A 72,089-nucleotide genomic window follows, 5' to 3' on the forward strand; every position below is an offset into this window, starting at 1 on the left:
ATAGTTGGAGCCTGCAACCAAAGAGTTAGCACATCCTACTATTTTCCTGCCTAAATTATGTTTGACATGTGCATAACCTATTTGAATTCTAAAAATACACAGAGGCAAACCCTAGCTCTGATACCAATTGTTGGTTAATCCTAAGAAAACGTACCGGTTCCACTATATAAAAATTTTTGTACAAGTGTCGAACCTTTCCTTAAATAACCTATTGTGTTCTTTAGAAATTAAATCAGGAATCGCAGACGGAACTTAACATCATTGATTCCAAATTTAACTTATCTGTTCTTAATGATTTAGATTTGAATCACAAGCGGAACTTAACACTATTGATTCAAATCTACCTAAATTATTAATTCCATAAATATTAATTTCCAAAATTGACTTCCAGGACTGCATGGCGAGGCACATGGTCTTCTTGGATATGGGAGCAACCACCACCGCCTAGGCAAAGCCTTTTAAGGAAAGCTAAAATTTATTTCCTTAAATAACTTTAGGTTAACCAAAAAGAATCGAAAAATAAATTTGATAAACTAGATCTAATTGCCTCTTGTATTTAGAATTCATACAAAGAAAAATAACTAGTATGATGCGGAAGAAAAATACTAGTTATACCTTCTCTTTGTAAGCTAATGACCTCAAGATCTTCTTCCGTATTCCTCGCCTTGCCTTGGACGTCGTGTGGGCGACGATCCTCCAAGATGAACACCACCCAAAAGCTTCCTCCTTCTTCTTCTAAAATCCGGCCACCACCACCACCAAGGAGAAGAGAGCAAAGGGAGAGGAAGAAGGGAGAGGGCTGGCCACCAAGTGATTACCCAAGCAAAAGAATAAGAGTTGTATCTCATGAAGCCCCCTCACCCCTTCTTTTATATTACTTGCCCAAGGCAAATAAGGAAAAATCTTTTACAAAAAATAAAATCATCCAAGAGTTTTTCCTTTTCCCTTTTTATTTTTCCTTTTCTTTCCTCTTGATTGAATCAATCACCAATCAATGGTTATGATCAATCCTATTTGGTTTAGGATTGAAGTTGGTTTAATCCTATTGGCCGGCCCTTGCTTGGGCACCAAGCAAGGTGGCCGTCCACAATTAAAAGGAAAGGAATAATAATTTTTTTAAAAAAAAATTTACAAGAAGAAATCCTCTTATAAAATTTACAAGCTCTCTTTCCTAAAGTATGAGTTAAAAAAGGAAAGTTTCTAAAAATTAAAACTATGTTTTAAAATTTTAAAACTCTCTTATAAAATTTTATTTTTTAACATGGTGATAGAAAATTTAAATTTTAAAACTTCTTTTCCTTTTTTTTTCTTAAACCATAAGGATGGTTAAAAAAGGAAAGTTTTAAAATCTTTTAAACTCTCTATTTAAACAGGTGGCCTAATTCAAATAAGGAAAGTTTTAAAAATTAAAATCTCTCTTTTAAAACTTATAGTTTTCTACAAAGAAAAGATTTTAAAAATTCAAAACAACCCTCCCTTTTTGAATTATTATGACCGGCCCCTACAAGCTTGGTCACCAAGCTATAGGGTCGGCCCCTTCAAGAGGATGTGGCCGACCATTGCTTGGTCACCAAGCAATGGTCCGGCCCCCTTCTTGGACACCAAGAAGAGCCTTACATTTGGATGGACTTGAGGCTATAATGAGGCTACGACAGGGACCTAGAGGAGAAATTGGTTTTGACCTTCCGATGAGCTTGAGTATCCCGTGTTCGCCCCGAACACACAACTCAAGTTCATCGATAATAACTCATTCCACTAGAGAGTTATTACCGCACTACCGCACCAATCCCAAATTACATTATGAGCTCCTTCTTATCATGAGTGTGTTAGTCTCCCTGTGTTTAAGATTATGAATGCCCACTAATTAAGTAAGTTACTGACAACTCACTTAATTAATATCTAGCTCCAAGAGTAGTACCACTCAACTTTATTGTCATGTTGGACTAGGTCCACCTGCAGGGTTTAACATGGAAATCCTTATGAGCTCCTCTTGGGGACATTCTCAACCTAGATAACTTGGACACAGATTCCTTCTATAATCAACAACTCACACTATAAGTAATATCATTTTTCAACTTATCGGGCATATTGATTTATCGAGCTAAACCTTACCTTTTGATAAATCAAAGAAATAAATATTAAATATATGTGCTTGTTATTATATTAGGATTAAGAGCACACACTTCCATAATAACTAAGGTTTAGTTCTTTTACTAAGTCAGTACAAAAAGAACATACCTAAATGATCCTACTCAATACGCTTAAAGTGTATTAGTGTAATTTATTAGTCTAGATAAACTAATACTTAATTACACTACGACTATACTGATAGTTTGTTCCTTTCTATCTTAGTCGCCAGCAACTGTTTATAATTTATAGAGAACCGACAACATGATCTTCTGAGTGTGACACCACACTCCATTTTGTCTACTATATAAATTAATTGAACAATTACATTTAATAAATAAATGCAGATATTGACCAATGTGATTCTTTTATTTTAACAAATAAATGTTTACAAAAGCTAGACTTTTAGTATACACTCCAACAGATTCTGATTCAGATGATCAGCCGTTGGCTCAGAGACGTCGACGCCGAGCCCCTCGTCCTGTGTCAAACCCAGGCCCTTCCTCTACCCCTTCTCCTTCACCTCCTGTAGCAGTCACCTCTCCTCCACCCCCTGTTGCAACTCCGCCTCCTGTCTCGAGCCAGGCAAATGTTCCGCCTAATCCCACCGCAATTCCAGTTGAGCCTCCCACTGCTCAACCTTCTCCTCCATCTCAACCCCCTACTCAACCTTCTACGTCACCGCAGCACCAGAGCACCGAGGCCAATCCCTCGCGTCGCTCTCCGCCAGCTACCGCACCTCCAGAGTCATCTCCTGTGCCTCCATCAGCTCCTTCTGGGTCAGCTGCTGGGCCTTCTAGCTCCGCCGCGGGGCCATCACAACTGCCTCCACCTGTCCCTCTTTATTATCGTACCACTGCTTCTTCAGAGGCTGGACTACAGTCAAGGCATGACGTTCCCACCAGCTCCTTGACCATGAAAGGTCGCCTAGCCACTGTGTGGGAAGAAAGCAGGCGTCAGATGGAACTTTTGCCGCCCCTTGCTCAGATGGATAGATTTTCTGAGCTATACATCAAGGTCAGCTTCCATGATGGCTTACTGTAACTATTATCTTCCCCATTCTTATAAGATGTTTCTTCTATGTCCTAGGCCTGTGCAGAATCCTTGACGATAACTCAATCCTTTCACGCAGCTCATCGTCAAAATAAGATGCTGCAAGACAAGGTAGCTAAACTGGAACTTCAACTGAGTAACCCGGCGCAGGCTAGTCACGCCCTGAGGGCTGAAATAAAAGCTCTAACAAGAAAGAAGAATAGTCTTGAAGTATCCTTGACGATATCTGACCAAAAGCTTAAGGACCTCAAGGAAGAAAAAAGCCCAGTTGAAGTTATGCACCAGCAGCGCATGGATTAACAAACTTTGGAGCATCAACGAATTATTGACCAATTGACCCAGAAGCTGCGTGCTGCTGAAACTTTATCGCAGGAGCAAGACAAGAAACTAAAATCTCAGGCAGCCCAACTAGCATCTCAAGCATAAGAACTACTAGCCGCTCGAACTGAACTAGCCCAGGCCCAGACTGCAGCAGAAGGAGCATCGACAGACCTGATCCTTTATAAAGAAGGAGAGAATGATTGCTGTCAACAGAGCCGCGCTCTATACCTGTGTTCTCTAGAGTTCTGTACACAAGCAGGGCAACGTTTCTCCACTTCCGTTATTTACAGTGCGGCCGGAGCCATACAACAGCTTTATGAGCAGGACTATTTGAAATCAACTCCTCCACCTGAATTTTTAGATCACGACCGGATCCTTAAAGAGATCCTGGATGAAATTTTTGCTCCCTTCAAATGATTCTTACTCACCGCTTGTAACTTAGAGACTTTCTATAAAATACTTCATTTCTTTTCTTAATGCACACCTAGTTGCACACTGTGGTTTACTTTGCTAAAATCGCTTAGCTTGCCGAAGGAAACATTAGGATATACAATTTCTACTTTTATATCCCCTCACCGCTATATCTAATCTGCTTTCTTCCCTGGTCTTCCAAGTAGAGGACAACTCGGCTTACCACCTGACTCGCTCTTCTCTGTATGCTCCTTTATATTCTATAAGGTCACAAGTAGTTGGCGCTCCAGGGTCGATCTAACTTCTTGCCCCGGTAATCTTGCAAGTAATAAGCTCCGGACAACAATTTTTTGATGACTTTGTAAGGCCCGTCCCAATGAGGTGCGAGCTTGGTCACGCCCCCCACGGGCTTGACTTGCTTCCAAACCAGATCTCCTTCCCCAAAGAATCGAGGAATCACTCTTCTGTTATAATTTTGTCTCATTCTTTGTCAATAGGCCTCCAGCCGAGCCACCGTTTTATCCCGAGTTTCGCTAATATGATCTAGCTCAGCCAACCGTCGCTCTGTGTTTTCTTCATCATATAATGCCCTCCTGACCGATGGCACTCCGATTTCTATGGGTACGACTGCTTCATTGCCATAAACCAGGTGGAATGGTGTCAGACCTGTACTTTCCCGAGGTGTTGTACGATAGGCCCACAGAATGCTTGACAGCTCTTCCTCCCAATTGCCTCCCACATGATCCAGCTTAACCTTTAGACCTCGTACTATTTCTCTGTTGACTACCTCGGTCTGACCATTGCTTTGTGGATATGCTACTGAAGTGAAGGCTTGCGTTATGCCAAACCCCTTGCACCAGGCCTGAATTTTTTGTCCTTAAAATTGCCTTCCATTGTCTGACACCAGTTTGTGAGGAATACCAAATCTGCAAAGAATGTTTCTCCATAGAAATTGAATGACGACATCTTCTGTGATCCGGGCCAAGGCTTCTGCTTCTACCCACTTAGAAAAATAATCCACTGCCACCAATAAGAAACATCTTTGACCTGGTGCCATGGGAAATGGTCCCACAATATCCATGCCCCATTGATCGAAAGGACATGAGACTATAGACGTTCTCAACATAGCTGTAGGTCGATGTGTTAAATTTTGATGTCTCTGGCAGGACAAGCAGATATTTACCAATTTGTGAGCATCTCTCTGTAAGGTGGGCCAGAAATACCCAGCCAGGAGTACCTTGCGAGACAATGTCCGACAGCCTACATGATTGCCACAGCATCCCAGATGTATTTCTCGCAAGGCCTGGTCGGCCTCCTCCATACCCAAGAATTTGAGTAAGGGTCTAGAGAAGGACCTCTTGTAGAGCTGATCCCCGATCATGACATAAGCATGGGCCTGCTTCCTTATCAACCGTGATTCTTCTGGGTCGGTCGGTAAGATCTCCTGTCTAAGATAGTTGATCATGGGCGCCCTCCAATCGATAGTTGCTTCTCTATTATTTTGCAGATCTATCTGAGCTATAAGGAAAGATTGTGTCGTTGACCGATCCAACACCCAAGTGGTTAAGGAACTGGCCATCTTTGCTAGTTCATCTGCCTTCTCATTTTCCGACCTGGGAATCTTGGTTACTGTGACCTCTGCGAATTCCTCTTTCATCTTCTCATAAGCTTCCCGGTACACTTGTAATTTATCTCAATTTATCATAAAGTTGCTAGTCACTTGCTGAGTCACCAGCTGGGAATCTGAGTAAATGATTACCCGGGCTGCCCCTACGTGCCGGGCTACTTGCAGTCCTGCCAACAAGGCCTCGTATTCTGCCTCATTGTTCGTGGCTCGGAAATTCAATCGAACCACCAATTGGAGTATATCTCCTTGGGGAGATATTACCAAGACCCCAACCCCGCTTCCCTGGTGATTAGCCGATCCATCCACGTAGACCTTCCAGGTTTCTTCAGAGTTGGTCTGATGAATTTCTGTTAAGAAATCTGCTAAGGCCTGCGCCTTAATGGTGGTGCGCGGCTGATACTGTATGTCATATTCTTCCAACTCCGTTGCCCATTTGATAAGCCGACCTGCAACTTCTACATTAGTTAGCACTCTTCCCATGGTGCTATTGGTCAGAACCGTGATAGGATGCGATAATAAATAGGGTCTTAACCGTCGAGCCATAAGGACTAATCCGTAAACCAACTTCTCTAGGGCCGTGTACCGAGCCTCGACCCCTTTTAATAGATGACTGAAGAAATACACTGGCCGTTGTACATTGTCATGCTCCTTAACAAGCACTGCCCCTACGGCCTCGGGGGTGGTAGATAAGTAGACCCATAAGGGTTCCCCAACAACTGGCTTAAATAAAGATGGCAAAGCCTCCAACTACTTCTTCAATTCCTCAAAAGCTCGAGTACAGTTTTTATCCCATTGGAATTTGGAGGCCTTCCTGAGCACCATAAAGAAAGGAGCGGCTCGATCTGCAGACCTGGAAATGAATCTTGACAGGGATGTTATTCTGCCGACCAGCTTCTGAGTTTCCTTCAAATTCTGAGGAGGCTGCATATCCCTTAGCGCTTGAACTCTTTTGGATTGGCTTCTATCCCTCGCTCAGTCACCAGGTAACCCAAGAATTTTCCTCCCTTAACTCCAAATAGGCACTTCAAGGGGTTCAGCTTCAGCCCATATTGCCGGAGAGTCCTGCATGTTTCTTCTACATCTTAATCAGGTTCACGGGTAAAGGGGACTTGATAAGTATATCATCCACATAAACCTCCACATTGCGTCCGATCTGCTCCCGGAAGATTTTGTCCATCATTCTTTGGTATATGGCTCCGGCGTTCCTGAGACCAAAGGGCATGACAGTATAACAGAAAGTACCGTCAGCCGTAATGAAGCTAACCTTTTCTTGGTCCTCCACCGCTAAAGATATCTGATGATACCCTTGATATGCATCCAGCATGCAAATCCTCTCGCAGCCGACCGTGGAGTCCACCATTTGATCAATCTGGGGCAGAGGATAGCAGTCTTTCGGACTAGCTCGGTTGAGGTCTCGGAAATCTATACACACCCTCCATTTATTGTTGGGCTTCTTCACTAAAACCACATTCGAGAGCCAGGACAGGAACTGCACTTCTCGAACATGGCCTGCCTTTCTGAGCTAGTCCACTTCGGCTCTGATTATTTTGTTCTAGTTAGCCGAGAAGTTCCTTTTCTTTTGCTTGACAGGTCTGGAGTCTGGTAGTATATGTAATTTATGCTCGGCTACCTCCGGCCTGACCCCAGGTAACTCCTCTGTAGACCAGGTGAAGACGTCCCGGTTACGAATCAAGCATTGAATTAAATCTTCCTTGAGGGGAGAAGGAAGGTCGCTTGCCACACGGGTTAGACTTTCGGGTCGCTCGGCTGTAGTTGTACCTCTTCCCAAGGGATAGGCTCTTCAGCCATAAGCGAAGGCTCTTCTTAAACAGCATGGACACCTCCGTCTTGCATCCTTTGATTTTTCCGGGCCTCCACCCGGACCATATCGATATAACATCGGCGAGAGATCCTTTGTTCTCCTTTAACTTCCCCAACCTGCTCGCCCACGGGGAATTTGATTTTTTGATGAAAAGTTGACACAACAGCTCTAAATTCATGCAGGGCAGGCCTTCCCAAAATAACATTATAAGAAGAAGGAGAGTCCACCACTATAAAAGTGTCTCCTCCTCGTGTGCACCAACGGCTCGGTGCCCAAAGATATGGCCAGCTTAATCTGATTCATTGGCTTCACCTCATTGCCTGTATATAGAGATGTGGCCACCGGCTGGAGTTAAGTAGCATCAATCTGCATCTCCTCGAATGCGGTCCTGAATAGAATATTGACCGAGCTCCCAGTGTCAACAAAAACCCGAGCAACTCGGCTATTGGCAATGATGGCTTTGATGACGAGGGCATCATCATGAGGTAACTCCAGACCTTTTAGGTCTACAGGCCCGAAGCTAATAACAGGGCCAGCAGCCTGCTCTTGACTGCATCTGACAGTATGCACCTCCAATCGACGCACATGTGACTTGCGTGCTCTCCCTGAATCTCCATCAGTTGGCCCACCAGAGATCATGCCGATCTCCCTGACGGCAACATTACCTCTGTTCTCGGCCTCCCGTGATCCTTCCGGCTTTTTCCCCCGACCGGATTGATGAGTACTGGGTCCTGCTAGGTCAGGACGGGCTTGCCCGGCTTGTCCTGCTGTGGCTCGTTGCTCTTCCATCATCTTGATTAACTGAGGGGCTAGCTCGAGTGGCGGTAAGCCCATCTCGACAGCCCGTTTGGAGTCCCGAGCAAACTGAAAACAATGATTAGTGTCATGAGTGTGAGACCGATGATAAGTGCAATACTGATTGTTCCATGGTCCTGGTCAGGGAGCATGCACAGCTACAACTCGGGGTGCGGGTCTGATTTCCGGCCCGGGCTGGAAAGTAGATCTGGCTTCCCGAGCGCGCGGTAGAGGTTGAGGAGGTGGTTGAGGCGCTCTTCTCTCCGGCTTGTTGGTAGAGGGAGGTGCTCTTTCGGCTTTCCTCCGAGCCGCTTGTGCCTCTTCTACCTTAATGTAACAGGCGGCTTTTTCCACCATCTCATCAAAATTCTGAGCGAGATTTTTAATGAGATCTCTGAAGAATTCTCCCTCTCCCAATCCATGAGAAAAGGCGCTCATCAAAATCTCCGAAGTGGCGGTGGGAACATCCTGGGCCACTTGATTGAAGCGATTGATATAACTTCTTAAGGACTCGGTCGACCCTTGCTTCAGAGCGAAGAGACAGTGATCTATCTTCTGATATTTCTTGCTACTAGCGAATCGACGCAGAAAGGCCGTCTTGAAGTCCAAAAAACAGGTGATGGACCCTTGAGGTAGCCCATCAAACCACTTTAACGCCGAGCCAGCTAGAGTATTCAAGAAGACTCTACACTTGATAACATCACTGTATTGATGTAGAAGGGCTGCATTTTAAAATTTTCGTAAATGCTCCTCCGGGTCTTTGCTCCCGTCATACTTTCCGATCAACGGGGCTCTATAACCCTTGGGCAGTCTTTCATTTAAAATCCTGGCCGAGAAAGGTACTTTCTCGTCCGGATCCTCCGGGAATACTTCGGGTATTATGAGAGTCTTCCCCTTCTTGGAGTCTCTAGGCAAGGAGCTTTCAGCCATGGAGGCTTGTGGCTGCACTTTCTTAAGGCTGTGGCCCTGAGACTCTGTTTGATAATACCCCACACCGGGCTCACGATAAGGAATTTAAGGAAATACCTTAGGCTACTTTCTTTTAGAGCCCCGATCTGAGATAGGGAGGGGTTCCTTGGAAGCTTCAGCAGGAACTTGTTGCGGTCGCGAGACGGTCGCTTGCTTCTCGGAAGCCGCTCGCCTTTTGGCCTCCTTGAAAAGTTCATACTCTCCGGTGGTCATAGTAACATTGATGCGGCCAGACTCCTCCATCTTCACGTTCCAGAATAGGCTGTTGTGTTCCCACAGACGACGCCAAATTTGATCCCGTCCGGAAGCTGAGTCGGATGAAGGTGGGCCTTGTGGTACTAGAAGTTGACGGAAAGTCGCTGAAGAGTTGGATCTACCGGGTACCCCCCTAAAAAGGTTCGCACAGGCGGCTGACGAGGAAAGATGACCAGGACGATGATGCTATTGCTCTGCGCACACTCAGACGAGTCCCCGAGTCGTTAGAGACCAAAAATCAGGGAAATAGTCCCCGGGTCAGGCCCTCCGACGCTCAAGTCAGGTACTTTTTCCCCAGAAATCACAGAGAAAGGACGAAAAGTAAAGACTAGTGAGAAATGACGAGTGAGCGTACCTGCATAAGGGACAAAACCTCCCCTTTTATACTGCAACGGCTGCCTCTCGGACCTGGCAAGTGTCAGGGAATGTCCGCTGTCAGGCTTTGTCTGGCGGTGATTGACATGTGGCTCTTCCTGATAGGCTGGCGGTAAAACCGAAGGCCTAGCGCGACCCAACTGTTAGCATATTCCCTGACACCCTAATTGTTCTCTAACATTCTCTGACAAACGGTTACGATTCCTTGACTTGTTTGTCCTATAGCGTCTGAACGACGAGTCTGCATTCCGAGATCTGTACTCACCCAGCTTTTATATACTATTATCCGACTTGTATGTCCCGATCTGTGTTAAGCTTGTATCCCGACCCGCCTTTGTCATTTGTTATCTGCGGTCTGTACATCCCGATCTTCAAACTAGGTCTGTGTCCAGACCTATATGTATACCTTTGATCCTTGGCTTGGATGTCCCGACCTGCACGGCAGGTCTGTGTCCAGACCTGCATGTATACCTGTGATCCTTGGCTTGGATGTCCCGACCTGCATGCCAGGTCTGTGTCCAGACCTGCATGTATACCTGTGATTCTTAGCTTGGATGCCCTGACCTGCACGCCAGGTCTGTGTCTAGACCTGCATGTATACCTGTGATCCTTAGCTTGGATGTCCCGACTTGCACGCCAGGTCTGTGTCCAGACCTGCATGTATACCTGTGATCCTTGGCTTCGATGTCCAGACCTACACGCTAGGTCTGTGTCCAGACCTGCATGTATACCTGTGATCCTTGGCTTGAATGTCCCGACCTGCACGCCAGGTTTGCTTATTCTACGCCCAGAGCATTCTTTCCTCGGCTTGTGGGCTGTCCTTATCCGTACCCGGCCTACGGGCCCTGTCCTTGGCCATTACCAGGGCTAGCTCTTGCATATCCTACACTCCCCTACTTTGACCATTCCCTTAGCTGAGACTGGGATCCTGACCCTGTAAGCTTGACTTCTGACCAGCCAGGGAGGCTTGACTTCTGATCTCCCCGCAGGCTTGACGTCTGACCTCCACGTAAGCTTGACGTCTGACCTCCACATAAGCTTGACTTCTGACCTCCACGTAAGCTAGACTTCTGACCCGCCTGTGGCCTTGACCCCTAACCACATCATCTTGCCGATCCCACGAACATGCACCGTATCAAGATTGATTATTGGTTTTCTCAAGACTAATATGTTTATTTAAATTGGTATTTTTATCAAAAATTACATTAGTTGTTTCTTCAATTTTTAGAATGGATTTGTTATAAATCCTATATGCTCTACTTGTGGATGATTATCCAAGAAAAATTCCTTGTTATTTTTTTGAGGTAAATTTTTCTAAGGAGTCTTTAAGATTTAAAATATGTACATTATATCCGGTAATATCCAGCTAGACTGAGGAAGTTACGAATCTCCTGTACAGACTTCGATTACTCCCAACTAGTAACAACTTCTATCTTCTGTGAATCCACTGATATACTCCTGCTAGAGACAATGTGTCCATAAAATTCCCACAGAAGATAGCCCAACACGTGCATTTACTAACTTCGTATAGAGATGTTCTCGTCGAAGCATCTTCTGAAGTATGCGAGGATATTGTTCGTGATCCACCTCAGATCAGAAATATATCGCAATTGTCAATAAGACAATTACCACTATTCCAAACTTCCCTAGGAATACCAGATTCATCAAGTCCATAAAAATATCTAAGATACTGATAAACCTGAATAACGATACCATGGCCCCATAATGTCCGTACAACAAGCATACTCAAAAGTAAGATCACTAGCAACAAGTCTGTAATTTGATTGCCAACTACAAATCACTAACTCCATAAATATCAAGACATTCTACTCCTCATATCAGTATCAACATCAAGCACCAAATAATAGATCACCAAGTCAAACATCCACTAATAGAATATCAGAACACCAGATATCACAACATCTGATATCACAATATCCACCAATAAATCATCAGAAAATAACATATCACAATATCTGACAATATTCATCAATCTCAAACCATCCTCAACATCAATCAAACATAATAATTTTCCTAATGACCAATTCTCATCATGATATACTTTCATGATGTAGAAATATATCATCATTCTACCAAAGGTGTATGACCATTGAAGTCTAAGGGATATCCATTGACTTCCAGATCGATAATCAATAACTAGAAGCAAAAAATGTTAGTCCTCGATGCAAGCACTCCGATGTTTAAGTCAGATAAGCAGTGTGAGAGAAGATGAAGAACAGTAACGATGAACAATGAACTTTGATAGCGAAGCCTCACGTATCTATACTTATAGATGAAAATCCCCTTATATGGTGTTACTCTTCCTCTCTTTACTAATATTGATGCATTACTAAAATAGAGCCGACTATTCCGATATGTTGACACTTTTCTTGAAATAAATCCACCATTCCTGCGCTTTGTATGATAGAAATTTCCGCCGTAAGGATTGCACCAGAAATAATTCTCTTGATTATCTAACAATCGTTACACAAAATGATAAAAAGATATATTAGACGGTTGAGCTGATGTGAGTTCTCTCTAACATTTGATCGGACCTTATTCCTGGACAAAGTCGGACTTGACTTTCTTGAGGACTCGACTCAGTCTCTCGAAGTCAACTTTCTTGAGGACTCAGCTCAGCCTTCTTGAAGATTCAGCTTCCTTAAGGACTCGATTTTCTTAAGGACTCAAAGTCCGGTCAAGCCGAGTGAACTCGGGCTCTGATCGACCAAAAGTATGGTCAACTTAGATTGTTCAATTGAGTCATACAACTATGTGCTTCCGAATTGAACTAAAATGATTCGGCTCGAGATTTTCTCAAGCTAAGGGAATTCAGACTTCGGTCCCATCGGCTAAACTATTTGACAGAGCCATGTGACCATGCTTCTCGGTTGAGACTTCCTTGACGGCCACATCAGCCAGCCCGCTTTCTCGACCTCGATCTCTATCTTATTCGGGACATGGCAGAGCAGCGATCCACTTCGCCGTGTGCATTGCGATACGAACACCCCGACAACGTTGATGGCTTCAATCGCGGACTCGCCAAGTGTAATTCCTCCGCTGGCAGCCGTCTCTTGCTGCGTGAACGGAACGAGGATCAGAGATGCGGATGAACATCGGGCGAAGAGGCGATTGGAATGGAAAGAAAGTGCAAGTAGAGGTGGAGGGACAGATCTGGACGCATGGCTGACAGAAGAGAGGGAGCACAGGATGAAAACAGTAAAAAAGATGAGAGATACTGTTGTTCCCTGCCTACTCACTTATTTTCCTGTCAGCCGCCTCTTCTCCTTCTTTCGCCCACTGTTATTCTGGTTCTTACCCCCTTTAAATTGCCTCGGCAGTGTCCTTAAAAAAAGATCGGCCGCATGAAAGACGGAGATGAAAGACGGAGCTGACAGAAGAGAGTGAGCACAGGGTGGAAACACTAGAAAAAAGATGAGCTACTGTTGTTTCCACTGCGTGCTCACTTGTCTTCCTGTCAGCCAGCCTCCTCTTCTCCTTCTTCTCCAGTCCACTGTTTCTCTGTTTCTTACACCTTCAAATTGCCTCGGTAGTAGAGAACAGCTGCGTTGGCACCCAACAGCTGAAGAACAAGAAAAACAGAAAAAGATTTTTCGCTTGTCTTCCACTGTTAGTATGGATAATTTCCACCGATGCGCAGGCGGAGTCTGATTTCTTGGTGAGTGATCCGTAAAAAATGGGTCTGTACATCTCCCTACAGCTATAATTGATTGATTAATGTTTCTTTTTGTTTAGTAATTAATTACTCTGGAACCTTGCGCAACTTTTGAGGAGTAGAGTGTACCGATTAGGATAAGGGCTACAGTGAGGTACAGTAGTGCATCTCCTCTCTTAAATTAATCTAATAGTGTTTGTGCGGATCGTCCTTGTCTTTATCTCCCTCTTCTCTTCCCCGTTTTCGGCCCTTCTTCCTCGAGACACCTTCGAAAAAGCTGGGATGACGGAGTTCTATTTCCTTGGTATAGTGAAGAATGCTCTATAGCTACTCAGGTTCTTTTTGCTAAGGTTTCTGATTCACTTTTTCCTAAAATGGAAATATTTTCGTACTGCAGTTGAAAGAAAGCTACGGGTTAAACTCCAGTTGCTAGCTTTTTGTTGTTTGCCTTGCCCTGCCTTTGACATGGTAGTTTATGCATTTTCTTCTCTTCACCTCTTATCTAAGACACCTCATAATTGCTTGCTTCTTTAGCTCCATAGTGTCGACCTCTTTCATTATCTACTTCTGTTTTGTTTTATTCGGAATGGATATGCATGAATCATGATGCCCGTCCTTTTGTAATTATCTTGGAACTACTCTTATTAGTTTGTTTCTGGGTTGGGTTCTATTCAGTTACTTATCTCAGAGTAGTCTTGATTAGCTAAACCCTCAAAATCATGGATTGAATGAGTAGCTGTGAGTACAGGGGCTTTTGGGGTGCGGAAACAAGCTTTATCAAGTTTATCGTCCATCAAGGCTGCGATGACTCTCACCTATATGTTATTATTTTCTTCGTTGGTTATCATAAACAGAAAGATTACTCAACCTAATTAATTCTTAATTGACATTTAGTAGTAAATGAGGTGGCAAAAGTGAGAAAATGATTTGGAAAATAACTAGATGAGCCAAGTGCATATTAATCATGAGTAGCGCCCCCGGGACTATAGTGCAGTGGAAGGGTGTCCAGTTGTCACCTAGATACTCACAGTTTGATTCCCAGATATTACGTATTTATATCTTCCTCATACGATGAGATAAGAGAAAATACCAAGTGATCTAAGATACTTTTGATCCTCCCAAATTGAAGGAGAGCATGAATCAATTTACTAAACCATTCTTTAAAAGATTACTTGAGACTATGTAGGAATTTCTTTTTTCAATTTGTGTATGGTACTACTCTTCCTTGAGGAACAAACTTAGAGATGCTCTATATGTAATTCTTCCATGAGGTTTCCATGGAGAAATACATCCTTCATACCCGACCTATGAATGTACCACTGAAATATTGTTATATTAAGGTAAAGAGCAATTAGATCGAAGCAATCTCAACCAAAGAAAATAATGAAATACTCACCTGTGTTGCTCGATATGGCTGAAAAATTATGTTACCATATAGCACTGATACATCAAACTGTGTATGGCAGGGGAAATTTACCCTATGTCACTTGTACCACTGTCACATATGTCGTTGCGGTGTCTTGCTGGACCGAGAATTCTCTTGATCAAAATTTGATTCAAGGAATCACTTCAATTCCTAATGCAGTGACAAGGATGAGAAGAGGAGGTTAAAGAACTCCATAAATCTAGTGGAAGATACAAGGAGTGGAAGAGATGAGGAGCTGGTATATCAGCAAGGAATCAACAACCTATCAAAGCAACAAAAGCAAGGTAGAGGAAGCAATGATGAATCTGGTGAGCCCGGTGGATGAATTAGGTACGGAAGACCTAGGCGGGGAAGCTATGACCTTGCCGACATCATGAACACGGTTGGAGTGAGGAGCTATTGCAAACATGGATTGTCCCAGTCATGGGTGGGAGCTCATGTCTGCATCACTGCTGCATCACGATAGGGAAAGGAGACATGGATGAGGATCTGATTAATACCCAATTATAGGTCCAGCAAATAGGAGTTATATAATCTGGTATTAACACCAGATTATATAAATATAGGAGTTATAAAAATAGGATCCCATTAATCAGCTATTGTAACATATTTATAGAGTTAAATAAATATATGTCATAGTTGGGGATTAATATAGAAATGATCAAATGAATCAACTTATATAAGTACATATATAAATATAGATTGTACAAATACAGTAATTAAGCTGGTGTTAATGGATAATCACTCCTATTAGTCACTTAATTGCCAGTGTCCATAATATTTAAATTTGTATGGTTCATATTTGGGGCTTGGAACTTGTCTCATTTCCTATACCATGTCCAATCAAGTTGTGATTCACTATAATAATGGATTTTCTTGTTATGCTTACTGTTATGTTCTGGATAAACTATTACTTGCATGAAATTTAACCACCAGGCATAATCTCTTTTGGTCAAGTATCTGAACATAAATAACATACAATACAATGAAACCAAATAATCTTAAAACCAAAAGGAAACTACAGTGAAAAGAATAGTTAGCTGAGCAAACTCCTATACTGTATTAATAATTATTATTGTATTAAAGATTACTGTAATTTATTTGACCCCCAAAACAATTACTTTATTTTTGTATTAATAAATATCGTATTAATTGATTTTAATATTTGTATTTAATTAATTATTGTATTAACTGATTTTAGTTGATTAAAATTATAATCAACAACGTTTAGTATATGTGTGAACTTGGTGTAGATGGTACAATAGGCTATGCCATACAATAGAGTTGGTGTATGATTTTTTTTTCCTTATTTGTTTTTATTGATCTTTAGGGAGATAAATGACACCTAGTAGTGTTTACTTTGTTACATGTTTGGACTAAGTGGTGGGATCACATGCATGAAGCAACATCTAGATGAATACCTGAATGTTTCAAAATGTGTAAAAGTACCCTCAAGAAATCCATTATACAAGGAAGGAGAGACTTTATGTCAAACAAATGCCAAATACCAATAAAAACAACATGATTACATGAAGAGTTTGATAAATGAGATTTTAAAAAATAGTATGTGAGAAATGGAAGGCCATGGTGATAATATCACAAATCACATGGGATTTCTACTTGCTTTTCATGCCTCTTATATTTATAATTATCACCAACAAATGTGATATAGTTGTGGTTCAATTAGTGCTAATAGACGTGGCTCAAATAGTGCTAGTAGAAGTGATTCAACCGTTGCACCAACGCGGGAGGAGTTTAGGTGTTTGTGTTCGATCATCACGAGGTGGCATTGGTTGTTTCTTTCCTTCCATAAGGCATGTAGTAGATATTGTGTTAACCTACCCATAATAAATTAGGAAGCAAACTAGGATTGATGATATCTATCGTTTCTATACAAGTACAAAGGAGAAGAAATCAAACCAGATACAGATTACTTATATGATAATGCAAAATATCATAATAATATTGTGTTTATTGGAATGCAAAATATCATAATGCATTTTAATTACTTATATGACCTAATGATGTTGTAGTTTGAGATACAGATTTAGAGCATATAATGCAAGTGATCATAGACAAGAATTCCAACTCTAAGAGGATTGAAGAGCTATTGGAGGAAAAACATCCTATCTAATATTGCTTTCAACAGTATGCACAACACACCTGTTGGTCTAATGATGAAGGGCATCAATAATCTTGATTTTGCGAACAAGGTAGTGAAAAGGAGTAGTTGTTCATAAAAATTTCTTTAAATGCTACATTGGATTTTTGGATTGATGAGAAGATTTATTAACTTAGAGATTTACAATTTTGATTAACTAGATTTCAATATCAATTATTGATGATAATATACGGATGGTTATTTTAGGTTATTATGATCTATTATATAAATATGGGTATGACTAACAATAAATGAAGACCTCCTAGTGATCCTCTAAAATATAATATTAGGATGAATATAACATTAGTTGCTGAGGTTATTAGCTGGACTCAATTATTTCAATAGACATTTGGCTTTTTTTGGAGATCCTATTGCAATGTGAATTAGATGCTAGTAAATACAAAACAATTTATTAAACTTCATTATGAATTTATGTCATGTAGAAGACTTTAACTTTGTTCATCACTCTATCTTACAAGAGTGATAAGTAAATTTGAGGATCGTTCCTACTCTGAAAAAAATTGCATGATAAATTTTCTCGCATATAACATCTTCAAGTGCTTGAGAAAGAAATTGGTCTACTTATTCAAAAGTGTGAAATTGCCTCTCTTATTGTCATTTGGAGAAGATAGTCTATGTTCACTATAATATGTGTTTAATTAGGAGTTATAACAAAAGAGAAGAAAAAGATAAGAGTTTAGTAATGTAGACCCATTTGATTTTGACTTTATCCTGAATAATAATAGAATAATAATCATAAATGATGGATTGGTAGAATGTTATTAAAGTCGAAAATTCATTACTTGATGGATTGAGAGATCCACTGGGATATCTCAATCCCTTATCTAATGCTTTAAGAAGTGCAACAAAATGAAAATGCTAGTGAGGAAGAAGATGATGATGCAACTTTTGATTGGGAATTTCTATCGTCTAGATCTGGATTTAGATACTCTCAAACATCTCAGCCCCAAAACACAACCCAAGGCCACTGCCAAAAGGAATGACAAAGCTTCTACGATCTTTAGTTAAGGGAAAGATAAATCTTCTAAATCTATTTTGCAAAAATTAGCTAAGGGAAAGAAGAAACTGATGATCAGTTACAATCCACTCAATGTGATCAATGGGTAAGTGTTTAGTGAGAGTGAAGAATCATTGTCGTCTCATGATACTACAATCAGATAAAAAATTTGAAATGATGATACTAACGTTGACAATAGTGCAATTGATGATGGAAGTTGATAGTGGAGATGCATTAGGTTGTGGCGAAACTTATGGTTCCTCGTCTCCGACACTTGAGCTCTGGACTGTGAGTAAGGTTGCACATATGCATCCCAAGATAATAACGATGCTAGACCTTTTAAGAGTCAGTATCTAGAAACTTGATATATGGGTGACATACCAGTTGAACCTCATTATTATTAAGATACGTAGCACAACTTACTGAGATTGGTTCTGAACAGTGATAGACCAACTTAAGCTCATTATTATTAAGATGCATAGGACAATTTACTGAGATTGATTTTGAAGATTCTAAGTACTTTTAACCTTCATATTATAGTTTTGATGAATCATATGATGATCCATTGTGTTAGATCTCATGGACATGTATGATGTATCCATATTGATGCGGTGATAAGGGAGAGTCCACCTGTCATGGGTCAATTGACACGGTGTCGGTCAAAGTCAAGGTGGTCAACGTCGGACTTACAGTTATCCCGGTCAGCAAAGGAGTGGCCGAGCAGACATCACTCGGTCGGTCAGGGCATCATGAGCTAGTCGGCAGGGAAACGAGCCGCTCGGACTGCCCGTCCGGTGCAAGGAATGACGTTATACAGGAAGAGATGAAAAAACAAAAGGAAACACACCGTCTATCATTAAATACGAAGAAGCCAAGGCAAAGAATAACACTATATTTATCATTAATGCACAGAAGTCAAGATAAAGAAGTTTTCTTCTGACAATTAATATCACTTAGTAAGGGTAGATGAACGATCACAGAAAAAGGTATAAAAAGGTACGCCAGGTATGAGAAAAGGAAGATTATCATTTTTCTTGATTACTCATTCTTTTCCTGATTTTGACTTAAGCGTCAGAGGGCTAACGCTAGGGACCCCTTCCCTGGTTTGATTTTGTTTTGCAGGATTGAAGTCTTCTTCCTGTCAGTGGTCACTTCATCCCTGGCTTTCCAGCTTCCTTCATTCGGATAGGATCAATTTGGTGTCGTTTGTGGGAACGTTGCCTGCATCCGAATAAGAAGGTGGAAAATGTTGGACGACTCACAACAGTGACACTTACGCAAGAGGAACTCGATGCACTAATACAAGCTTGAGTGACGAAAATATTGAAACAACAGCAACAGGTGTTGGCCAATCAGTCAATGCATGAGCTTGCTGCCTCTGCAGCAGGTCGGCAAACTGAAAGAAAAAGAGAAGATCGAGCAGATCAACTTTTCGCTCGGGAGACAAATAGGAGACCGATCGGCTCCTATGGGGTGCTCGTAATGTGCCAATCCCCTTCAACCGAGCGCTATCATGGGCTCCCCCAGTAGAAAGAAGCCGAGCGGATAGAGACCGGGGATCTTCCTCGGATGAATCTCCCATACGGGAGCACGAAAGGGAAAAGCGCTGAGAGAAGATGACTCGCCTGAACAGGTCAATCAACAATTTTCAGTGAGGATCCTAAATGACCCTCTTCTGAAGCATTATACCCCGCTAACGATCGGAGAGTACAATGGAACAACCGATCTCAATGACCATTTGGCCAAGTTTGATAATGCGGCCACCCTTCACCAGCACACGGATGGAGTCAAGTGCCGAGTATTTCTTACTACTCTGTCTGGATTGGCATAACGGTGGTTCAAGCGGTTGCCAGATAGTTCGATCTACAGTTTCAAAGACTTTCGAACGGCATTCCTACACCACTTTGCTAGTAGTCGCCGCTACCAGAAGACTAGCGTGAATCTCTTCTCGCTAAAGCAAGGGCCCCGAGAGGTCCTGAGGGCCTATATCCAGTGCTTCAATTAGGTGGCGATGGACATTCTAGTAGTCTCCTCAGATGGGTTGGTGAACACCTTCACCCAAGGACTCACTGAGGAAGAGTTCTTCCGATCGCTCATTCAACGGCCGCCGAAGGACTTTGGTCATCTCCAAAAGAAGGTCAATGAGTACATTAATGTGGAAGAAGCACAGGCAGCAAGGAAGAAAGAGACGGCCGCCGAGCCCGCGGTAGCATCCGAACGGTGTCAATCGAGCCATCATCAGCCACCTAAAGGGCCCCAGTCGGGAGCTCCTTCACACCAGGAGGCTAAGCTACATGCAATATAGCAGGTGGTGGCCACTCGTCCAAGAGGCAAGAGGTGGACACCAATATTTTGTAGTTTCCACCCGTCAACAATGCACAATACTAGGGACTGCTACGACTTGGCAGCTAATAGGTCAATTCCGCGCGGATACCGTCGCCGATCGCCACTTTCAGTTTGGCGTCATCGAAGCCGATCTGCAGAACGAAGGAAGAAGGAAAGGACGATCAAGCCACGCCACCACCATCAGGACCGAATCCCTACCCGAGCCTCTTCCGAATAGACCAGACCGTCCGTAAGGAAAGAAGAGAACAAGAATAATGCCGCTCGAGGGAGATAGGAATGATCGCTGGAGGCTCGAACGGCGGAGATTCTAACTGACTAAGAAAGTTGCATGCTCGGCGGCTCGTGATACATGTTGTTGGCTGCAGGAAAGAAAAAGCTGAGGGACCCGAGATTAACTTCGACCCTATGGATTTGGAAGGAGTGGAGGTCCCCCACGACAATGCATTAATCATTTAGACGGCAATCTCTAATTATATAGTCCATCGCACTTTTATTGATACAGGAGCTCGGTAAATATCATATATCGAAAAGCATTCGATCAATTTTAAATTGACTGGAGTGAACATCTGTCAATGACGACTCCACTCTATGGCTTCACAGGCAACAAAGTGTTGCTGATCGGCCAGATCAAGTTAGTCATCTCACTCGGAGAAGAGCCCCTGAAGCGGACAAGGACCACAAATTTCATAGTGGTAGATGCGCCCTCGACCTACAACGTTATTTTGGGCCTACCAGCACTCAATGAGTTCCAAGTGGTGGTGTCCACCTACTGCCAGAAGATCAAATTCCTGGTGGACGGTAAAGTAGGCGAAGTCAAAGGAGATCAGTTGACCGCTCGGCGTTGTTGCGTCGAGATGGTCAGAACGGAAGCACGAGCCGCTCGAAAGTGTTGGTTGCTACTCGGAAAACCTAGAGGTTCCACTGTACAAAAATTTTGTACAAAGGTCTGAACCTTTTCCTAGCTACCATGTGTTCTTTTAAATTAAATTTTGGATCGCCTGCGGAACTTAACACGTTTGATCCAAAACTTAATCTATTTGTTCTTTTAGGTTTTGACTTGGATCTCCTGCGGAACTTAACACGTTCGACCCAAATCGCCTTAAGTTATTAATTCCATTAAATATTAATTTCTATAATTGGTTCCCAGTACTGACGTGGCGAGGCACATGACCTTCTTGGATATGGGAGCAACCACCACCGACTCGACAAAACCTTTTATAGAAATCTAATATTTAATTTCCTAAAATAACTTTAGGTTAACCGAAAAGAACAATCAAATCACAAGGAAAAAATAAAACAAAAGAACACAACTTCGAAAAATATATTCGAAATACTAGAATCGTAAGTCTCTTGTATTTGGTATTATATCCATAAATAACTAGCATGATGCGGAAAGAAAAATTACTAGTTATACCTTCTAGAAAGACCTCTTGATCTTCTACCGTATTCCTCTTCTAACCTCGGATGTTGTGTGGGCAACGATCTTCCGAGATGAGAAACCACCAAGCACCTTCTTCTCCTCCTAGCTAGGTTCGGCCAACACAAAGAAGCTTCACCAAGGACGAAGAACAAAATACCAACCAAACTCCAAGGGATACAAGCTTTCTCTCCTTCTTCTTCTTCTTCTTCTCCAAGTAGTATCCGGCCACCACAAGAGCTCCAAGCCAATAGAGAAGGTTCGGCCACCACCAAGAGGAAGAGAGGAAGAGAGGTTGGCCGGCCACAACACCAAGGAAAAGAGAAAGAAAAATAGAATAGAGTCGTTAGTTTTGAAGCCTCCTCTACCCCCTCTTTTATAATCCTTGGTCTTGGCAAATAAGGAAAATTTAATAAAAACTTCCTTAATTCTTTTGCCATTGAAAAGGAAAATTTATTTAATTAAAACAATTTTCTCTTTTCAAATTTTAATGGCCGGCCACAACAAATAAATTCTCCAAGCAAATAAAATTTTAAACACCAATTAAAACTTCCTTATTTGCTTCCGGAAATTTATAAAAATTTCTCCAACAATTTTATCCCTTCATGATTGGTTTATAAAAAGGAAATTTAATAAATTAAAATCTTTCTTTTAAACATGTGGATAAAAAGAAAGTTATCTCTAAAAATTAAAATCTTTTAATCTACAAATAAGGAAAGATATCAAATCTTTTCTTAATCTTTTGTAGAAACTTATAAAAGAGAATATTTAATTTTAAACTCTCTTTTAAATCATGAACATGGTTAAAAAGGAAAGTTTTTTTAAAATTTAAAATCCTCCTTTAATCAACAAATAAGGAAAGATTTCAAATTTTAAACTCTCTTTTAAACATGTAGATGATTTACAAATAAGGAAAGTTTTTACCAAAAAATTAAAATCATCCTTTTAAACTACAAATAAGGAAAGAGATTAATCTCTTCTCTTAATCTTTTGTAGAAAGTTATAAAAGGAAATTTTTAATTTTTAAACTCTCTTTTAAAATCATAATATCCACATAAGAAATAATTTTAATAAAAATTCTTTTTAATATTCTAGTGGTCGGCCACCTAAGCTTGGGACCCATGCTTTGGCCGGCCACCTACATGGCTCATCCACTTGGACTTGGTCGGCCCTAGCTTGGGTTCCAAGCTAGCTTGGCCGTCCCCATTGGATGGGTAAGAAGGTGGGTATGCGGTGGGTATAAATCTCAATATACTAGAGGCTACGATAGGGACCGAGAGGAGGAATTGGTTTTGGTCTCCCGATGAAATTAAGCATCCCGTGTTCGCCCCGAACACACAACTTAATTTCATCAATAATAATTCATTCCACTAAAGAACTATTATTGAACTACCGCACCAATCCCAAATTACATTTTGGGCTCCTTCTTATTATGAGTGTGTTAGTCTCCCTGTGTTTAAGATAACAAATGTCCACTAATTAAGTAAGTTACTGACAACTCACTTAATTAATATCTAGCTCCAAGAGTAGTACTACTCAACTTCATCGTCATGTCGGACTAAGTCCACCTGCAGGGTTTAACATGACAATCCTTATGAGCTCCTCTTGGGGACATTCTCAACCTAAATCACTAGGACACAGTTTCCTTCTATAATCAACAACACACACTATAAGTGATATCATTTCCCAACTTATCGGGCTTATTGATTCATCGAACTAAATCTCACCCATTGATAAATTAAAAAAATAAATATCAAATATATGTGCTTGTTATTATATTAGGATTAAGAGCACATACTTCCATAATAACTGAGGTCTTTGTTTCTTTATAAAGTCAGTATAAAAGAAACGACCTCTAATGGTCCTACTCAATACACTCTTAGTGTACTAGTGTAATTATATAATTAAGATAAACTAATACCTAATTACACTACGACCTTCCAATGGTTTGTTCCTTTCCATTATGGTCGTGAGCTACTGTTTATAATTTATAAGGTACTGATAACATGATCCTCTGTGTGTGACACCACACACCATGTTATCTACAATATAAATTAATTGAACAACTATATTTATCATAAATGTAGACATTTGACCAATGTGATTCTTGTTTATACCAAAAGCTAGGCTTTTAGTATACACTCTAACAATCTCTCACTTATACTAAAAGACTAAGTTGTCATATCTGCTGCCATACATCTGATTCCCAACCCTTCAACATGTCCATCAAAAGCTCTCGCCTTAAGGACCTTAGTGAATAGATCTATAGGTCATCATCTGATGCATTCTAGGCAGCAACAACTTCTCCTCGTTTATACGATTTCTCGTATTGGGTGGTACTTGCGCTCTATTGTGTTTACTTTCCTTATAGATTTATGGTTTCTTCGAGTTTGCTACTGCACCAACATTATTACAATAAATTTGTAATAATCTTTGGACAAACCAGAAATTATATCTAAGTCTATCTTGAGGTTATTGAGTCATTCAGCTTTTATGACTACCTCAAAGGCTTGCCATATACTAAGCTTCTATGGTGGAGTCCAGAAAAACACATATGCTCATCACTCTTCCATAGTTATGACTTTACCTCCTAAAACACAAAACCCCGAGGTTGACTTATTATTGTCCCTATCCGATTGGAAGTCAAAATCCATGCAACCCACAAGGACCAAATTAACTGCCTTGTAAGCTAGCATATAATCTCTAGTACCTCTAAGGTACTTCAATATATGCTTTACTGCAATCCACTGTCCTTGTCCAGGGTTACTTTGATATCTGCTAACTATGCCCTTGGCAAAATAGATTTCTTATCTCGTACATAGCATGCATTAGGCTTCCGACAGCCGAATCATAAAGAACTGTCTTTATTTCCTTTATCTCCTTTGATGTCTACAGAGACATATCTTTAGATAAAGTTACTCCATCCTGAAAAGGTAAGAAACCTTTCTTGGAGTTTTGCATGCTTAAAACGAGCAAGGATTTTTCTGATATATGAAGCTTGGGATAAGTAAAATATTCTTTTCTTGCGATCACTTATTACTTTGATCTTAAGAATATATACATTCTCCCAAGTCCTTTATATCGAATTGTTTGAACAACCATACCCTTACTTCTGACAACATTTTGATATTGTTTCCAACTATCAAAAATGTTATCTACGTATAGTATAAAAAATACCACCACGCTTTCATCACACCTTTTGTATACACAAGACTTATCCGGTTACTAAATCCATAGATCTGGATTACTTTGATAAACCGGATGTTCCAAGACCTTGAAGCTTTGCCTCAGTCCATAGACTGATTGAGCTTGCACACAAGATGCTCTTAGCCCTTTGCAATGAACCCTTCTGGTTGCTTTATATGGATGCTTTCTTCAAGACTTCTATTAAGGAATGCTGTCTTGACATCCACTTGCCAAATAGATAAAAGAATCCGGATAGACTTAAGCATGGCTACCAGTGGAAAAGTTTCCTTTTTCATCAAGCATTGCTTTGAAAGTTACTACCTTCCTGTCTATCCCTCTTTTCCTATTATAGACCTTTTTACACCCAACGGCTTTTACACCATTTGGTGATTCTACAAGCTTCCAGATTTTATTAGAATACATATATTCTAATTCTGTTATTCATTACTCTTTGCCAAGATACTGCATCTTTATCTTGGAGTACTTCATCATATGACCGGAGATCAGGTTCATGTCCTCCGGGGATCGAATCCAAAAACTCTCCCAAAACATGAACCTATTTAGGTTGCCTAACAACCCTCCCACTACGACAAGGCACTTTCTACAATTGTGTATCATTTGTGATACGTGTTGCAGTTTTCTTGTGGTATCTCATCTTGTACAGTTGGTACTAGGTTAGACATGTCCTTTATTATTTCCTTAAGAACAAATTTACTTATGAGCACGTGGTTCATTATATAGTCCTTTTCTAAAAAACAGTCATTGATGCTAACAATGACCTTTTGATTTTTAAGACTATAAACCTACTTTTGTTTATCTAGGATAACTTACAAATAAGTGAACTCCTATCCAACTTATCATTATCTCTCTTTAACATATGTGCTAGATTACCCGAATCCGAATATGCTTCAAAATAGGCTTACGCCTATTCAGCAATTCTATATGAGTAGAAAGTTATGACTTGGAAGGCACTATGTTCACTTTCATTTTCAGAGTTTATCCTTAAAACAAATTTGGTAATTTTCTGAATAACTCATCATCTATCTAATTATTCCATAAGAGTTCTTTACCTTCTTTCTACTACACCATTCTGTTGGGGTGTACCAGATGCAGTTAGTTGGGATTGAAATCCAACTTCTGATAAGTGACTCCTAAAATCTCTTAAGAGGTACTTGCCACTACGATCTTCCATAGTGACTTTTTACTTTATTCCTCCGCATCAACCTTGTACTCTTTGAACTAATCAAAGTACTTAGTCTTATGGACATTAAGTAAATTTATTTGTATCTTGAATAGTTGTCTATAAATTAGACAAAATATTCAATACTACCTCTTGTCTGGATAGTCATAGGATCACACAAATCAGAATGAACCGATTTCAACATATCTTTGACTCCATACCCCTTGGACTTAAAAGCTTCTTGGTTATTTTTCTTCCAAGTAAGACTCGCAGGTTGGAAAGATTTCCACTACCAATGAACCCAAAAGTTCATCAGCTACCAATGAATCCTACTCAAGTATAACCTAGCTTTAGATGCCAAAGATATAATTGGTTCATTTCCGAAGGTTGTTTTCTCTTAAAATTAGAAGATGTGTTACTAATTTCCATTTGTTGCATCGTGGGAGTTATTGGATTATAAATTGTCAACCATCATACCAGAATAGATAACTTTCCTATTTTTCTTGATAACAACTTTGTTATCAAAATAGACACAATATCTATAATAGTTTAGAAACTGAAATCAGGTTCTTTCTAAACTTGGTACGTAAAGACAATTACTTAAAATCCATATTTTATTCTTATCAAAGGATAAACATCTCCCACTACAACAGCTACCACTTTTACAGTAGTGCCCATGTGGACGGTGATTTACCTTTCATTTAGTTGTCGGGTTTCTTAGAACCCTGCAATGAATTGCATACATGATTAATGGCATCTTGTATCTACACTCCAGGTTCTGGTAGATAACACCACTAGACATGTTTCAACTAATGAATTAAATACACCTAAATTGTTCTTAGTTCTAAGAAGACAGTCTACCTTAATGTCCAAGTCCTATTTCCAATCATTACAATTGGGACTACTAAGCCTTTTTCTGTAGTATGACTACTAGGGATTGACAAACATCCTAAGAATCACAAAAATATTTGGTCAAGATCAACTCCTTAAAATCTCCATGAATTTTGTGTATACAAAATCGAAGAGGAGATTTTATTCATTAATTTTATTATCTCATCAACTTTACTTTATGACGAATAAAATTAATAGTTGATCTGTCTTTGATCAAATATTTGGTCAAAACTCTTTGAATTTAAAATAACATTGATTCCTCAAACAATATTATTTAAATTTACCAACACCTCAAACACCGTGAATTTTGCATGCCACGTTAGTGTGGACGTATACAAATTCATCATTTGTAAGAGGAGGGTTTTACCCATTGACTATCTTGTCAATATAACTTTTGACAAATAAAATTACCTCAAACACCATGAATCTTGTATGCCACGTTAGTGTGGACGTATACAAATTCAAATATTTGTAAGAGAGGTTTATTAATTTTATTATATTGCCAATCTAGTTTTATGACAAATCAATAGTTGGTTTCCCTTTGGTCACACAAGTGATAGTAGTGACTCCGTTGGGGAGGATACTATTAAATGTGTCTAAGTGTATACCATTACTTGACACTAAGTCCATTAATAAGAATATGCCCCTTCCGTTGGGGAAGATCACACGCTCTTAATTAACTTCCTATAGTCATCCAAAAATGGAAGTCTGTTCTAGTGATCCACAAACAAACTCATCCGTTATGGAGGAAGGCACTCAGAGCCAATGCGCAAGCTTGTCCGTTATGGAGGAAGGCACTCAGAGCCAACGCGTAAGCTTGTTTGCATCACTTACAAACCAGTAATGGAGACCATGAGATTTACTTAAAAATCTCTCTCCCACTTAGTTATTTATAAATGAGGAATTTTAACTATGCTAGCCTACTAAATATGTAAACCAACATGCACACACAGCACAATATAAAAGCAATAAATAGAAAATCTAATTTTCAACTATTATGATTTTTATCTCTAGTTGTCCTCCGTGTGTTGTCATCCCAAGCTGCTGCCATATTTGGTCACTGCCACCGGGATTAGCTGTCGCATCCATCTTGCTCCTAGTTCCGCTGCGCCTCTGGTCCTTAGAAGGTTCCACGCTTTGCAAGATTCGATCCGCGACATAAATAGAATTTTACATTTTTGATCCTATATTCCATAAAAGGAATGTACATGTATCTAGATCAAAAATAAAATTCTAATAAAACTAAATACAGCTCCTGCTGTATTTTATAATACAATCATGCACACACATATAAATGCCCTTGACATGTCCAAGGGTCCAATCACACACATAATAACTAAAAGTCATAATAGTTGGATCCTGCATCCACAAAGTTAGCACATCCTACTATTAACCTGCCTAAATTATGTATGACATGTGTATAATTAAACTAATACCAAATACACAGAGGCAAAACCCTAGCTCTGATACCAATTGTTGGTTGCTACTCGGAAAACCTAGAGGTTCCACTGTACAAAAATTTTGTACAAAGGTCTGAACCTTTTCCTAGCTACCATGTGTTCTTTTAAATTAAATTTTGGATCGCCTGCGGAACTTAACACGTTTGATCCAAAACTTAATCTGTTTGTTCTTTTAGGTTTTGACTTGGATCTCCTGCGGAACTTAACACGTTCGACCCAAATCGCCTTAAGTTATTAATTCCATTAAATATTAATTTCCATAATTGGTTCCCAGTACTGACGTGGCGAGGCACATGGCCTTCTTGGATATGGGAGCAACCACCACCGACTAGACAAAACCTTTTATAGAAATCTAATATTTAATTTCCTAAAATAACTTTAGGTTAATCGAAAAGAACAATCAGATCACAAGAAAAAAATAAAATAAAAGAACACAACTTCGAAAAACATATTCGAAATACTAGAATCGTAAGCCTCTTGTATTTGGTATTATTTCTATAAATAACTAGCATGATGCGGAAAGAAAAATTACTAGTTATACCTTCTAGAAAGACCTCTTGATCTTCTACCGTATTCCTCTTCTAACCTCGGACGTTGTGTGGGCAACGATCTTCCGAGATGAGAAACCACCAAGCACCTTCTTCTCCTCCTAGCTAGGTTCGGCCAACACAAACAAGCTTCACCAAGGATGAAGAACAAAACACCAACCAAGCTCCAAGGGATATAAGCTTTCTCTCCTTCTTCTTCTTCTTCTTCTTCTTCTCCAAGTAGTATCCGGCCACCACAAGAGCTCCAAGCCAATAGAGAAGGTTCGGCCACCACCAAGAGGAAGAGAGGAAGAGAGGTTGGCCGGCCACAACACCAAGGAAAAGAGAAAGAAAAATAGAATAGAGTCGTTAGTTTTGAAGCCTCCTCTACCCCCTCTTTTATAATCCTTGGTCTTGGCAAATAAGGAAAATTTAATAAAAACTTCCTTAATTCTTTTGCCATTGAAAAGGAAAATTTATTTAATTAAAACAATTTTCTCTTTTCAAATTTTAATGGCCGGCCACAACAAATAAATTCTCCAAGCAAATAAAATTTTAAACACCAATTAAAACTTCCTTATTTGCTTCCGGAAATTTATAAAAATTTCTCCAACAATTTTATCCCTTCATGATTGGTTTATAAAAAGGAAATTTAATAAATTAAAATCTTTCTTTTAAACATGTGGATAAAAAGAAAGTTATCTCTAAAAATTAAAATCTCTTTTAATCTACAAATAAGGAAAAATATCAAATCTTTTCTTAATCTTTTGTAGAAACTTATAAAAGAGAATATTTAATTTTAAACTCTCTTTTAAATCACGAACATGGTTAAAAAGGAAAGTTTTTTTAAAATTTAAAATCCTCCTTTAATCAACAAATAAGGAAAGATTTCAAATTTTAAACTCTCTTTTAAACATGTAGATGATTTACAAATAAGGAAAGTTTTTACCAAAAAATTAAAATCATCCTTTTAAACTACAAATAAGGAAAGAGATTAATTTCTTCTCTTAATCTTTTGTAGAAAGCTATAAAAGGAAATTTTTAATTTTTAAACTCTTTTTTAAAATCATGATATCCACATAAGAAATAATTTTAATAAAAATCATTTTTAATATTCTAGTGGCCGGCCACCTAAGCTTGGGACCCATGCTTTGGCCGGCCACCTACATGGCTCATCCACTTGGACTTGGCCGGCCCTATCTTGGGTTCCAAGCTAGCTTGGCCGGCCCCATTGGATGGGTAAGAAGGTGGGTATGCGGTGGGTATAAATCTCAATATACTAGAGGCTACGATAGGGATTGAGAGGAGGAATTGATTTTGGTCTCCCAATGAAATTAAGCATCCCTTGTTCGCCCCGAACACACAACTTAATTTCATCAATAATAATTCATTCCACTAAAAAACTATTATTGAACTACCGCACTAATCCCAAATTACATTTTGGGCTCCTTCTTATTATGAGTGTGTTAGTCTCCCTGTGTTTAAGATAACAAATGTCCACTAATTAAGTAAGTTACTGACAACTCACTTAATTAATATCTAGCTCCAAGAGTAGTACCACTCAACTTCATCGTCATGTCGGACTAAGTCCACCGGGGTTTAACATGACAATCCTTATGAGCTCCTCTTGGGGACATTCTCAACCTAGATCACTAGGACACAGTTTCCTTCTATAATCAATAACACACACTATAAGTGATATCATTTCCCAACTTATCGGGCTTATTGATTCATCGAACTAAATCTCACCCATTGATAAATTAAAAAAATAAATATCAAATATATGTGCTTGTTATTATATTAGGATTAAGAGCACATACTTCCATAATAACTGAGGTCTTTGTTTCTTTATAAAGTCAGTATAAAAGAAACGACCTCTAATGGTCCTACTCAATACACTCTTAGTGTACTAGTGTAATTATATAATTAAGATAAACTAATACCTAATTACACTACGACCTTCCAATAGTTTGTTCCTTTCCATTATGGTCGTGAGCTACTGTTTATAATTTATAAGGTACTGATAACATGATCCTCTGTGTGTGACACCACACACCATGTTATCTATAATATAAATTAATTGAACAACTACATTTATCATAAATGTAGACATTTGACCAATGTGATTCTTGTTTATACCAAAAGCTAGGCATTTAGTATACACTCTAACAGAAAGACCCCTGTAAAATACTGAAAAAATGGCGAATAATGATAAAGAAATTTTTCAGTATTTTTAGAAATTTTCTGAGAATTTTTCGGAGACCGTATGACTTCATTTACGGGGATAATATTAGGCTCCGGGAAATTAGCCTGTTTAGGCTACCCTACTGAACGAGGAAAAATTTATTTTTCTTTTCCTATTTCCTTTTCTTTTTCTTTTACCTCCCGTTACTGTGTCGTGCCTTTCCCCTTCGTTTCCTCCGCGAACCCGTGCCTTGCCCTAACCGGCGCCGCGACGGTTTCTTCCCTTCTCTTTGCGATTTAAGTCGTCCTCGACACTCACTTCTTCTCCATTTCTCTTCTTCTTCCCCTCACATCTTCTCCACGGATCTCCTTCCCAGATTTTGCCATTTTGTCCGATCGTCGAATCGCGCCGCCCGATCGTCAGAAGGAAGGGCCAATGTCAGCTGGCCAAGCTTCTTCCTCCCTCGGAGTCACCTTCGGCCAAGGAGAGGTTCTGTGCCGAGCCCCCACTTTTCTTCTCTTCTCCCCGACGTCGACGTCTTCTTCTCGCTGGCACTCAAGCACCGCCGACATCTACTGTGGACCGACGCCGGAGCAGGGGTGATGTTGTCCTTGTTGTGCCCTAGGACTAGTGCTGGACCATCATTTTGATCGCCGGCCGCTAGCTTTCCTCTGCCGGTGCCCTAGTTTCCACTGCCGCCAGTGACACCTAGCCCTAATTGTTGATTCTCCTCCGACACCCTCTGCCTAGCCTCCATTCGCGTGCCCTAGTCGATCTTGGAGGTAAGTTGGTTGGAATTAGGTTATTGTTTGGCAATAATCTCCACTCTTGATCTTGATCCTCTCCTTACTGCTAATCTAGGTTACGGATTTGGTGAGGAAGTGGTGCTCTGTAGCGTTATTTGATCAGCAGCAGAAGACCTTAATCCACAATAGTGAGGGTTGTGATTTTTAGGTAAAGAGTGGTGATATTGATACATTTTGTGATTTATGTGATCTATGAATTTAGCATTATCTTAGTTGTAGATCATGTGTATTGGATTTTGTTAGATGATTAGGGTTTTACCCTAAAGTAGTCTAGGGGATTTTATTTAGCTATTCGTTTGAATTGTAGTTAAATAAAAATGTATATATATTAGTGATACAGGACTTTGACGCGAGACGAGTATCTCGACGTCGAATTTGGACCGATTTGGACTTTCCGATTGGAGGCAGGTACTTTAACTTTATGTCATTTGATATGCATAGTAGTGTTTTTAACAAATATCAATGATTATGTTTCTTATCTGCTTCGGTTGGTCACTACCCGATCTGTTACATGCTTGTTTTGTTTATTTGTTATGCACTTCATGTTAGTACCTACCTGATTATACATGCTTATAGTGATAGTGACAATCATGTTTTTATTATGTTCAGGACCTATGTTTTGATACCTTATTTGGCCTGTGTACCTAGACTATTGATTAGGTCAATTTGTTCTAGGGTACACATTATATATTTGGATAGGTTCAGGGTATTTTCTTTATGCTTAGTGTCATGTACCATCTCACATGATTGCATGATGTGCGATAGTCGGTTCTATTATTATTGAGCACATCGCCAGTTACATAGATCTGCACATACCACCATTCATGGGTTAGTGGTATGTCAGACAAGTGTATCGCAGTTCTGCTGTTAGGCTCCGCTGGTCCGGTGACTCAGCGTGGTAGCCGGCAGACAGTTCTGCTCTGTTAGGCTCCGCTGGTTTGGAGACGCGGCGTGGTAGCCGACAGACAGTTGCTCTGTTTGGCTCCGTTGGTTCACTCATGGGAAGTGTGACGCAGCGTGGTAGCCGACAGGGATCCCACCTCTGGACTTGCTCAGGGAGATGAGAGCATTGAGCTCCTCCACTTATGATTTGGGGTAGGAGGATAGGTGTACTCCGACAGCATCTCGTCCACTCGGTCACTCATCAGGAGCAGTGATGGCAGAGTGCACAGTTGTCACAACCCTACCCACTCGGTCTCACCATTGTGTGTGAGACGACTAACTGGAGAGTAGGGGTGGCCAGGACATGTCATTGACATCATACGCATTGATGCATTTATTGCTTGTGTTTGCTGCATTTATTTGATGCATTTGGATGGATGCATATGATTGACATGCATACAGGATTTATGACACTCTCGGTCTGACGACCTTGTTATACTTGTACCCAGGTCCTGATTAGTACAGTTTTCTCCTGATGATTTCGTTTGTATTTTATCTTTCTTATATCAGGAAACTGTACGCATGATTACTGCTAGTTGTTATTTTCTTACTGTATATGTCAATATTACCCGCTGAGTAGTTGACTCACCCTGTGGTTATTATTATATTTCAGGTTGAGGATGTCCAGAGAGTTCCAGTCGTTAGTCCTCTGCAGGTCGAGAGGATATGTTGTTTCGGACTTTTGGTTCTTATTTTCTTATTGCACTATCTGGACTTGTATTAGTTTACTTTATGGAGGTTGTCGATGGGTTTTATTTGGATTTGTTTTACTACATGCCTGTCTGGACGGCAAAAGAGGTGAGTGGATTTTGTTTCGTCGTGTTTTGAGCTTTATGGGTGTAGTTGAGTAGGCTTGTTTTTAAGTTTTCTTATCACTGCTTTAGTTTGTTTACTATTAAACTGTGTGGATGCTTGGTTGTTGCATTTTTGTTATTGTTATTGTTCTGGCTGTGTTGGCCGAGGTATATGTGGCCCTGAGGGCAATGTACATATACAGTTTCAGATTGCCACCCGTACAGGGGAGATGTTGCTGAAATTTCTTCTAGCAGAGACTCTCTCGGGGCGTGACAATTTATCTCACTTGACTACCAAGATTCATAAATTCTAGTACTTAGTCTGGAGGCCTAGAGTTCGAATCCCGGGGAAGGTAAAAATCCACTAGCCAGGGGTGGGAAGACCTAGTGAGTAACGACATGGCCGAGGGTCGTCGGTCGACGATATAAGGGGTAACCAAATGGGTCGCCAGTTGAGCCGCCCAAGGGACCGTCAAATGGGCTGTCAGTTGGGCCACTCAAGGGGCCAAGGGGCCGGGTCGTTACAACCTCTCTCCTGGAGGTGAATGCCATCATTGAAACCTCCCCCCCCCCCCACTTTGGTCTATGAAGAAAAAGAAGAAGTTCAGATCCACCCTGACCGCCCAGAAGCAACTACCTTCATTGTTGCCGATCTGGAGGACGAGAGAAAGACGGAACTCGTAGCTTTTCTCAGACAGAATCATGATGTATTTGCTTGGACGACACACGAACTTTTCGATATTTTGCCGAGTGTGGCTCAATATGAGCTACACGTTCGACTGGATGCTCGGCCAGTAAAACAGAAGAAAAGGGACTTCAGCGCGGAGCAGAACTTGGTCGTCCGAGCGGAGATAGAGAAATTGCTGGAGGCAGGTCATATACGGGAGGTACAATTTTTGATCTGGCTTGCTAACATCGTATTGGTCCCCATGTCGGACAATAAATAGAGGGTCTACATAGACTTCTGCCTCTGAATAAAGCATGCTCGAAGGATTTCTATCCGTAGCCCCGGATAGACCAGATGGTGGATTCTATGGCCGGCTGCGAGATGATCTGCATACTCAACGTATATCAAGGTTATCACCAAGTGTCGCTCGCTCAAGAAGATCAAGAAAAGGTAAACTTTATCACGACCGATGGTACATTCTGCTATAATGTCATGCTGTTTGGACTAAAGAACGTCGGCGCCACCTACCAGAGACTCATGAACAAGATGTTCCGGAAGCAGATCAGTCGAAACATTAAGGTATATGTTGACGACATATTAATAAAATCTCCAAGAGCTATTGATCTTTGCACAGACATCAAGGAGATCTGTCAAAATTTGAGGGCTTATGAAATAAAGTTGAACCTGAACAAGTGCATATTTGGTGCCAAAAGCGTTCGATTCTTAGGATATATAGTCACCGAGCGGGGGATCGAGGTGAATCCATGTAAGGTCAAGGCTCTACAAGATATGTCACCACCACGAAACTTGAAGGAAGCCAAAGGCTGACCGGACATATTACCGCTCTACCCAGATTCATATCCAAATCATCCGATTGGAGTCTACCGTTCTTCAAGGTGTTGCATCGGGCGACTAAATTTCAGTGGAATGCAGAGTGCGATCGAACGTTCGAAGAACTCAAAGATTATCTCAATTCCTTGATTATATTAGCTAAGCCGAGCGCAGGGGAACCACTCTAGATTTATGTGTCGTCCATCGAAAATGTGGTCGGCTCAATGTTAGTTAAGAAGAATAGGCAAGAGCAACATCCCATGTATTTTTTAAGTCATATATTGAAAGGCGTTGAATTCCGTTACACTGGTCTGGAAAAATTAACTTACGCTTTGGTACTAGCCGCTCAGAGACTTCACCCGTACTTCCTCTCCCATCTAATCATTGTGATGACCAACAGTACCTTGGGAAGAGTTCTCCTCAACCCAGAAGCATTTGGTCAGTTGATTAAATGGACCACTGAACTGAGTTCGACATTCAATACCAATCCCAAACGGTGATAAAAGCTTAGGCCTTAGCTGATTTCATCACAGAAATCCAGAGTGACGAGCTAGAAGCAACTTGGAGAATATATGTTGATGGCTCTTCCACCCGGCAAAGCAGCGGGATCGACATCTTACTCATTTCTCCAAGGGAAGATTGAATGCAACTTTTTGTTCGGCTAGATTATCGCGCCACCAACAACGAGGCCGAGTATAAAGGCTTGATAGTCGACTTGCAAGCAGTGAGGCATGTTAGAGCCATAAAGGTCCTCATTCACTCGGACTCCCAGTTGGTCACCCAGTAGCTAGTAGAGGCGTTCGAGATTAGCAACCCCTAACTCAAGTTATATGCAGCGAGGCCGAGTATAAAGGCTTGATAGTCGGCTTGCAAGCAGCGAGCAATGTTAGAGCCATAAAGGTTCTCATTCACTCGGACTCCCAGGTGGCCGCCCAGTAGCTGGTAGAGGCGTTCGAGATTAGCAACCCCTAACTCAAGTTATATGCAGAAGATTTTTAGAAGCTAAAGATAAATTTTTAAGAAGTCACTGTTCAGAAGATTCCCCGATTGAACAATCAAGCAGCAGATAAACTGGCTAAGTTAGCCAGTTCATTATCACCAGGTGTGATCAAACATCCGATCGAATAGGTTTCTTTGGTGGCGCATATTGACCAGATGGAGGGCGTTGTCTTTCCGACCGATTGGAGAACACCGTTAATCGAATTTCTCCGATTGGGAAGTACGTCGACCGACCAGGAAGCGACACATCTTTTAAAGAAGAGGGTCAGACAGTTTACATTCGTCGGAGATAAGCTATACAAAAGAGCCTTCTCTAGGCCTTTGCTCAAGTGTGTTGGACTAGAGGGCGCAACGTAGATCTTGCAAGAAGTACACCAAGGCTCCTGTGGGAGTCATTCGGGCGGTTGTTCACTAACTCGAAAGATTCTCCTGGCCGGATATTTCTGGCCAACTCTCCAAGAGGATGCCACTCAGACGACAGCTATATGCCTATTCTGCCAAAAGTATCACAATGTTTCGCACCGGTCGATCGAAGAAATGAAGTCATCGACTATATCTTGCTCGTTCAACCAATGGGGCATGGACATCGTGGGGTCGTTCCCCATGACAACTGATCAGCGGAGGTTCTTGCTCGTCGTTGTGGACTAATTCTCAAAATGGGTGGAGGTCGAGCCGCTAGCAAGAATAAGTGAGCAAATGGTCATTAAATTTATTTGGCAAAACATCCTCTGTCAATTCGGCATCCCCCGTCGTCTCGTCTCAGATAACGGGAGGCAGTTCACGGGTCAGAAGCTCAGGGAGTGGTGCGAGGGCTATGACATCCAGCAGACCTTCATCTCAATTGTCTACCCCCAAAGCAACGGCCATGCGAAGGTCACAAACCGAGAGATCCTCAGAGGCTTACGAACTCGGCTTGCCCACACAGGAGGTAGCTGGGTCAACGAGCTCTCAAGTGTCTTGTGGGTACTTCGCATAACTCCAGGAGCCGATCGGCGTAACACCATTCCAGTTGGTATACGGAGGAGAAGCGGTGATTCTGTTAGAGTGTATACTAAACGTCTAGCTTTTTGTAAACATTTATATTTGAAATAAAAGAATCACATTGGTCAATATCTACATTTATATACTAAGTGTAGTTGTTCAATTGATTTATATTGTAGATAACATGGTGTGTGGTGTCACACACAAAAGATCATGTTATCAATTTTTTATAAATTATAAACAGTAACTCACGACTGAGATGGAAAGGAACAAACCATTGAAATAGTCGTAGTGTAATTAAGTATTAGTTTATCTTGACTGATAAATTACACTAGTACACTATGAGTGTATTGAGCAGGACCATTTGAGATAGTTTCTTTTTATACTGACTAGATAAAAGAACAATATCTCTGTTATTATGGAAGTGTGTGCTCTTAATCCTAATATAATAACAAACACATATACTTAATATTTATTTCTTTGATTTATCAAAGGATGCAATTTAATTCGATAAATCAATAAACCCGATAAGTTAGGAAATGATATTATTTATAGTGTGTGTTGTTTATTATAGAAGGAAACTCTGTCCTAGTAATCTAGGTTGAGAATGTCCCTAAGAGGAGCTCATAAGAATTGTCATATTAAACCCTGCAGGTGGACTTAGTCCGACATGACAATAAGGTTGAGTGGTACTACTCTTGGATTAAGAAATTAATTAAGGTGAGTTGTCAGTAACTCATTTAACTAGTGGACATTCGATATCTTAAACACAGGGAGACAACACACTTATAATAAGAAGGAGCCCATAATGTAATTTTGGATTGGTGGGGTAGTGCAATAATAACTCTCTAGTGGAATGAGTTATTATTGATGAACTTGAGTTATGTATTCAGGGCGAACACGGGATACTCAAGCTCGTCAGGAGACCAAAATCAATTTCTCCTTTAGGTCTCTGTCGTAACCTCAATGAAGCCTCAACTCCACTCATGAAAAGTCCATCTTGGTGTCCAAGAGGGGGTCGACCCATGGCTTGGTGACCAAGCCATAGGGGACGCCCACTTCCTTCTCAAAAGGGCCAACCCCTTGCTTGGTGCCCAAGCAAGAAGGGGGTTGGTCACATAATTCAAAGTTTATGGGGCGTTTTGAATTTTTAAAATCTTCTCTTTGTAGACATCTACAAGTTTTTAAAGAGAAATTTTAAAATTATAAAAAAATTTCTTATTTGAATTATGCCACATGGTTTAAAAGAAAGTTTTAAAAGTTTTAAAATTTTCCTTTTTTAACCATCCTCATGGTATATAAAAGAGAGTTTTAAATTTGAAACTTTCCTCTTTTTTTTTTGTAACCATGTTAAAAAAGAAAATTTTAGAAAAGATGTTTTAAATTTTAAAACTTGGTTTTAATATTTAGAACTTTCCTTTTTTGAACATCCACATTAGGAAATTAAAAAGAGAGTTTGTCAAAACTTTTCTTCTTTGCTTATAAAATTTTTACAAAATATTTTTTCCTCTTTATAGGGGTCGGCCACCCTAGCTTGGTGTCCAAGCAAGGGGCCGGCCATTAAGAGTATAAAAGAGGAGAAAATGAAAATAAAAGGGGAAAAGGAAATCAAGAGGAAGATTTTAATTTTTTATAAAAATCTTTCTTTGTTTGCCTTGGGCAAGTAATATAAAAGAAGGGGAGGAGAGACTTTATGGAGCAATCTATTCTTTTCTCTCTTCTCTCTAGTCTTCTCCTAAGGGCCGACCCTTGCTTCTCTTCATGCTAGGACCGGCCACCTCTTGTGGTTACTTTGTGTGGCCGGATACAAAGAGAAGGAGAAGAAGAGGAGAAGTAGGGATTGAATCAATTCTTATTCTCTTGCTTATGCTCTCTATTGTGACCGGTCCTCTCCCCTTTTCTTTCCCCTTGATCTCTTTTGTTCCTTGGTGGTGGTGATGGCCGAAACTTAGAAAATGAGGAGGAGCTTTTGCGTGGTGCTCATCTTGGAAGATCGTCGCCCACACGACGTCCAAGAAGAGGCGAAGAGTACAGTAGAAGATCTCAAGGTTATTAGCATACAAAAAAAAGGTATAACTAGTAATTGTTTTCCGCATCATGCTAATTTTTCTTTGTATGAATTCCAAACACAAGAGGCATATGATTCTAGAGTTTCGGATTTGTTTTGAAGTTGTGTTTCTTTTGTTTTGTTTTTTTTCGAATTTATGATTCGATTGTTCTTTTTGGTTAAACCTAATGTTATTTTAGGAAATTAAATATTGAATTTCTATTAAAGGCTTTGTCGAGGCAGTGGTGGATAATCTCATACCCAAGAAGGTCAAGTGTCTCGTCATGTTTGACCTTGGAGCCGATTTTAGAAATAAATATTTAATCAACTTTGTAATATAGGTCGGACTTGGATCAATAGTGTTAAGTTCTGCTTGCGATCTAAGTCTAAACCATTAAGAACAGATAAGTTAAATTTAGAATCAATAATGTTAAGTTTTGTTTGCGATTCCGAATTTAATTTCTAAAGAACACAATAGGTTGTTTAGGAAAAGGTTCGACACTTGTACAAAATTTTTGTACAGTGGAACCGGTACGATCTTCCTAGGACCAACCAACAGGTTCTTATAGTGATTGGAGTAGAATCTGACCGGGTGCGACTCTACGACGAGGGAAATGGCGAGCGAAGGTTAATGGAGCTCGACTTGGTGGATGAAGTGTGAGAAAAGTGGTTGTTCGACTAATGCCTTACCGACAACGGATGAGGCAGAACTACAACAGGAGGGTGATCCCGAGGTCCTTCCAGGTCGGTGATCTAGTGTGGAAGAAAATCAAGTCGGTCGGCGACGTCACCAAACTTGAAGCTCCATGGATGGGACCTTACAAGATCGTACAAAAACTATGCTCGAGGGCCTATTACTTGGAAGACGAAAACGGGAGACGACTCGAGTGACCGTGAAGCGCAAGTCATCTTCAATCCTACAGGCCTGGGTGAGAGATGCATGAACAAATATATGTAGGATCGAAAAGAATTTAGATATCTCCACAATGGTATGATATTGTCCATTTTGGGCCTAAGCCCTCATGGTTTTACTCTTAGACTCTCCCCAAAAGGTCTCATGCCAATGGAGATATCTTTTTTCTTATAAATCCATTATCTTTCCCATGTGTTTTCAATGTGGGACTATGTTTGCAATCTTGCAACCCTAACAATCCTCTTCTCAAACAAAGAACCACAGGATCTCTCTCAAGTATCGGGTCACTTTTGACCTACTTAGGGTCTCCCCTCGAGCATCGGGTGACTCTTGACCTGCTTAGGGTCTCCCCTCAAGTATCGAGTCACTCTTGACCTGCTCAGGGCTTCTCCTACTTTGTTCAAGGTTTCATCCACATGGTTTAATCTTGGATCATGGCTTTGGCTCGTGCTTCTTCCAGCAATTAGTCCGGTGAAGAGCGACCTCGCTCTAATACCAATTGTAGGATCGAAAAAAATTTAGATATCTCCACAATGGTATGATATTATCCACTTTAGGTCTAAGCCCTCATGATTTTGCTCTTGGCTCTACTCAAAAGGTCTCATGTCAATGGAGATATTTTTTTTCTTATAAATCCATGATCTTTTCCATATGTTTTCAATGTGGGACTATGTTTGCAACCTTGTAACCCCAACAATATAAATGTACTTATACCTTCTAGATGCAGGGTCGGCGTGAATTAAAACCAAAGTTTTCCAGACTCTTGAGCCGATCAGGCCAAGTTAAAAGTCGAGCGACGACTATAAACCCCTCTCATCATCAATGGTCGACGGTGACCTTAAACCCCTGTCTACGTTAGCGATCGAGCGACGACCTTAAACTCTTGTCTACGTTAGCAATGGAGCGGCAACCTTAAACCCGTATCTTCGTCAGCAGTCGAGCGGTGATCTTAAAAACCTCTCTCCGTCAGCAGTCGAGCGGTGACCTTAAACCTCTGTCGTTATCAACGATCAGGCGTCGATCTTAAACTCAGGCCCATTGAGGAATAGTATCGACTAAAATGGCTGATCAGGAACACGCGCTACCCAAAGCTCCAAATTTTCAAAATACGGTGACCGTTCTACCGACTGCTCGTCATCGAGTGGAGGGTTATAAAGCCGCACTTAAGTCAAACCAAAAGATGCCGCATGAAAATAAGGGGATGAACGAATAAGAAAAGATCGTCAGACGAACGACCATTCATTAACACGATAAGGATTACAAACATGTATGAAAATCAATACAAAAACATTCGCTCAAGCAAGATTACTCCAAATAATTCAAGACATCGTCAGGTAGCAACTCAGTTAGCTTGTCCCGACTAATAACCTTGCTTGATAGAGCAGCGGGGAGGTAGCCGCCTTCTCTAAGTTGGCTGAATGTCCCTTCGATGGCAAGGTCGAACAGATGAAGAGCCTGATTGGCGATTTTTTCATTAAAAGCATCCGAGCAGATGTAAGCTTGTTTCATGAGATCAAACCTACTCGACTCGACTCCCTGATAAGTCTCTAAAGCCGCTCAGGAAGCCTTCAGCTCTTCCTTCAGCTTGGTCAACTCCTCATCCTTGGCGTCGAGCTGGGCCTTTCTTGCAGTCTACTCGGTCGATCGTCCATCCCGCTCTGCCTTCAAGGCAGCCTCAGCATCCTTCAAGTTTTGGGCCAACACCCGAACTCCTTATTTTTGATCTCCAGATCTTTAATGACCCAGAATTTCTTAGTATTGGCCAAATGGATTTTTGATTCAAAGGTACTAGCCTATTTATTGAGCCGAGCTAATTGAGTGGCCTGCTCGACGTTTTGTCCCTTCTCCATCTCCAGTAGCTCGGCGCTCTTAGCCAGATCGACCCTTAGTTGCGCCATCTCAACATTCATCTGCTCCACTTGTGCTTGTGAAGCAGATAATTGGTCGCTCGGCGCACACAACTGCTTAACTTCATACTCCAAAAAAGCAAGCCTTTGGCACATGGTCAGACTCTCTATCCAATACTGTGAGGAATCAGGAAATTATATGCCGATCAGATAAAATTAAGCACATACAAAAACTTACCCCAATAGACATCTGGGTATGGTTGTCCGCGAGCGCCCCTGGAGGCATGACCGCTGCACGGGTTCGGGCGTCCGCCCATATCTCTGCGAGCGGCCCTTAAATGATTATATGGTGCTCGAGGCGTCGGGATTCAGCGTCATTCGACTCACGTCATTCCTCAGTCGGAAGATGGATAACCGCTATTATGTGGCGCTGGCCGCTCGGGGCTGATTGGGCCGAGGTGGCCCTACCGGACGACCAAGACAATGATGCTACTAAGGTGAAGGAGAGATTACCGTCTACATGGGCAATGCTACTAAGGTGGCGGCTGTTGCAGTGGGAGATGTCTACTTATCTTTTAATAGGAATAGAAATTTGGTTTTAAGAAATTGTCGTTATGTATCCAGTTTTAGAAAGAATTTAATTTCAGTTTCTAAACTATTTATGGATGGATATTCAGTTTCATTTAGTAACGATGTAGTTATTAAGAGAAATAAAGTGATTATCTGTTATGGTGCATTAGTTGGCAATTTGTATACTTTAAATCCAATTTCTCCCACAAAGCAAAACAAGGAAATTTATAACTCATCTTCTAACTCTAATAAGAGAAAAGAACCTTCGGAAATGAACCAAGCATATATTTGGCATCTGAGGCTTGGTCATATTAACTTAAGTAGGATTCAGAGGCTTATAGCCGATGGACTTTTGGGTTCATTAGAGTTGAAAAATTTTTCAACTTGTGAATCTTGCTTGGAAGGTAAAATGACCAAGAGACCTTTTAAGGCCAAGGGGTATAGAGCCAAAGAAGTGTTAGAATTGGTTCATTCTGATTTGTGTGGTCCTATGTCTGTCCAGGCAAGAGGAGGTTTTGAATATTTTATCTCTTTTATAGACGATTATTCAAGATACGGATATATTTACCTAATGCGTCGCAAGTCCGAGAGATTTGATAAGTTCAAAGAGTACAAGGCTGATGTGGAGAAACGACTAGGTAAAAGAATCAAGACACTACGGTCTGATCGTGGTGGCGAATATCTCTTAGGAGAGTTTAGGAATTACTTATCAGAGGCCAGGATTCAATCCCAACTGTCCGCACCTGGTACACCCCAACAGAATGGTGTGGCAGAATGAAGGAATATGATCTTATGGAGATGATTAGATCGATGATGAGTTATTCAGAATTACCAAATTCGTTTTGGGGATACGCTCTGGAAACAACAGTGTACATTTTGAACATAGTACCTTCTAAATCAGTTTCTTCTACTCCCACAGAATTGTGAAATGGGCGAAAGCCCAGTCTAAGACATATTCGGATTTGGGGTAGTCCAGCACATGTGCTGAAACCAGATGCTGATAAGTTAGAATCTCGTACAAAAGTTTGTGTGTTTGTGGGGTATCCCAGAGGAACGAAAGGTGGTTTATTTTATAGTCCTAAAGACCAGAAGGTCATTGTTAGCACCAATGCTCAGTTTTTAGAAGAAAATTATATAATGGATCACAAGCCAAGTAGCAAAGTTGTTTTAGAAGAACTTAGAGAGGACACGTCTACCTTAGTACCAACAGTACAAGATGAAGTACCACAAGAGACTGCAACACGTGTCACACATGATACACAACCACAGACTGAGCCTCGTCGTAGTGGGAGGGTTGTTAGGCAGCCTGATAGATTCATGTTTTTGGGAGAATCTTCGGACTTGATCCCGGGTAAACATGAACCTGATCCCCGAACATATGACGAAGCACTCCAAGATATAGATGCAGCATCTTGGCAAAAGGCAATGAATTCTGAAATAGAGTCTATGTACTCTAATAAGGTCTGGGAGCTTGTAGAACCACCTGATGATGTAAAAGTCGTTGGATGCAAGTGGATCTACAAAAGGAAAAGAGGGACAGACGAGAAGGTAGAAACCTTCAAAGCTAGGCTTGTTGCGAAAGGGTACACTCAGAAAGAGAGAATCGATTATGAGGAGACCTTTTCACCGGTAGCCATGCTTAAATCTATCCGGATACTTTTATCCATTTCTGCTCATATAGATTATGAGATTTGGCAAATGGATATCAAGACAGCTTTCTTTAATGAAAGTCTTGAAGAGAACATCCAAATGAAGCAACCAGAAGGGTTCATTGAAAAAGGCAAAGAGCATCTAGTGTGCAAGCTCAATCGATCCATTTATGGACTGAAGCAAGCTTCAAGGTCTTGGAACATCCGGTTCAATGAAGTAATCCAGTTATATGGATTTATTTAGTGTCTGGATGAGTCTTGTGTATGCAAGAAGTGTAACGGAAACGTGGTGGTATTTCTTGTACTATACGTAGATGATATTTTGTTAATTGACAACAATGTCAATGTATTATCGGACATAAGGGTATGGTTGTCCAAACAATTTGATATGAAGGACTTAGGAGATTGTGCACACATTTTTGGGATCAAAGTTATAAGGGATCGCAAGAAAAGAATGTTGTGTCTGTCCCAAGCTTCATATATAGATACAATCCTTGCTCGTTTTAGCATGCAGGATTCCAAGAAAGGTTTCTTACCTTTTAGGCATGGAGTAGCTCTATCTAAAGAGATGTCTCCGAAGACATCAAAAGAGATAGAGGACATGAAAGCAGTTCCTTATGCTTCGGCTGTAGGAAGCCTAATGTATGCAATGCTATGTACGAGACCTGATATCTATTTTGCCGTGAGCATGGTTAGCAGATATCAGAGTAACCCTGGACAAAGACATTGGACTGCGGTAAATCATATATTAAAGTACCTGAGAAGGACTAGAGATTATATGCTAGTTTACCAAGCAGATGATTTGCTCCTTGTGGGTTACACAGATTCAGATTTCCAATCAGATAGGGACAACAGTAAGTCTACATCAGGCTATGTGTTTACTTTGGGAGGTTGAGCCATTGCATGGAGGAGTGTTAAGCAGAAATGCGTTTCAGACTCAACCATGGAAGCTGACTATGTAGCAGCCTCTGAGGCGGCTAAAGAAGCAGTATGGCTCAGGAACTTTCTAATGGACTTAGATGTGATTCCTGGTTTGCCCAAAATCATCACAATTTATTGTGATAATAGCGGTGCAATTGCAAACTCGAAGGAACCACGAGCCCATAAGGCAAGTAAACATATAGAGCGCAAGTACCACCTGATACGAGATATTATGAAGCGAGGAGAAGTTGTCATCGCCAAGATTGCATCAGCAGATAAGCTGGCAGATCCTTTCACTAAGGCCCTTCCGGCAAAAGCTTTCGATCGGCATGTGGAGGGAATGTGAATCAGATGTATGGCTGAAGATATGGCAGCTTAGTCATTAGTATAAGTGGGAGATTGTTGGAGTATATACTAAAAGCCTAAGCTTTTGTAAATATTTATTTTGAATAAAGAATCACATTTGGTCAAATTGTCTACATCCATTTGTAGTTGTTCGATTAATTTATATTGTAGATAACATAGTATGTGGTGTCACATACAGAAGATGATGTTATCAGTACCTTATAAATTATAAACAGTAGCTCACGACCAAAATGGAAAGAAACAAACCATTGGAAGGTCGTAGTGTAATTAGGTATTAGTTTATCTTAGCTATATAATTACACTAGTACACTTAGAGTGTATTGAGTAGGACCATTAGAGGTTGTTTTCTTTTATACTGACTTTATAAAGGAACAAAGACCTCAGTTATTATGGAAGTGTGTGCTCTTAATCCTAATATAATAACAAGCACATATATTTGATATTTATTTCTTTAATTTATCAATGGGTGAGATTTAGTTCGATGAATCAATAAGCCCGATAAGTTGGGAAATGATATCACTTATAGTGTGTGTTATTGATTATAGAAGGAAACTGTGTCCTAGTAATCTAGGTTGATAATGTCCCCAAGATGAGCTCATAAAGATTGTCATGTTAAACCCTGCAGGTGGACTTAGTCCGACATGACGATAAGGTTGAGTGGTACTATTCTTGGATGAAGATATTAATTAAATGAGTTGTCAGTAACTCACTTAATTAGTGGACATTTGACATCTTAAACACAGGGAGACTAACACACTCATAATAAGAAGGAGCCCAAAAGTATAATTTGGGATTGGCGCGGTAGTTCAATAATAGTTCTCTAGTGGAATGAATTATTATTGATAAAATTAGGTTGTGTGTTCGGGGCGAACACGGGATGCTTAATTTTATTGGGAGACCAAAACCAATTCCTCCTCTCGGTCCCTATCGTAGCCTCTTATTTATAAAGTGCTATATCCACCTATACCCACCTTCATACCTATGATAAGGGGGCCTGCCAAGCTAACTTGTGGATCAAGCTAGGGCCGGACAAGCCTTGGTTCATGGGTGGTCGGCCCTAGCTTGAACCCAAGCTTAGGTGGCCGACCCCCATTAAATTATAAGGAATTTTAATTTTAAATATTTCTTATGTGAAAGATATAATTTATTGGAGAGATTAAAAATTAAAATATCTTTTTTAAAAGGATCTACAAAAGATTAAAGAAAGAGATTAGATCTCTTTCCTTATTTGTAGATTGGAAAGATATTTTATTTTTATTCTTTATAAATTATTCACATGTAGAAAAATTAAAATTATAGAAATTTCTTTTTATCAACCATGAAGGGATTTTAAAGGGAAAGTTTATTTTTTAAAATTTCCGAAAACAAATAAGGAATTTTAATTGTTGATTGAAATTGCCTTGTTTGCTCCTATTGAGGTGGCCGACCATGATGAAATTGATTAGGAAATTTTATTTAATTTTTCTTAATTAATTGTTGTCAAGGAAAGTTAAGGAAATTTTATTGTAACTAAATTTCCTTATTTACCAAAGCTAAGGAATATAAAAGAGGGGGTTGGGGTGCCTTCATGAGACACAACCTTTATTATTCTCTCCCTCTTTTCCTTGGTGTTGTGGCCGGCCATCCTCTCTCCCTCTCTTCCTCTTTCTGGTGGCCGAAACTCTTCCTTGCTTGGAGCTTTTGTGGTGGCCGGATACTACTTGGAGAAGAAGAAGAAGGAGAGAAAGCTTGTATCCCTTGGAGCTTAGTTGGTGGAAAATGTTCTTCATCCTTGGATTTTGGTACTTGGCTGAAACTTGAAGGAAGAAGAAGAAGGTGCTAGGTGGTCCTCAACTTGGAAGATCGTTTCCCACACAACATCCAAGGTTAGAAGAGGAATACGATAGAAGATCAAGAGGTCTTTCTAAAAGGTATAACTAGTATTTTTCCTTTCCGCATCATACTAGTTATTTTTGGAAATAATACCAAATATAAGAGGCATACGATTCTAGTATTTCGAATTTGTTTTCGATATTGTGTTCTTTGTTTTATTTCTTTTCCTTGTGATTTGATTGTTCTTTTCGGTTGACCTAAAGTTATTTAAGGAAATTAAATATTAGTTTTCCTTAAAAGGCTTTGTCTAGTCGGTGGTGGTTGCTCCCATATTCAAGAATGTCATGTGCCTCTCCACGTCAGTACTGGAAGCCAATTTTGAAAATTTATATTTAATAAAATTAATAACCTAGGTGATTTGGATCGAAAGTGTTAAGTTCCGCAGGAGATCCAAGTCAAAACCTAAAAGAACAAATAGATTAAACTTTGGATCAAACGTGTTAAGTTCCGCAGGCGATCCAAGTTTAATTTAAAAGAACACATTGTAGCTAGGAAAAGGTTCAGACATTTGTACAAAATTTTTGTACAGTGGAACCTTTAGGTTTTCCGAGTAGCAACCAACAAAGGAGGGGTGGATCGGGAACCGCAGACCGACGGTAAATTAGTCCCTGAAAAATGTTACGAAATCGGGTAGGGGTTTGTCTGGACTGTCGAAGGCTGAGGGAAGGCTAATTTGATACTCAGAAGGAATTTCAAAAGCATCTCTCAAACTCTTAGCATCGCCTCCGTCGAACCTGGACTCAAAAGATGTGTACCAGGGTTCAGGGATAGAGGCAGGAGGCTAAGGGGAGCTTGCCATAAGAAATAAGAGCTGATGGGAAACCTAGAAATTCGATTGAGAAATGACACTATGAACACTGAACAAATTCGATAAGGGAAATGGAAGCTTACTAGGGAGATTGCTAAAGATTGTCGGAGAAAGATTGCTGGAGAAGATGTAAAGCACGGTGACGCCGTGATGCTCACTAACGAAGACGAGAACGACAAGTGGGGAAATCAGAGAAGCACGCGAGTTTATAAACCGTGCGGTTGATCGACCTCAACTCACTACAACAAAAATGGCTTTTCGCAGCACGCAAATTCACTTTTCGCAGCGCGCATTGCGCGCTGCACAGTTAAAAGCTGTTGAAAGTCATAAATTATTCGCGGCGTGCTTTTGTGCACTGCGAATAGTATTTTCTGCAGCGCGCAAAGCACGCCGCGGATACTATTATCCGCGGCGTGCTTTGCGCGCTGCGGATAGTATTTTTCGCAGCGCGCAACGCACGCCGCGGATAATAGTATCCGCGGCGTGCGTTGCATGCTGCAGATAGTATTTTCCGCAACGCGAAAAGCACACCGCGAATAATAGTATCCGCGGCGTGCTTTGCGCGCTGCAGAAAATACTATTCGCAGCGCGCAAACGTATGCTGTTAATGGTCTTAACTATATTAAAAAAAATTGACAAAAATAATAAATTAAAATTTTACAACAAATTTAGTACAAATCAAATCCATACAGAATTAATAAAAGTCATAGCTTTTCATTATACCACAAAAACTCAAAACATCTAAAACAATATATGAAATCTCTAACAAACTAGCAATTACATAACAACAATTCAACTTACAATCCAAACAAATTAGTATAATATGTATCAATCACACAATACTATAAATTTAGATAATCATGCCACTGTGCTTCCTATTGCATCATCGAGAAACTGCATTTCATCATTTGGTCGAATTAGGTCCACCTGAAATTGAACACATGTACCAACTCACAAGTAAAAAACAGCTTGAACACATGTACAAGAAGGTACAGAAAAAACATTTTAGGTTGTATAAATAGAGATCTTAAGTATAAATTCTTATGAAAAACAAGATCAGTGAAATAAAATACTAAAGGAATCTAAAATGAGTGGACATGCTTACTATTTTCTCTCCAACAGTTTGAGTACTAGGCTCCCCATTTTTTTTCTTGTGACCTTCAATCCAAACTTGCAATCTTGTAATTTTTGTATCTACCGGACTTGTCTTTTCCTTAAATATAGAAATATATATAAAATCATTACGACACAATTCAAAAGATACATATATCATTACTTATTACTTAAATTATAAAAAATTAAAAATAATTACCATAATGTGAGTCAAACGAGCATAACCTACCTGAATGGAGAAGTCTCAAATCCTGTTAAGGCACTACCACAACAAATCTACTGATATTTTGAGCTGGAAAATCCAAATTGGATACGCTTCAGCTGTTATCGATAAGAATTAAATCCACGTAATTATTTAACAAAGAACATACAAGAAACTAAGACGGAAAAGTGAAATTGTTCGACCAGAAGGAACAACAATTACATAATATCTTTCCGATCTTGTAGCAGCAAATCAAACTCGGAAAAGCAAGTAGCATGGAAGTTCCATCTCAGATATGCTTGTTGAGAAGAACTACCTTAGCACAAATCATGGAGCTTTCTAGATATGTAGCAAGCCAACAAAGACCAAGCCAACACTCAGACGCCATCATAATGCAAGACCAAACACTACTGTGCGGAAAAGAATTAGTGCTATCAATTCAACAGTACATTAAAGACATGAATCTAGTGGCAGACTTATATATAACATGCTTGCGAATATAAGTAAATACCTCTTCGTTCAAAACACAATTTGAAGATTATCTAGGTCTATGTATGTCATCTTAGGGTCCTCTGCCATTTTAGTATCAAATAGAGGAGTAGCCAGCTTGGGAGGGTTCTAAACAAAGGTGAATCACTCATCAAGACAAAAAATCTCCAAAACAATCAAACATGCAAGTTAACTTTTTGATTACCAAGAAAGAAAATCACATATAAAAAATTGATTCCTACATCATTATATTTTAAACAAATAAATATCATGTATTATTCACACAAGTTTTACAAAACTTGTAATTACAAAACTTGAAAAAACCTATCATTATATTTTAATAGGTAGAGGTAACTGACAAAGTTTTCCCTTGGTATTATGTCCTTCCATCATGTAATTGCCACAAAGTTAATTTTTTTTATGGATAACAGTATATAAATATGATCATTCTTTGGCCTGTGCCAAACAGATTTGCTATTATTATAAGAGAGATAGTTCAATAAACTAGATTGCAAATGAATCATAGAGATTGCAGGAACCTAAGTTGAAAGAAAACATTTAATATGTCATCAAGATAATATACATACTAAACCTAGAACTCTATCATAGAACAAAACAAAAAAGATATTAAAAAATAATAATAATAATAAAGTATGGAAAACCTAGAACTGTATCATAGAACTCTTATCCTAATTGTTAGAAAAAGAGGTAGAAACATGGGAGAATTAGGATATACACAAACCTAAGAGGAGATGAACTCTTATCCATTAGATTAATTCTAAACTAAATAAATCTACACACAATCAACAACTAATTACAACATGTATCAACTAATGATATACCAATCATACTAACTGATCTAGTAATCCAATTAACCCTAATTCCTACACCTTACCTCAAATCACAGCTACTGTTGATGCTGGAACAAGTAGAGCAGAACCAAGAACACCTACAGTACACAGAACCTCACCTCACAGTCGTGCTTGTTGATCCACAGCACTCAACCTCATTGGAATCAATCGGATCACAACAGGAGGTCAAGCAGGGAGATCACTGATCAATTAACCATCCTTCTAGCCTCTTCCCGGCAGCTCAAGAACACCTCCCTGATACCAACATCTCCAAATCTGTAACCTAATTCAACCGAAAAGAAGAAGAGGATCGGTAACAGAGAAGAAGACCTAAGCTTACCTCAATCGGTTGTCTCCAGAAGGTATTGCCTAATCCGATCCACTTTGAGGAGCCACGGATCGTTATGTGAACAGCTCAAGAAGGAGGAAACGAAGGGTCAATCGGTCGGAAACAACCAAAACCAAGCCCTCCACCGTGCCCTAGCCACCTAGCCATCGTCGCTCACGCGTAAGAACCGGCCGAGGAAAGGATCGCTCCATCGGAAGAGCTTGGACAGCGTCAACACCTTCAAGAATCCGGCGACGGTCCTCAGGCGACGCGAAGAGGCCCAAATCGTCGGAAAGCAGTTGCCCTCTGTCGGCGTCGGGTGCGTCGGATCTTCCGCGTGAGAGAAGAGAGAGATCGGACTGAGAAGGAGAAGGGCTTCGGCTGGATCTGAGCTTAAGGGTCGATTCCGGCAGAGAAAAGATCGCCGGAGCTGAAGCCTTGCTCCGTCGGCGTCGATCGTCCGCGAGAGAGAACAGAGAAGAGAGGGAAGTCGGGTCGCCAAGGGTTGGGGAAGAAAGGTTCGGCGTTTGGGAGAAAATAAGGAAAAAGGATTATATAAATAAAATATTTCCTCACTTAAATGAGTATCCCAAACAGGCTTTATCCGTATCGTCAATTTGTCCCCTTAAAACCCATCGTACGAGCTCCGAAAAATTTCCAGAAAATTTCTAAAAATTCCGGAAAAATTTTATAAGGCTATTTCCCAAATAACCTTATTATTTAAATTTTCCGATATCTTACAGCGTGCAGCGTGAGAAGTTTTTCGGCGCCATAGGGAAAAGTGCGGAGGGTGTGACAAGTGCGGACGAGGGTTTGGATTTTTGCTAAGGCTAATTATTAATAGATTAAACTAATTATTAATGGATTAATAATGACATTTATTAGAAATGTCAATATAAAGGATCTAACATGATATTTTATTTTATTTTTTATTATTTTAAAATAAATGTCATTATAAGGTATTTATTATGACACTTAGAAATAAGTGTCATTAAGATAATATCACAATAGATCAATTTTCCTATAGTGGGAGAGGAAGCGGCGATGGCTTCGGTGGCTTTGATCCGGTTTATATTTTTAACCTAGCATTTTTTTTATTTTAATTGTGTTTTTTTACTTATTACATTTTTATTTAATGACTTATTTTAAGTTTTTCTTTACTTATTTTTTTAACCATGTTTATTATTGATCGACTTTTGGGGTTGGATGTATTTTTTTTTATTATTTACATATTTTTGTTTAATTTATTTTTTTTAAAGATAACTATCTTTTAAACTATAATTTAAAAAAAAATTAAAGTTGGTCAAAACATGCTGGGTCAAAACATATTCCTTTTAATCATGGTCGTAAATAATAATTTTTTATTATTATTATTTTTTAAACTAATCGCAGCATGCTGCATGCCGTTAATAATTTTAAAAAGTATTCGCAGCGTGCTTATTTTTGCATGCCGTTATTGTTATTAAATATTTATAGTATTAACGGCATACTTTTAATGTGCGCTGTTAATATCTAGACGTAATTTTTTTCCTTCTTTAAGTTTATACTATTAACAGCGCGCATCAATATGCACGCCGTTAATAATACTATTAACGGCGTGCTTTTAATGTGCGCTGTTAATAGCAAGCTGCGAAAAGCTATTTTTGTTGTAGTGACTGTTCGATTCGGCGGTACGAAAACCTAGAAGTAGATCCAGCCGTTCATTTCGAAACGGCGCACGTCTCGGGATCGATGGATATTCGCCTGTCACATCGGGCATGCGGTGACAGTAGTAGACACGTGCCATTCGATCATCAAGAGCATTTAATGCGCTTAATTACAAAAGTATGGTCGTGTGCTCGGCATAATTATCAAGGATTTGCATGGGCTTCGAGAAATATGGATGATGTTAGTGACGACCAGGACCGCTCGAAGAAGCGCATTTGGAGAGTTCTCTAAGTGTCATCGCTCATTGCCTCGCTCGGCATAGAGACCCCTCTGATCGTCCATTGCCCATGGTCAGACAGAGACCGAGTGGCGTTGGTTGATGCGCCGAATGGAAATTAGGGACCGAACATTCCGATCGGACGTAAAAAATTGCCAAGGACCAGTTGTCTAGTCAGTTGGATCTGTAGTCTTCTTCGACTAGACTTGAGGGGAAGACTTGTGATGCGGTGATAAGGGAGAGCTCACCTGTCACGGGTCAATTGACATGGTGTCGGTCAAAGTCAAGGCGGTCAACGCCGAGCTTATAATTATCCCGATCAGCAAAGGAGTGGCCGAGTGGACATCACCCGATCAGTCGGGGCATCATGAGCTGATTGGCAGGGAAACGAGCCGCTCAGATCGCCTGTCCGGCGCAAGGAATGACATTATACAAGAAGAGACGAAAAAACAAAAGGGAACACGCCGTTTATCATTAAATACGAAGAAGTCAAGCAAAGAAGAACACTACATTTATCATTAATGCACAGAAGTTAAGACAAAGAAGTCTTCATTTGACAATTAATATCATCAAGTAAGGACAGATGAACGATCACAGAAAAAAAGTATAAGAGGGTACGCTAGGTATGAGGAAAGGAAGATTATCATTTTTCTTGATTACTCATTCTCTTCCTGATTTTGACTTGAGTGTCGGAGGGTCAACGCAAGGAACCCCTTCTCTGTTTTGATTTTATTTTGCAGGATCGAAGTCTTCTTCCCATCAATAATTATTCTATCCCCGACTTTCCAACTTCCTTCATTCGGGCAGGATCACATATCATGTGTTTTAGTGGTGGTAGTCTAAGTCCATTTCTTAATCTCAGTACCAATTAAAAAAGTTTTTTTTTTTTTTTTTTTTTTTGTGGAACGCAAGTTCTAAATTGTTACAAGGTTCTTGAGCACTTCACTGATACCAAAAGAAATGCCCCACATTGGATAAGAGCATTGGTTTTTCCTGCATCCTCGTGACATTAGCCTTATCTTAGAAAAATTATTTGATTTGGATCTTGGAAAATTATAAGGTCAATGCCTCGAGGATGCGGGAAAAACCAATGCTCTTATCCAATGTATGACATTTCTTTTGGTATCAGTGAAGTGATCAAGATTAATTCTTGTAACCATTTAGAACTTGCTGTTTCCACAACAACAATTACTTTTTAAATTGGTAGACTTATATTTAGAAGTAAGTAAAAATAATTACTTTTTTAAGGTCTGTATCTTCTCGACCACAATATATATACCTTTTAGAAGTGCAATAAGAAGATCTAATTCAGAGACATTGTCTAGATCAAGATATTTGAAACTAATCAGTAAACAATGAAGTATGGTGGTCGTCTATATTGGTCCTTAACTTTAGAGGCTCTTTTGTAGACAGTTTACAAGAGAAAGTAATAGAATAGATAAGGGTGTAGAGACCAGAAGCACCTTGCTTACAAACACAGCAGATAAGGAAGTCTAAAACAATTAAATGATTTTAAAGAAGATGACATTGGTTGAGATAAGTACATATTGTGACTTGAAGTGTTAAAAATACTTCGCATCTTTTCAACTAAAAGTTGCCAAAGAAGATATACTTAACTCTTTTTGTTGGGAGATAATGTTGGGTATTTCCAAGACTTATGCTTTTAGTCGTTGGAATTATACTTGTTAAGAAAAAACTCTTCTTCCAATGGGTACAAGACTTCTCCTATTTATACTAGTCTATGCTTCAACTAGTTCTATGTACTTGCAACATACATGTATCTAAAATTAAATGAAATACATGCTTTGATTACTAGTTCATGAATCTTAGTCATGAATCCTATTTATTCTAGACATTCATGCATCTGTCTTGTACATTCATTTATGGAAAAACATTAATCTTCAATACTCCTCCTTAATGTTTTTCCCTTGATCAGATCATGTAATTCGAACATGATTTCGAAGTTGCTCGATTTTTCCTGAGCTTACTGCTTTAGTAAAACCATCCGCTAACTGCTCGTTTGTGTTGATGAACTTCAACTGAATTTTTTTATTACTCACGAGATCTCGTATGAAATGATGTCGAAGTTCAATATGTTTCGTCCTTGCATGAAAAACTAGATTCTTTGTCATCGCAATAGTAGAGTTATTATCACAGAAAATTGTTGTATATAGGGCCCTCTTGCTTTTGCTCAACATCACTTAAAATTCTTCTTAGCCAAACAGCTTCACAAGCAGCATCGGTGGCTGCAATATATTCGGCTTCTGCTGATGAGAGTGATACCGTCTTCTGCTTCTTAGATACCCAAGAAATAATTTTTGAACCCAAGCAAAATATATATCCGGATGTACTTTTGCGGTCATCGAGTGATCCAGCCCAATCGCTATCGGTATATCCAACAAGTTTATTTTCTTTTTCTTTGACATACTTGATACCAAGCTTTCTTGTTCCTTGAAGATATCTCAAAATCCTTTTAGCAGCTGCATAGTGTAGCTTGCTTGGTTCGTGCATAAACCTTGAGATCAAGCTGACAGAATATACAATGTCAGGTCTTGTATTTGTCAAGTAGATCAATGAGCCGACTAAGCTTCTGTATATTTTTGCATCAACTTTAGCTGCTCCATCATCTAGCTGCAACTTCTCATTAGTTGCCAATGGAGTTGAGATTGATTTGCAATTGCTCATTTGAAAATTTCTTAATACTTCGTCAAGATATTTTTCTTGAGACATAAAAATCTCTCCTTTGGATTGTCGAACTTGAATCCCAATAAAATACTTCATGAGACCCAAGTCTGTCATCTCATATTCTTTCATCATAGCTTCTTTAAATTCTTTCACCATATAAGGATTAGTACCAACATATATCAAGTCGTCGACATAAAGGCACACAATTAGAAAATCTTGCGCACCTTTCTTTACATATAATGATGGCTCATTCCGACTTTGTTCGAATCCTTGTGATCGAAAATAATGGTCAATCTTGCTATTCCAGGCCCTTGGTGCTTGCTTTAAGCCGTATAGTGCTTTCCGAAGCCGGTAAACTTTTTCTTCTTTTCCTTCGATAACATAACCTGCCGGTTGCTCCACATAAACTTCTTCCTTCAAGTCACCATTGAGAAACGCGGATTTTACATCCAATTGATAGACCGGTAACTCCAATTGTGCTGCAACAGCGAGAACAATTCGTATCGTCTCCATGCGAGCAACTAGTGCAAATGTCTTTGTGAAGTCAACTCCAGGTTGTTGAGAATACCCCTTTGCTACTAGACGAGCTTTATGTTTGTGAATTGAGCCATCTTCCTTGAATTTTGTCTTGTAGATCCATTTAACCCCGATCACATTTTTTCCTTTGGGAAGATCTATGAGCTCCCATGTTTTGTTTTTTTCAATGCTGATAATTTCTTCGTTCATTGCCTCGTGCCATACTTCTTGATTTTCAGCTTGCTCATAAATTTGTGGCTCATATGTAAAAAATGCGACATCACAAGAATCATATATGTCTCTTAAGCTTCGAACTTTTCTTACAGGGCTTTCTGACTCTGGATAGATATCTCTATTACTTGATGTACTTGCACCTTCACTTGTGTTTGATTGATCAATCGTCTTTGGTAAAAAAATAGGCGGTGTTGGCTGAGATACAATCTTCTCTTTATCGCCCCAATTCCACGACTGCATTTCATCAAAAATAACAGCTCGAGAAATTATGAGTTTATTTGTCCTTGGGTCCAATAATCGATACCCTTTGGACTCGTCGCTATAACCAACAAAAATAAGTTTTTCTCCTTTTTCATCAAATTTTCCTCTTTGCTGAAATGGAATATGAGAATATGCGATGCAGCCAAAAACTTTAAAATTATTCACCTGTGGCTTCCTCTGAAGCCATGCCTCATATGGAGTCTTATTTGGAACCGCTTTTGTTGGTGACCGGTTCAAAATATACACAGCTGCATTTATAGCTTCTGCCCAAAATGATTTTGGAAGTCCTTTACCTGCCATCATGCTACGAGCCATCTCCACTATGGTGCGATTTTTCCTCTGGGCGACTCCATTTTGTTGCGGGCTGTATCGAACTATCAACTGCCTTTGGATCCCCTTCTCTTTGCAATAATCCATGAAGGCATTTCCAATAAATTCTCCTCCACGATCTGTGCGAAGAATTTTTATTTTTCTCCCACACTGATTTTCTACAAGTCTCTTGAACTCCAAAAAATTCGGGAATGCTTCTGACTTTTGGTTGAGTATGTAGACCCACATCATCCTGGTGTAGTCATCCACGAATAAGAGAAAATACTTGTAATTGTTGAGAGATGGAGTTTGCGTTGGTCCGCAAATATCTGCATGTACCAACTCGAGAGGGACTTTGGCTCTATAAGATATTTTTGGAAATGGTAGCCGATGCATTTTGCCGAAAATGCATCCTTCACATGGTTTATCTTGGTATGGAAAATTTGGAAGCCCAAATACCATTTTCTTTTTTTTAGTAAATTTAAACCTTTGTAGCTCAAATGTCCATACCTCAAATGCCAGATCTTATGATCTCCATCCGTCATGCTTTGAAGTGCAACTTTCTCAGCTAATGGCAAGTTTAGAGGAAATACTTTATTCTGACTCATCTTAATTCTTGCCATCGTGAGTTTCTTCTGCTTGTCAATAATGACACAATGATCATTATTGAACTCCACCTTGTAGTTTTTCTGCAAGAGCTGGCCAACACTCAATAAATTTTGAGTTAATTCCGGCACATAAAGGACATCTTTGATGATATTGTCTTTCCCTTCTTTTGTCTGAATAGAAACCGCACCTTTTCCAGTAATTTTAAGTGCTTTGCCATCACCAATCTCTACAGCTGATGAAAATGATTCATCGATATCCACGAACATCTTCTTATTTCCAGACATATGGTTGCTGCAGCCGCTGTCCACATACCAAATATTCTCAAGTTGCTGTTGAGAATTTAAGCATGAATAAAATACCTGATCGGCTTCATTTTTTTCAGAGAAGTTTGCCTCCTTTGTCTCATCCTCATCTTGAAACCAACAGTCTTTTTTTTGAGTGATTTGCATTTCTGCACCTTTTGCATCTATTCCAACAACTTTGAGTGTCATGACCATTTCTTCGGCATATGCGACAATAAGAATCTGAATCTTGATTCTTGAATCGCGAGCTAGAGTTACCTCTTCCTCCTCTACCTTGACCACGAGTATTAGAATTTTGAAATCTGCCACGACCTCTTCCTTGCGATGCTCTTTGTGCCGATATATTCTTCTTCTCTTGCGAGCTGTCTTTCTCTTTTTGAGAAACATTCATTTTTCCTTGAAAAGCTTGTTCCAAGGTTTGAGTAGAGAATCTGTTCATCCTCTTTTCATGGGCTTCAAGAGAACCCATGAGTTCATCCAAAGACAATTTTGATAAATCTTTGGATTCTTCGATCGCTACAACTATATGCTCAAATTTCGCTGGCAAACATCGTAGGACTTTCTCTATAATCTTTTTCTCTTCTAGAGTATCTCCATATCCTTGAATTTGATTTATAACTGTTAAAACTCTGGAGAGAAAATCTTGCACATTTTCGGAATCCTTCATGCCCAAATTATCGAAATCTCGCCATAGATTTTGCAATTTAATTGTGATTACCTTCTCATGGCCTCCGAACTGATTTTTTAGAATTTGCCAGGCCTCGTTTGCGGTCTTAGCACTCGTAATGCGCGGAAGAATTGATCGGCTCACCCCTTGATGCATAAAGGACAAGGCTTTTGCATCCTTCGTCTTGTTTTCTTTATGCTCTTTTTTCTGTGCATTTGTAAATGCCGCAACCTCCTCCGGAGTATGAGCAATATACCCCTCATCAATAACATCCCATAATTCGTGAGACACGAATACGGTCCTCATAAGCACGTTCCATAATTCAAAATCTTGACCAACAAAGATGGGGATACCTTGTTGGGAATATGTGAACGCGAGTTCTTGGTTGCTTGTAGACGCCATTGATAAATATGCGAGAGATATTTAGAACCAAAACCTTTAGCTCTGATACCACAAAATATGTTGGGTATTTCCAAGACTTATACTTTTAGTCGTTGGAATTATATTTGTTAAGAAAAAACTCTTCTTCCAATGGGTACAAGACTTCTCCTATTTATACTAGTCTATGCTTCAACTAGTTCTATGTACTTGCAACATACATGTATCTAAAATTAAATGAAATACATGCTTTGATTACTAGTTCATGAATCCTATTTATTCTAGACATTCATGCATATGTCTTGTACATTCATTTATGGAAAAACATTCATCTTCAATAGATAAGATATGGAAAAAAAACAAGTGCACTCAATATTGTAGGCAACAAACAATTGATAGAATCGTGTTGAGACAGAAGATGATATGAAATTTAACCATGGAGAATAGAAGAAGGTGATTCAACAAACCTGAGTAGACTTCTTGTGAATGATTACTAGACGCGCAGTCTCAACTTAGAGGTGATTCAATTCTTGTCAACAAAACAATAAAATTTGTATGACTAAGTTGGTTATGGATATGTAGAGAAACCTTAGAGCGTTTAACAACAAAGCAAATGGTGGTGGTGCAGATAGTCAACATAGACCTCAAAACTCTTGCCAAATGCTAACCTCTTGCAAATCCTGAATGGAGAGCGTTACTAATAAAGTTTATAGAGAAATTTAAAGATTGAGAAATTCACTGTCTGATAATAAATTCAATAGACGCATACAAAAACACAGGAAAGTGATAAGTGAACAACGAGAATCTGTTTGGTGTCTTTCGCTAATGTGATAGAAGTATTAACAAGAATAATACTAGTAGACAATAATTGTTGAAACCGGTGACGTCGCTAGAGGGGGGCGAATAACAATTCATGATTTTTGTTCGTTGTGCTCGTCTACAAAGGAGTAGTATGCAATGGAAATATAGAAGCAAAACAAAACACAAGCACAAGACCTCTATTTTACATGGTTTGGAACCTCCGGTTCTTACTCCACAGCCTAGAGTTATAGCAATATCATCATTATGCTTTTTTTTTTTTGTTGAAAATTTTCCGGAGATGGAGAAATTGTTGGAAAAATCCAACATTTGGACTTACATATGTTGAATCAAATGTGCATAGTTGTCTTTTCGGTAGTCTAATTAAAGTGATCTACTAAGATTTAAAGTTTGGACAAAATAGGATATTAAATTGTCATTAACTTGTCATGGAATTTATGTGTAGATACCATAAAGGGATTTTCATTTGTTGAGGGATCAAATTGAAAATAAAGGACTTTTTGCTATTAAAAGGGTTATGGTTCTCAAACGACGGTTCTAATTCCATCAATTTCTGTATTCTCTCGACAGAACGTACTCTAAAGGGAAGAACCATCATTTTGGAAACTATACCAGGCAATTCAGATTTAACCTATGGATTCTGGTATGGTACGCGCGTTTATAGTTTTAATCTTTCCTATTCTCGATTTATCATGGTAGAGATACAACTGTGATTTGATTTGGGACAAGCATGTTCGTATAATTTATTTGGTAAATTATATGGACTAAAGCATGTGAATTCATATTATGATTCCTACAATGGTAAGGTTTACGCATGATACTTTGAGAATTGGGGAAGAATTCTATATGTCTTTAGTCATGTAAAACTAGGGTTTCAATTCTTGACAATTATTTGATGCAACTGTCATAAGGATTCGTGGGTATAAAGTTCATATTCATTATTTCGTGAAGTTGTAAAATTCTATCTCGGATTTGTATAAGATTCGTGTTGCCGAACTGAATCTTGAGATTAATGTTTGAATTAAGTTTTGGGGTCAGCAAACCTTATGCATATATTAAATAAATTATGGATTGAAGATGCATGAGATGGTAGTGATTCATGACTTTCTCATTTTCTGGCACACACTTTTTGAACAAAAGGAATAGCAATTGCAAATTTACAGAAATAGAGGCGCTGCAAAATGCCTTTGATTTCAGTAATTTAAGGTTTTGACACTAATATGCCTCATATGTGCAAAAGCATGTTTAATCATTTTATTTCAATTTGTTTGGCACGTCTCATGTTCCTATTTGATTTGTCTGATATACACAATGGATTTATTGAAACAAGAAGTCGCCAAAGTGGCCTCTCGTGCGTAGTTTTATCTATTGAGAATATTAACATGGTTATGTATATGTTCATGCGGCGGGTATTAGCTGGCCCAAAGGAAGGTTAATGCTTGGCCTGAAATACACATACACCTGTGGTGGTAAATACGTGATGATTATCAAGTTATCCATGTGAGCAATATGTCAGCTCAAAGGAAGACTATTGCTTGACAGGACTTATTGTTAGTATTTGATCACTACATAGAGGAGACCACTTATAAGTTAATATTATTGTCCAAAGACTTGTTATTAATATTGTGCAAGGTGCATCGAGATGGTGCTAACTCATTTGAATTTAATGATTGTTTTTTCGGTTAAAATGTGAACATGATGTTATTTTGGGTTGCATGAATCTGGACTATGTGCTAAGGGTTGAGCAACCCCCTTCTCTTTCAGATGCAAGTTCTCCTAATGTAAGGAGGAATTTTGAGAAGTGGAATTGCTCAAATCGTATAAGTTTGATTATCATTAAGTGCGACATTCCGGAAGCCTTTCGAGGCACAGCTTTTTTTGAAGAAATCACCAAGGCCAGTGAGTACCTTGCTGAGATTGAAAAGCGTTTTGTCAAAAATGATAAGGCAGAGACAAGCACGCTTCTAGCAAACTTGATCTCAATGAAGTATAAAGGCAAGGGAAACATAAGGGAGTACATCATGCAAATGTCTCATGTTGCTTCAAAATTAAGGGCACTAAAGCTCGAGGTGTCTGAAGACTTACTCGTGCATTTAATGTTGATATCGCTTCCCACACAGTTCAATCAATTTAAGGTCAGTTATAACTATCAAAGGGAAAAGTGGACTCTTAATGAGCTCATTTCATACTGTGTGCAAGAGGAAGAAAGGTTAAAGCAAAAAAGGACTGAGGTCGCTTAGCTGGCTAGTGTTTCTAAGGATAAGGGCAAGGACCAGAAAAGAAAGCTGGTTGAGAAAGATGCTAGGGATAAGGGTCCAACACAAAAGAAACAGAAAGATAATGATGATCAGGGATGTTTCTTTTGTGGCAAACCTGAACACATGAAAAAGGATTGTACTAAGTATCACGCTTGGTGTGCAAAGAAAGGTACATTTCTTACTTTGGTCTATTCTGAAGTTAATTTAACTTCAGTATAACCTAGAAACACGTGATGGCTAGACTCTGGTGCTACTACTCACATAAGTGTTTCGATGCAGGGATGCTTGAGCTACCGAAAGTCAAATGATGGTGAAAGACATCTTTGTGGGTGATGGCAAGTCGGTAGAAGTCGAAGCGATAGGACATTTTAGATTGTTATTAAAAATTGGATTTTTCTAGATTTGAAAGACACTTTCGTTGTACCGTCTTTTAGATAGAATTTGGTTTCTATTTCGACTTTGGACAAATATGATTTTTCATGTTCATTTGGAAATAATCAGTTTAATCTTTCAATTAATTCCAGCATTGTGGACACTGGTTCATTAAGTGCATTTGACAATCTATATTTGCTTGACATTATTGCTTCATATAATGAATCCTTGCATGTTGATTCAAGGGGCACTAAGCGAATATTAAATAAAGAAAATTTGGTTAAATTGTGGTACATGCATTTAGGTCATATCTCAAAAACCATAATTGAGAGGCTTGTGTCAGACGATATTTTGGATACACTTGACTTTTCAGAACTTGATGTCTGTGTTGAGTGTATAAAAGGAAAACAGACAAAAATAAAGAGATTAGGTGCCAATAGAACTACAGATGTCTTAGAATTGATACATATAGATATTTGTGGGTCATTCCCTATGGCTTTTTAGAATGGTCAACAATATTTTATATCATTCATAAACGATTACTCACGTTTTGGGTACCTATATCTAATTCATGAAAAATCAGAGGCACTGGACATATTCAAGGTATTTAAGGCTAAGGTTGAGGATCAACTCAGTAAAAGAATTAAAAGTGTCAGATCCGACCGTGGTGATGAGTACTACGGCAGATATGATGGTTCAAGAGAACAACGTCCAAGTTCATTTACTATCTTCCTTGAGGAATGTGGAATCGTCCTAGTACACCATGTCGGGGACACATAGCATGAATGGTGTAACTGAAAGACGAAACAGAACTCTAAAGGATATGATGAGGAGTATGATTAGTCATTCCTCCTTATCAGTATCACTCTGGGGAGAAGCACTAAAGACTGCAGCTTAATTCTTTACAGGGTACCAACTAAAGCAGTTGCCAAAACACCTTTTGAGCTTTGGACTGGGCGAAAGCCTAGTTTAAAGCACTTTCACATTTAGGGATGTCCAGCTGAGGCTAGGCCTTATAGGTCAAATGAAAAGAAACTGGACTCCAAAACAATAAGCAGCTACTTTATTGGTTATTCTGAGAAATCTAGGGGTTTCAAGTTTTATAATCCCACTAAAGGGAGACGGGAAATGCGGTATTCTTTGAGGATGTTGAGTTTGGGGGGAGAAATAAGGTTAGAGACATTACTTTTGAGGAGTCGGTGTCAACACCGACCACTGCCTTTGGCAATGTGTAATTTTTTAGTCCTATCATTGATCAAGAAGCAGATCCGGTACCTCAACAGGATAATGTACAAGAAAATATTGAACAACTCCCCATTTAGGATGAACAAACTCAACAACCTCAAGAACTAATGTCATTAAGGAAATCCACGAGAGTGAGGAGAAGTGCTATTCCGGATGATTATATAGTGTTTCTTCAAGAAAATGAGAAAAATAATGGTTTGATGGAAGATGATCCTCTCAACTTCTGTCAAACCATGCAGGGTACAAACTCTCAAAAGTGGATTGATGCCATGAACATAGAGTATAAGTCAATGCAAGACAATCAAGTTTGGGATCTTGTCCCATTATTTGCAGGAGTGAAACCCATTTGTTGTAATGGATATTTAAACCCAAGAGGGACTCGAAGAGTAGTGTGGAGAGATATAAGGCTCGTCTTGTAGCTAAAAGTTTTACTCAACGTGAAGGCGTTGATTTTAAAGAGACTTTCTCTCTGGTTTCTATGAAAGACTCATTCAGGATAATAATGACTTTAGTTGCACATTTTGATCTTGAGTTACATCATATTGATGTAAAGATAATGTTTCTCAATGGAGACATTGATGAGACGATTTATATGGTGCAACTAAAAAATTGTGTGTCCGGAGACCCAAAGACTTGTTTGCAAATTAAAGAAATCTATTTATGGGCTCAAGCAGGCTTCCCGTCAGTGATACTACAAATTTCCCGTCATCTCGTTCGGTTTTGAGACAAATGTTGTTGATGATTGTGTGTATCACAAGTTTAGTGGGAGTAAGTGTATATTTCTGGTGTTATATGTCGATGACATACTGCTTGCCACCAATGATTCAGGATTGCTGCACAACACCAAGAGCTTTCTTTCAAAGAGATTTGAAATGAAAGATCTTAGGGAAGTCTCTCTTGCTCTGGGAATCCAGATACATTGAGATCATTCTTGAGGTATTCTTGAGTTATCACAAAAGGGTTATATAGAAAAAGTGCTGCAAAGGTTTGGCATGCAGAATTGCAAACCAGGAGATACCCCTGTGGCTAAGGGAGACAAGTTCAGTCTCAGTCAATGCCCTAAAAATGATCTGGAGGTTAAGGAAATGCATAATATTCCATATGTTTCGGCTATTGAAAGTCTAATGTATGCTCAGGTCTGCACAAGACGTGATATAGCATTTATTGTTGGTATGTTGGACAAATACTTAAGTAATCCTCGAATGGATCACTGGAAAGCAGCCAAACGGGTTATGAGGTACCTACAGAGGACCAAGGATTACATGCTCACATATAGGAAATCAGATCAGCTGGAGATCATAGGGTATTCTGATTCTGATTTCGCTAGATGCCAAGATAGTAAGAGATCCACTTCGGGCTACATATTTCTGTTGGTGTGGTGGGGAGGCATCCAATCAAGGAATATGGTTGCGAAACTTTGTCTCTGGGCTGCACAATTTTGGAGGTATTGAAAGACCACTAAGGTTTTACTGTGACAATAACTCGGTGGTGTTGTATTCAAATAACAACAGGAGTTCTACTAAGTCAAAGCATATTGACATTAAGTTCCTGGTTTGTGAAGGAAAGGGTATAGAGTGGACAGATTGCTATAGAGTATATAGGGACAGACTCAATGATAGTAGATCCGCTGACTAAAGGACTACCACCCAAGGTCTTTCATGAGCATACTGCTCATATGGGCGTTGTATTGTTTTAGGATTCTTTGGTTTAGTGGGAGTTTGTATTGTTCTATACTATGTTATGAACACATTTGTTGTGTAATTCTGATATTTCTGTACAGATATAAAGTATTCAGTTTTATTCCACTCTGTTATGTATGGTTATGGTTGATCTCACTAAGGAATAAGGTTGGACCAGTTGAAAATAGGCATGTTCATATCACATTGCTTATAATTTCCATGCTACACATCCATGATTGATCTATGTCATTTAGTTGTGTTGGTATATGTGATTATTGATAGGTTTAGTCACTCTTAAAGTGATGAAAATCTCTTTAATTAGTCCTATATCAGCACAATTAATGGACGAGATTGTTAAAGGGTTATCCTTATTTGTGACAGCAAGGTTTGAGCTCATAAGGTAATGCACATTTGTCCGGTGATTTTTATAGTTCAAGTGGGAGATTGTTGGAAAAATCCAACATTTGGACTTACATATGTTGAATCAAATGTGCATAGCTGTCTTTTCGGTAGTCCAATTAAAGTGATCTACTAAGGTTTAAAGTTTGGACAAAGTAGGATATTAAATTGTCATGGAATTAATGTGTAGATACCATAAAGGGATTTTCATTTGTCGAGGGACAAAATTGTAAATAAAGGACTTTTGTTATTAAAAGGGTTATGGTTCCCAAACAACGATTCTAATTCCATCCGTTTCTGTATTCTCTCGACAGAACATATTCGAAAGGGAAGAACCGATCGTTTTGGAAAACTATACCAAGCAATTCAGATTTAACCTATGGATTCCGGTACGCTTCCGTGTTCATAGTTTTAATCTTTTTTATTCTCGATTTATCATGGTAGAGATACAACTGTGATTTGATTTGGGACAAAGCATGTTCGTATAATTTATTTGGTAAATTATATGGATTAAAGCATCTGAATTCATATTCTGATTCCTACATAAATCTCTTATAACACCTCATGTTACAAGCACGAAAACAAAATACAAAGATAGAGAGAAAAATGAACTTGGATTTACTTGATGGCCGATTTATGGGGACAAGCCGTCCATCTCTAGTCTTAGTTGTACCGAAGGCCCAAATACCTAGATAAACAAAAAAAAACAATTTACACGAGTGATCTTTGCTTTGTTTGCTATTTGGTTGTTTTGGATTGTTTTATGAAGGTTTCTAATGCAACAACATTTCCCCTTTAGAGTTCTAAGATCAAAATACTTCACAAAACCTTCTTTTATACACTTCAGATCGGGGTTGAAAATCATCTAATAGTCGTGTTTTAGCTCCCATCAGTCGTGTTTTAGCTCTAATCAAAATCAAACATTGTCTTGGCCAACAACTTTAGTCGAGTTCAAAACTTTCTATTTGCTCCAACAATATTATCAATCGAGTCCTTCACTCGACTGATGCAGCAATTGACTACTAGCATCCATTAGTCGTTTGCTCACACCTCAAACCTTCTTAAATCTCAAATTAGGAGTTTTGGAGTTCATCAGTTGATTGATATTTCATAGTCGACTGATAACTTTTAATTCGACCTTGCCAATAAAGTTGAATTCTCCCTTTGTCTACTATTCGATTGACCTCAACTAAGACTACCCAGTTTATGAGTACAAACGAACCGAATTGAGCCGAATAATATAAAAATATTGATATTTGAGTTCGATCTTGAAAAATATATGTGATATTCCAATTCGAACCAAAGCTTGAAAATACAAATAATTTTAGCTCGAGTTTGATTCGAAATAAAATTCGAGCTCGAGTTCGGTTCAAACCTTGATTCGAGCATAATCAAATTATAGTTTGAAATGACTTAAATTTGAGTTCGATTCTAATTATTCGGATCATAATTTGAGCATATTTAAATTAAAATTAAGTAAAAATAATCAAAGTTCGATTCAAGTTCAGCTTGTGAGCGACTTGTGATCAATCAAAAAAATATTATGAGTTCGAATTTGACTCTAAAAAATTATTAAACATGTTTGAGTTCGGCTCGAATTTGAGAATTTCGAATACGAATCGTATATTTTTCGGGCCAGCTCGAAAAACTTGCAAATAGGTTCAATTCGTTTGCACCCCTAATCTGGTCAATCTTAAGACTTCCTTTATGTAGCATCTGGTGAATCTTGACTTGTCGGGACTTCGCTATTGCTTGTCATCTTGTCAATTTTGACCTACTAGTACTTCTCGTCTCATACCTAACATCCTATCAATCTTGACTTGTGGACTTTATTTTTACCAAACATTCAGTTCTCTTTAACCTATTTAGATTTTTTGTCTCATGTCTAACACTCAGTCTTCTATGACTTGTTAAGACTTCACCATTGTCAAGCATAAAGCATCCGACTCTTCTGGACTTATTTGGACTTTCTGTCTTATGCCTAATATTTGGTCTTCCATGATCTATCACAACTTCAATTCTCATGTCTAACATCTGATTTTTCATGACCTATTGGGACTTCACTTCCATATGCTTAACATCCGATCTTCCCTATTAGAACTTCCACCATTGTTATGTGTCCAGTCAACCATAATCCACTTGGACTTTACTTCTCATGCTAAGAGGTCAGTTGTTCATGCCTCATTTGGGTTTCATCCTTGTTAACTCCTTGTTGGACTTCTAGTCGTCAAGTGTCCAATTAACTCTGACCCATTTAAACTTTTTATAAGTTTTCAGTCAATCTTGATCTATTTGACTTTCTCTCGATCATTGACATTCAAATCAATCTTGATACGAGATCAATTGCATCAATCATCTTTCTCTCCAACAATCTCTTCTTTTTCTTAACATTTCACTCTCTTAACTATTAAATATATTGATCAAACATCGAAATCTAACTTGAATTTGTTCAACTTTGATTAGAGGTTGATTGCACCAATAAAAGTGAGTGATGTATGAGTAGAGACTCGGTGGATGTCACAAGAGATATTTTAGAGACACCTAAGTTATAAATTTATGCATAAATCTATTCTAGAGGAATATATCATAAATCCAATAAAAATTCCTCTATGAAATTATAAGACAGAAGACACGTAGTGCGAATGTGAAGAAGTGTAGTAGACTACTCAATAAGAGTTGTGATAGTGGGGGAACAACAGCCAGAGGTGACGCAACACGCAAGCATCTAGTTATGGGGTATAGAAGATGACCTAGTGGAGAGACATAAAGCATGTAGCAGAAACACGTTCGAATTTCTCAAAGTAAATGCATTTATGCATGTTTTATATATATATATTTTAAAATTTTGCGTTCTACCAGTGTTTTAGTTTATGACGAGAATAATATAATTTTGGTGTCGTATATATTTTGTATAAATAAAATATATTAATTCCCTTTTATTTTCCTTAATAATTTGTCTCCAGAGATATTTAGCCTCATCTCCTACGGGGAAGGAGAATGGGAAGGGAGAGGGAAATAAAAAAAAAAGGAAAAAAAAAACAAAAATCAATGTTGCCACTCAACATCAAAACCTCACCATCTCACAAAGGCCTTTGTGAGGTCGCGGTGACCTCTTGACCTTGTAGAGGCCTTGGGGCCAGAGGTATTTTGTCCCCTTTCCTACCAGGAAGGGAGAGGGAAATAAAAAAAAATTATAAAAAAATTGGTGTTGCCGCTCAACCTCATGACCTCACCATCTCACGAAGGCCTTTGTGAGGTCACATTTTTGTTAGGACCCATGCGAGGTTAGAGAGGTGAATAATTTCAATCGCTTTGTCTCGATTTTGTGCTCATTTGAATGTGCAACAGAAACTTGAATTAAAACCAGCGCTACATGCAAAACTTTGAGATTTTACTTAATATCCGTTCTTTAAGGTGACTAATCTAAGGCCTACTTTTAGCTATCTTCCTCCACTATAATAATCTCCTTTTCAGATATCTTATGAAGGCGGAAAAGTCTCTTACAAATTGTTCTTACACGAACACAATAAGAAAACAAGAAATGAAAACAAATACAACGAGTACAAACAATTTTACATTATCTTGTTTTGAATGCTTTCTTGTTGCTTGGAATTATGTCTTGTTGGTCTGGAAATGCAACATACTTCGCTCCAAAATCCCCAAGAACGAGCTCCCAAAATCTCCTAAGAACTTTCTTTTGTAGCCTTCAAGTTAGAGTTGATTTCCACCTATCATATGTCAAATTCAATTGGACTGTTTAAATATGCAGAATAGCTCGTTCTTGACTTGTTTGATCATCATTAGTGGTCATTGATACAATCAGTTGAGTCTAACAATCGAATCAACTTGTTTTTGTTTGCTGATGTCATAAGACGATTGATGTAACTTATCAATCGACTGAGTCCATTAGTTGAGTCTAACAACCGAATCCATTTGCTTCTGTTCTATTTCTAAAGTCATCAATTGGCTCATATCCATAATCAGTCGATTGATATTGAGTAACAAATATAATAGATCTCCAAATGAGCTTCCTTTTGTGCAAAAAACACCGCCTTGTTTTGATATCTGAGTTATGCGTTGTTTAGCATCGAATCAATCTTAACTTGTCGGAACTTCGTTGTTGTCTAACATTCGGTCAACCTTGACATGTCGGCACTTTATGTCTCATGTCAACTCTCTATTGGACTTTCGACTACCAAATGTCCGGTCAACTGTAACCCACTTGGATTTTTCTCTTGTCAACTAATCTTAGACTTTCGATTACCAAGTATCCGATCAACCGTGACCCATATGAACTTTTAATATTTTATCAAGTATCTAGTTAATTTTGACTTGACTTTTCATCGACCGTTAAATATTTGGTCAACCATTATGTCTCGACCAATTAACATATTGATCAAATATCGAAATCCCAACTCGAGCTCGTCAATTTGGTCAACATTAGATTAGGAATTGATTGCACCAATAATTTTGAGTGAATAATCTCTAAAGGAATCACCAGTAGAACAAGGATGCGCTCATGGGATAAGAAGTATTGGAATCGGTTTTGCAATCATAGAGCGTTTGCTAGCTGAAGTTTTGGTAGCTGTATTCCTCGGGGAAGAAGATTGTGGCTAGCACCTGATAGCAAATGAACTCACAAGGTTGAGGAATACTTGTTTTTATTGTTGGTCTTGCACATAGACAGATGCACATGTTGGCACTCTTTGACCAGAGGCATGGAGGAATCCTCACACAAAGGAGTTCACTTGGAGGAGGTTCAATCTAGCCTTCAATCGGTTGTTAATTCACCATAGAAAAAACAGCGTGAGCAGGAAGGAGATAGAGACCAAGGCAACGTACGTAGTTGCGGTATATGCTCATGCTATGATGTCCGCAAGGAAGGGGCATTGCATACAAATCAATCGCGAGCAAGTACCATGGATAGACATGAGCAGAAGCTCCTTGCAGCTCTCCCTGGATCATGTTCATGTTTATGACTTTGACTCCATATAGAAATTATCAAAATACCAACCAGATACAAGCAGGTAAATTACAGAGACATTTTATCCTAGTACAGTGACCCTTTGCATGGAAAAAGTTAGACATCCAACGAGGTATTTTGCACCGTTAGAAATTAACCCCAAGATCTATTTGAACAAATACTCATATAGATACTAACTACGCCAACTTAGGGGGCTATCAAAATACTATTAAGAATTTTATTCAAAGTGGTCACTTCTATCTACCCATCCATGTAAAATTACACATTACGCCTGATTGCATTCGCAATTAGATACCCAACAATTATATTTGTAACATACATATGGCCAGAATTACAAAAGCTAACCTTAGACAAGTTCCTTGGTGGTAGAAACTGCACGAGTTCAGATCTCCGCTAATCATAAATGAGCTCGTTCGTTTCATATCACATGGTCCAAGACCTGATGGCGTAAAGCTTGTGCATTTCTAGTCTAGCGTGAAGTTTCAACAGAAGGTATTGCTTTTGCATAGAAAGAACTCAACCAATAAAATAGCAGTAAAAGAAATAATTATTATAAAAGAAATAATTATAAATCAACAAAGTAAAAGGTAAATTTTAACGTGAAATTCAGTTAACAAATAGCAGTAAAAGAAAGAGCCACTTGGGTCTAGTGACTAGTACATGAAGTGTTGTCATCATGAGGTCTAGGGTTCAAATCTCGGTAAAGTCGAAGTAAATATCTCTCTTATGTGATAGTCACTATTTCAAAGGCTAGTAGTCGTCCGTGATTTACCTCCTCCGTGTTGACCCTGGGACGGATTGGCGGGGGCGTTGGGGGCGAGCGGTCTAGTGGCTAGCACATAAAATATTATTATCATGAGGTCTGAGATTCGAATCTCGATAAAATTGAGATAAATACCCCCCTTATGTGGTAGTCATTATTCCAAAGGTTAGTAGTCGTTCGTGATTTACCTCTTTCGTATTGATCCTGAGATGACACTGGGGATGAACGTATTCACTTTTTATCATCATTATTCATTAGCACAACTCTGAATTGCAAGAAATACAACGATCCATGGAATAGGATAGGAGAATTTATATTTGACCCAACTAGAAGGCACTTCCATTAACCTCCACTGTGGAAGAGAGACTTATAGAAATTGATGAAAAAAAAAAAGAGTAATTTGATGAATTTAAAAAAAGTTATGAGAAATAAAGAATACAAAATTTTATATAGTTAATTAT

General features: G+C 39.3%; 2 long non-coding RNA genes across 3 annotated transcripts; one reads left to right on the forward strand and one right to left on the reverse strand.

Moving 5' to 3' along the window:
• The first annotated feature begins 12,277 nt into the window (after nucleotides 1-12,277).
• On the forward strand, nucleotides 12,278-33,773 carry LOC121977495. The gene is made up of 4 exons (XR_006110873.1): nucleotides 12,278-13,434; nucleotides 13,512-13,735; nucleotides 13,829-13,899; nucleotides 33,590-33,773. It is a non-coding gene; the product is annotated as an uncharacterized LOC121977495 (long non-coding RNA).
• Nucleotides 33,774-49,364: 15,591 nt separating this feature from the next.
• LOC121977496 lies at nucleotides 49,365-51,262 on the reverse strand. 2 transcript variants are annotated; one of them, XR_006110875.1, is made up of 5 exons: nucleotides 51,237-51,262; nucleotides 51,016-51,151; nucleotides 49,873-49,963; nucleotides 49,584-49,675; nucleotides 49,365-49,454 (listed from the first exon to the last, which is right to left on the reverse strand). It is a non-coding gene; the product is annotated as an uncharacterized LOC121977496 (long non-coding RNA). The 2 variants fall into 2 exon arrangements; XR_006110874.1 differs by lacking the exon at nucleotides 49,873-49,963 and having other exon boundaries at nucleotides 49,372-49,454.
• Between the last annotated feature and the right edge of the window lie 20,827 nt (nucleotides 51,263-72,089).

The sequence above is a fragment of the Zingiber officinale genome, chromosome 4B (assembly GCF_018446385.1).
Source record: "Zingiber officinale cultivar Zhangliang chromosome 4B, Zo_v1.1, whole genome shotgun sequence".
NCBI classification, from domain to species: domain Eukaryota; kingdom Viridiplantae; phylum Streptophyta; class Magnoliopsida; order Zingiberales; family Zingiberaceae; genus Zingiber; species Zingiber officinale.